Source organism: Phyllobates terribilis, unplaced genomic scaffold (assembly GCF_046119375.1).
Source record: "Phyllobates terribilis strain yellow unplaced genomic scaffold, ASM4611937v1 Scaffold_11__3_contigs__length_659146591, whole genome shotgun sequence".
NCBI classification, from domain to species: Eukaryota; Metazoa; Chordata; class Amphibia; order Anura; family Dendrobatidae; genus Phyllobates; species Phyllobates terribilis.
The window spans coordinates 304370524-304442612 of record NW_027362771.1 but is presented as its reverse complement, the minus strand read 5'-3'; positions in this window follow the sequence as shown (position 1 = coordinate 304442612).

Genomic DNA, 72089 nt, shown 5'->3' with positions numbered 1-72089 from the left:
TTTTATAGGTTGGTTTGTTACTGATATGGCGATACCAAATGTGTGTACTTTTTTAACTTCATTTTTGTATTTACATAAATATATGTATTTATTGGTATATTTTTTTAATTTTTTACAATTTTTTTAAAACTTTTTTTCACATTTTACGTAGTGCCTCTATGGGACTTTAACTTCTGCTACTCTGAGCACTAATATAGTGCATTGAAATACACAAACATTGCAATGAATTATAGCTGTCAGTGTTGCACTAACAGAACACCTTTTAGACCATACTCCTGGCATGGTCTAAAAGGCCACCGTAGCTGGCATACCCGGAGGCTGTCATTTGACCTCAAGGTTGCCATGACTACCATCGGCAGCCTGCAATTACGTTGTGTAGGTGCCGATTGGGCGGGAGAGGAAGCCCCCTCCCTCTTGTAGCCTTCTAAATGCTGCAATCACTATTGATAGCGGCATTGAGAGGGTTAAACAGCCATGGGTAATGCTGGCACCACACCTCGCTGTGACTCCCAGGGCTTGGCTATCACTTAAGCCCAGCTCACAATAGCAATGATCTACATGATCGCTGGGACGTACCGATACCTCCATCTGCGGGAATGCACTGCAAAATTGGACGAACCTATATGTCCATTGTCAGAAAGGGGTTAAAGTGAGTCTGGACTCTACTCATCCATATTCAGATTGATTACATAGGAATAGAAGAAATTCAAGACCATTATTACCCTCCCAGAAGTGATCGACCAACATAGATCACTCTAAGAGTAAGTAGTAATAGTCTACGAGGTCAGAAAGGAAACCAAGGTAACCTCTAAGCAATTAAAGGCTTCTCTCACATTAGCTACTATTAATATTAATGAGGACACAATCAGCAGATCAATGAACACCAATGATGTGCATGGCAGGATTGCAAGGAGAAATTCTCTGCTCTCCAAAAATAACATTGCTGCCTGACTACAGTTTGGTAAAGATCACCTGGGCAAGTCATAAGGCTATTGTAATAGTGTTTTGTGGATGAACTAGACCAAAATAATTCTTTTTTTGTTAAAATGGCAAAAGATATGTTTGGCGAAAGAAAAAAACTGTTATGATCTGCAACAAGTATTAAGGAAAGATAGGGTAAGACTAAGCTGAATCCCTACGATGTAGCGGGCTGACTGTTCCTAGCAAACAGACCCGCCTTAGTTCTCGGCTAGTCTGAACGAAGACCTATAGCATAAGGGGAGGGGTCCCTAAAAGAACTAAGGAATGGACAAAAATGGAACAGCTCCTAAACTGAGAAGCTGTTGCAGAACACAAAAAGACAAAATGACAAAAAGGTACTAGAGGTTCAAGAAGGACCAAGTGAACTGACAGCGAAAGGCACCGAAGCACCTGGCTAGAGAAACAGTCAAACACTGAAGTCCAGCACAGCCAAAAGGGCGGAGCTGGAATATAAAGGCAGATGGTCATGTGACCGCAAAACACAAGATGGAAAAAACAAACAGGAGGGTTCTAACTGTACCCCCTCTTTTATGAGGATCCTCCGGATCCTCCAGGCCCAGGCCTATCCGGAAACCTCTTGTGGAAAACTTTAACAGACCCGCCTTAGTCCTCGACTAGTCTGAACGAAGACCTATAGCATAAGGGGAGGGGTCCCTAAAAGAACTAAGGACTGGACAAAAATGGGACACCTCCTAAACTGAGAAGTTGTTGCAGAATACAAAAAGACAAACTGACAAAAAGGTGCTATAGGTCCAAGAAGGACCCAGCGAACTGACAGAGAAAGCCATCGAAGCACCTGGCTAGAGAAACAGCCAAACACTGAAGTCCAGCACAGCCAAAAGGGCAGAGCTGGAATATAAAGGCAGATGGTCACGTGACCACAAAACACAAGATAGAAAAAACAAACAGGAGGGTTCTAACAAAAACTGCATTTCAGAATAAAAAACTCATGTCATTCATGACATGCAGTGGTAGTATTATGGTTTGGGCTTGTTTTGATGTATCTGGGCCAGGGTGTTTTTCCATCATTGATGAAATAATACATTTTGAATTTTATCTAAATCTCTACAGGTAAATAATAGGACATTTGTCAAGAAGCTGAATCCCAAGATAGTGGGTCATGCATCGAAGACAACTACCCAAAGCACACAAGTATGTTTAGAAATATGGTTAAAGAAGAATAAAGTTAAAGCCTTGAAATTGTCAACTCAAAATTCTGACATCAATTCTATAAAAATGTGGAAGGAGTTTTAGTGAGCAATTCATGGGAGCAAGCCTGCCAACATCACAGAGTTCAAGCTGTTTTGCAAGGAGGGATAGGCTAAAATTCCTCTAAGATGAAGTGCTGGACTAATCATCAATGACTAGAAACATTTAGATGCAATTATTACAGCACAAGGGGGTCACATCAGATACTGAAAGCAAAAGTTCACATACATTTGCCACTCGCAGACATGTTATTTGATCATTTTCCTCTTTTGAAAATAACAAAGTCTAATATTTTTGACTAATTTGTTTGATTTGGTTTCCTTTTATCTACTTTTATGACTTTTGTGAAAATTTGATACAGTTTTAGTCAAATGTATGCAGAAATATGGAAAATTCTGAAGGTTTCACAAACTTTCAAGAAACCATTGTAAATAAGTGGTAGGCTGGGTGGAGAGCATACATTTTAGTTTAATAATTGAGGTACAGCAGGTTTCCAGTATAAAATTATCCAAATTACTACCTATTCACATGCTAGAAACTCTGGTAATTGGTTGCTGTAGTTCACTGCAAATTATATGCCATTGGGCATTATTAACAATTCAGATAAAAGCTGCTTGAGGTGAAATAATACTCACATATGATGAGGATAAGAATGTCATATCCTCCCATTCGTTATATTTTGCAACTAATTACAATTCCTCGCTGTCCTGATATTTGATAACTAATTATAATTCCTCTCGCTCCTAATGTATTTATTGGATAACTATTATACTTGTCAGAATTACTAGTTAGGAAGTTAACAGCAAATTGGGGCACAAGTAAAATATGTAATTAAAACAAACAGATAAAAGCAAAAACAATTGGGAGGAAAAATAGGAACCCTAGAAGTTATTGGAACCAAGTTAAGACTATATACACACGTTGAGTATTTGCAGTAGATTTTTTTGCACCCAAAACCAGAGTGAATGCAGGAAAAATGCTGTCGAAAATACTCAAGTTTTTGATGCATTTTTACTTGCAATTTTGATGTGTTTTTACTTACAATATTTTTCTTATTCATTTGAATGGGCAAAAAAAGATTGCAAAAATGCTGAAAGAATTCACATGCTGCAGATTTGAAAAAATGCTTCCATGATTCAAATCTGCAAGTAAAAAATAAGCAGAGTGTGTGGCCTTTCAGAAATATCATTCTCTTTGTCGGTACTGTAAATGGTAGCTTTCTTTACCCTTGAGAAAACACGTGAAAAAAGGGAGCAAAAACGCAGTATGTGAACAAGCTGCAAATGTTCTCCTAAGTAGAGATGAGCGGTGTTCGACTAGAACTGTTCGCCAATCTCAAATTCGAGCTGTTTTGGGCGGTGTTCGAGCCGTTCGACGAACCCGAACGATTTGCAAAAAATACGGCTGTTCGAAGTTATGTTCGATAACTGTTCGTGCACCTAAATCGTAACTGGATTTTTTCACAGTAATACTGTTAATCAATGTTAATAGACAGTTTCAGTGTAGAGTGGGCGGGGGGAGGGGCAGGGGATGGATCTCTGCAGAAATAATGCCGATCTCCATTTTTTTTTCTTTCCCGCATTTACAGTGGGGAGGTGCAGTCTGTCAGCCTATCAGCAGCGCACACACGCAGCGAAGTGCTTTTTTTTCACACAAGCAAGGGCATGTGTCATTGGCTGTGTATGTCACATGTCCTTGCCCTATAAGACCCAGCCATTTTCCCCGTCGCCACCATTTTCTCACTGCTGCAGCTGAGTGTTAGACGGCACCGCTGCTGCTGTGGGCGCTATACTTTGTAACTGTGTGAATTGCAAGCGAATTTGCTCTTAAATAAACAGATAGGTTTAGGGAGTAGGGACTAGTTGGAATTGCAGCCCTTTTGAGGGCTAGGTTACAGCAGTTCCTAGCACTTTTTGCCAGGCAGGTCTGTGTTAGTGCTGTGCAAGTGTTTTTCACAGCATTTGGCTAAATCTAGCTAGGCCAATCCTTTTGGGCCTCTAGCAGTGTGTGTTAGTCAGTGGAGTAGCCTATCTGTGTTGCAAGCTATACCACCTGTGCATCTAATACCAATTTTTTACTGCACCTAGCCCAGTAAATACTTTTGGGCCTGTAGCAGTGTCTGTTACTCATTGTAGTAGCTCATCTGTACCAAGCTACACCACCTTTGTATTTAATAACAATTTTTTACTGCATATAGCTCAGTAAATCCTTTTGGGCCTGTAGCAGTGTCTGTTACGCATTGTAGTAGCCCATCTGTACCAAGCTACACCACCTTTGTATTTAATAACAATTTTTTACTGCATCTAGCCCGGTAAATACTTTTGGGCCTGTAGCAGTGTCTGTTACTCATTGTAGTAGCCCATCTGTACCAAGCTACACCACCTTTGTATTTAATAACAATTTTTTACTGCATCTAGCCCAGTAAATCCTTTTGGGCCTGTAGCAGTGTCTGTTACTCATTGTAGTAGCCCATCTGTACCAAGCTACACCACCTTTGTATTTAATAACAATTTTTTACTGCATCTAGCCCAGTAAATCCTTTTGGGCCTATAGCAGTGTCTGTTACTCATTGTAGTAGCCCATCTTTTGGAAGTGCATTGAGTGAAGAGGTATTTGGGAATCCTGCAGAAAATACCTGTGTGAATTGCGTTTGCGAGTGTGAACGAGCTGCGTGTGTCCGGAGCGTAAGTGCGAACGAAAGTAAGTGTGTGACTTGTTTTTCAGTGACTTTGGATTCAGGGAGTTTGGAAGGGAGGACTTAGGACTGAATTGCTGACTGTATTTCATTCTTTCTTTACTTTACTTTTTACTTAATTAATCCACCTGACCTACTTATCTGATTCCCCCGTCCATACTTGATACTTAATTGATCCCCCGTCCATACTTTACTGATCCCCCGCCGATATCTAATTGATACACTTGCACATCCCTAATTGATCCCCGTCCATACACCTATATATAAATAATTGTGTTTTGTACTTGTATATATATACAGACTGTATCCCCATATTTAGAATGACGTCCATGTTGGCCGGAGCTGTGCAGTGTACATCTTGCGCAATGTATGCATTCCGTGAGCAACCGCTCGAGGATCCATACTGCTGCGAGAGATGTGAGCATATCGTGCACTTGGAAGCCCAAATTCTGGATCTAAGTGCTCAGATAGCGGTACTGAGGAGCATCGACAACATGGAACGGAGTTTGCTGCTCACCGAGCAGACACTCAATGGGTCAATACTGGGGGTGGAGCATAGAGGGGAAGTGCAGGCTGAACAGGCAGGGAGCTGGATAACAGTTAGGAGGGATAGAGGGAAGAAGTATAGGAAGGCTGGTTCAGAACCGGCATCATTGGAGCACGACAGATCCTCTGACCGCCGGGGGAGTGTATGCTCCAGTAATGAGGGGGAGGGGGGAAGTGTAGGGCAGGCAAGACAGGTTCTGGTAGTGGGTGACTCTATTATTAGGGGGACAGACAGGGCAATCTGTCACAAAGACCGGGATCGCCGAACGGTGTGCTGCCTCCCTGGCGCTCGAGTCCGGCACATCGCGGATCGGGTTGACAGGTTACTGGGTGGGGCTGGCGAAGACCCAGCGGTCATGGTCCACATCGGCACCAATGACAAAGTGAGTGGTAGATGGAGGGTCCTTAAAAATGATTTCAGGGACCTAGGTAGGAAGCTTAGGGCAAGGACCTCCAAGGTAGTTTTCTCAGAAATACTACCAATCCCGCGAGCCACACAGGAGCGCCAACGGGAAGTTAGGGAGGTGAATAAGTTGCTAAAGAGTTGGTGCAAGGCAGAAGGGTTTGGGTTCATGGAGAACTGGGCCGACTTCGCGGTCGGCTACAGGCTCTACCGTAGGGACGGGCTGCACCTCAATGGGGAGGGTGCAGCGGTGCTGGGGAAGAAGATGGCTAATAGGTTGGAGGAGTTTTTAAACTAGAGACGGGGGGGGGAAACCAAGGAAATAGGTGGGATGTGAGGCAAGCAAGGGGGAAGGGGAGAAGTGAATATAATGAGGGTGGAGAGGGGGGTGGGGATAGTACAGTTAGATCGTTAGAGAAGAATAGGATGCTAAATAACCCCAAAGTTTTATCTTGCATGCTGACCAACGCAAGAAGCCTGACCAATAAGGCGGATGAGCTGCAGGCGCTTATATCGGAGGAGAGGTATGACATCGTAGGTATAACAGAGACTTGGCTAGACGATAGCTACGACTGGGCGGTAAATTTATTAGATTATAGTTTATTTAGAAGGGACTGGAAACAGGGGAAAGGCGGAGGAGTCTGCTTATATGTAAAGTCATGTCTAAAACCCAGACTAAGGGAAGATATAGGAGAGGGAGAAGAGGGGGTCGAGTCCATGTGAGTAGAGATAGAGGGAACTAAAAATAATAATAAAATATTACTGGGGGTCTGCTATAAGCCACCAAATATAACAGAGGAGAATGAGAATCTGCTATTAGGACAAATAGACAAAGTAGCAAAACATAATGAAGTGATTGTAATGGGGGATTTCAACTACCCGGATATTGACTGGGAAACAGAAACCTGTAGATCTCAGAAAGGTAAAAGGTTCTTGACAAATATTAAGGATAATTATCTCTCCCAACTAGTGCAGGAACCAACGAGAGGGAAGGCCGTGTTGGACTTAATATTGACTAATAGGCCTGATAGAATAACTGAGGTACAGATAGGGGGGCACCTAGGTAATAGCGACCATAATATTATCGACTTCAAAATGCCCTTAAGTAGGGTTATCAATAAGGGAACAACAAAAACATTAAACTTCAGGAGGGCGAAGTTTGATCAGCTGAAAGAAAGCCTTCAACTTATTGACTGGGACAAAGTTCTTAATCAAAGGAATACGAATAGTAAATGGGAAACCTTCAAAAGAATTCTGAATACTCAGTGCGAGAGATATATACCGTATGGGAATAAAAGGGCCAGAAATAAGAGGAAACCAATATGGTTGAACAAGAACGTAAAAGGGGCGTTAAATAGCAAAAAAGAGGCATTCAAGAGATTAAAACAGGAAAACAGTAAGGAGGCACTAATGTGTTACAAGGAAAAAACGAGAACCTGTAAAAAAACAAATAAAAATAGCGAAGGAGGAAACAGAGAGACGTATTGCTAGGGAAAGTAGATCAAATCCCAAACTGTTCTTTACGTATATAAATAGTAAAAGGATTAAATCGGATAATATTGGACCGATAAAAAGTGAGGAAGGCAAAATCATAGAGAAAGATGAGGATAAAGCTAATCTATTAAATAATTTTTTTTCAACAACTTTCACAAAGGAAATCGAACTAACAGGAGAAATGAGAAGTGACAAACTTAATCCTCCACTAAGTATGACAAATCTAACCCAAGCTGGGGTACAGAAACGCCTCAGTAACATTAAAATAAACAAATCACCAGGACCTGATGGCATACACCCACGGGTACTAAGGGAACTAAGTAATGTGATAGACAGACCGTTATATCTTATATTTAAGGACTCTGTTGAGACTGGGTCTGTGCCACTTGATTGGCGACAGGCGAATGTAGTTCCAATATTCAAAAAGGGAGCGAAAAGTGACGCCGGAAACTATCGGCCGGTGAGTCTGACGTCCGTTGTGGGCAAAATTTTTGAAAGCTTCATTAAAGAGGCAATTACGGAGCATCTTGATGCTAATAATCTTTTAATCCCGAACCAACATGGATTCATGAGGAATCGCTCCTGCCAAACAAACCTGATTGACTTCTACGAGGAGGTTAGCTCTCGAGTAGATCAGGGGGAACCAGTGGATGTCGTGTATCTCGACTTCTCAAAAGCGTTCGATAGCGTGCCACATAATAGGTTGGTATACAAAATGAGAATGATGGGGCTGGGGGAAAATGTCTGCAAGTGGGTAGCAAACTGGCTAAAGGATAGAAGGCAGAGGGTGGTTATAAATGGATTATACTCAGATTGGGTAAGCGTCACTAGTGGGGTACCACAGGGGTCTGTACTAGGCCCAATGTTATTTAATATCTTTATTAACGACATAGTCAACGGGATAAATAGTAAAATATCAATATTTGCAGATGACACAAAGTTATGTAAAACAATTAATACAAAAGAGGACAGTGCAGACCTACAGAGGGATTTGGATAAGCTGGGTAGGTGGAGCATTAAATGGCAAATGAGGTTTAACGAGGAGAAATGTAAGGTCATACATATGGGAAGGAAAAATGGAAGTCACCAGTACTCACTGAATGGGAAATCATTGGGGAATTCAGAGATGGAGAAGGACTTGGGCATCTTGATTGATAGCAAACTAAATTGGAGTGCCCAAAGTCAGGCCGCTGCTGTAAGGCAAACAGGGTAATGGGATGTATCAGAAGAGGTATAGCTGCAAAGGATGAGAACATTGTTCTTCCACTGTACAAAGCACTGGTCAGACCACACTTGGAATACTGTGCTCAGTTATGGGCCCCAATATATAGAAAGGATAGAAATGAGCTTGAAAAGGTACAAAGGAGGGCAACAAAATTAATAAAGGGAATGGAGGGACTGCAATACCCAGAGAGGTTGGCAAAACTAGGACTATTCAGCCTGGAAAAGAGAAGGTTGAGGGGGGACATAATAAATGTGTACAAATATGTTAGGGGACAGTATAGAGATCTTGTCCGGGATTTGTTCAAAAGGAGGGATATTACGGTAACAAGAGGGCATTCACTAAGACTAGAAGAGAAAAGGTTTCAGCACCAGCATAGGAAGGGGTTCTTTACGGTAAGAGCAGTGAGAATATGGAATTCACTGAGTGAGGAGACGGTAATGTCGGATTCACTACACCAGTTCAAGCGGGGACTGGATGCATTTCTAGATACCAGGCAGATTTCAGCATATACTTAAAAATAAAATAAAATAGTAGGTTGATACAGGGATTTATTCTGACTGCTGGTTTCAGAGTCGGGAGGGAATTTTTCCTCAGGTGAAGATTGGCTAAATCATTTGGGGTTTTTGCCCTCCTCTGGATCAACTTTAGCAATTACAGAACTAACAGGTCGAACTTGATGGACGCAAGTCTTTATTCGGCTTTACAAACTATGTTACTATGTTACTATCTATACCAAGTTACACCACCTTTGTATTTAATAACAAATTTTTACTGCATGTAGCCCAGTAAATCCTTTTGGGCCTGTAGCAGTGTCTGTTACTCATTGAAGTAGCCCAAGCTTATGGTCTCCGTATTGGGCAGAACAAGTGCTGACAAAAAAACAGACACTCCTGGAACTCTTCCCAATAGTGGTAGCAATAGAAATATGGGGCGCGCGCCTGGCTAACAAAAATATACGCTTCATAACAAAAAACACTAGACTAGCGCACTGCATTAATAAGATGGCATCATCGTCTCTCCCAGTGCTAGGCCTACTACGCCGGCTAGCATTCCTGTGCCTAAAACACAATATATGGGTCCGCGCTAGCCACGATGCTGAGGGGTCTAACACTGCTGCTAACGCTTTATCACAATTCAATTGGCAGATTTTCACAGAGCTCCTCCCCAACGCCCACCCATCGGGCAACAGTTGCCCACCCTCCCTATGGGATCTAGTGGTGAATAGTTGATGCCATTAATCAGAGCGTCAGTTGCCCCGTCGATGTGGCAAGCATACGGTAAGGCATGGGAAGATTGGACACGACTAGTAGCAGGCAGACGGGTTGACCAATGTGAACAAGCCAGATTACAAGTCACCATAGAATTTCACCACTAGCTAATGATGAAGGGCATATCTGGGGCGTCAGCGCAGCAGTGTCTGACCAGAGTAGCATTTCACTTCCAACTACTGAATTGGGGAGATGTGACAAAAAGATTCATCATCGGACAATCCATAAAAGGGTGGAAAAGGGGTCAGCCAAGTCAGGAGTGTAGACGTCCCGTCCCGTGTCACTAAAACTGATTTCTCACATCATACCCCTAACACCATTAACATGACACTCACAATTTGAAGCAACACTACTGTCTACTGCATTTGCGATCACCTTCTTTGGGGCGCTATGCATAAGTGAATTAGTCCCTCAATCCAAAATTACCACCAGTGGAGGCTTATTACACCAGGATGTAGTCATAGCCAATAATGCAATACGTCTACGCATACGCAAATTGAAAACGGTTCCAGCGGGCAGGGGCACTTGGGTACTTCTACAACCCACAAACGGTACACTGAGTCGGGCAACAATAGTAAAAACATATATAACCATCAGATCACAAAGTAATTTCTTCCTATCACACATTGATGGAATGCCATTATCAAGATACCAGTTCCAAGCTATATTTAATAAATGCCTAACATCGGCAGGGAACCACCCCAAAGATTACGGGACACATTCATTCCGCATAGGTGCGGCCACGGAAGCAGCAAGAGCAGGACTGTCTCAAACGGAAGTTCAGAGGATAGGGAGATGGTGATCCTCGTGTTTGGCGAGATACATAAGACCGGACTTGTTATCCTAACGTGGTTTGTTTCTTTTACAGGTGACGCTAAGCCAACAGTGTCAGTGATAGGCCACTTGTATATATTTTGGGCAGAAAAAAGGGCGAAAGTCCGCCCAGGCGGGAGGAAATTAGAGTTTCATAACACATATTTCAACTGTAGAGGTATTAGAGGCCTGCAATGGCCACAGGTACTAATGGAGGTAATCAAGGTAGGGAGAGAGGCAAGAGGTCCGGTCATCTTAGTTATACAGGCCGGGGGAAACGACCTAGGTCATCACAAGAGCGCATAACTAAGGGCAATAATGAAACTAGACACTGAGCGCTTCAGAGAATTTTTCACAAAACTAACTATAGTATGGTCAGAGATTGTGCCGATAGCAGTATGGCAAGGTGCGCGAGACATCATGCCAATCGAACGGACAAGGCGGGTAATAAATATTCGGATGGCAAAATTTAGAAGAGACAGAGGCGGTGTAGTGATACGACACCGACAACTGGAAGAAGATAAAGCAGGCCTCATACGGCCCGACGGTGTTCACTTAATGGATATTGGACTGGACATATTCCTGTCAGGACTCCAGGACGCAGTGGAACAAGCGTTAAGAGTGATGGATGGGGGTCAGAGTCCTGCATACGAGTACGCAGGATCCTCCATGGCCTGGAAATAGAACGGACATGTTGGAGAGTTACAATTGTTGGCCAAATTGCTGGTGTGGAGACACAGGGCATGCTGCAACAAGCTGAATTATTTTAGAAATAAAATGCCTTTCTAATGGAATGAGTATAAACAGTTAATAAAGCTGTGACCGATCCTCACCCATCCAGTTGTAAGAGTTACATTATTGTATTGTCAAGGAAAGGGGGGTGGTAGGGAGGCTGAGCATCTGGGTTTGGTTGGGGGTCCCCACAGTCTGCCTAGGCTAGATGCAGTTAAAAATTCTTATTAGATACACAGGCGGTGTAGCTTGCTTCAGAGCTGGGCTACTACGCTGACTAGCAGACACTGAAGCTTTGGAGCAGACCTCTGAGTAAACAGCTCTTCAGACTCAACCATCTGTGTTACCCCAAGCCATAGTGTATGTAGTTTCTTACGGTTAAAAGGGTGGGGGGAGCGACCCAACCCACCTGGAATTGACGATGCCAACGTCACGTAAAACACAGCAAGGGGACTCCATAAAGAGTCTCCATTTTTTCCAAAAATTGTGGCACAGACACCACTTAAGTGGCATCAATTGCCCAGAGTTGCTTAAAACGGTTGGTGAGGTGATTTTACCAAATCCTCAAGCTTTTAGTCTCCCTGGATGACACAGGGGTAGAAAAGTCCTTGCGGATGCATGATTTGTTCATCTTTATGAACGTGAGTCTGTCTACATTCTCAGTGGACAGCCGCGTGCGCTTATCTGTCAGCACACCACCAGCAGCACTGAACACACATTCAGAGAGAACGCTGGCTGCAGGGCATGACAAGATCTCCAAGGCGTGAGTGGCGAGCTCCGGACATTTTTCCAGATTAGAAGCCCAAAATGAGCAAGGGTCCAGTGACACAGTTACGGCTTCGATGTTCACTTGGAGATACTCCTGTACCATCCTCTCTAGGCGTTGACTATGTGTCAGACTTCTTGTCTCCTGTGGCCTTGCAAAGGATGGTCTAAAAAAGTGGTGAAACGATTCCACAAAATTGCTGTTACCAGCAGATACTGTGTTACTGTTACGGTTTGAGTGATGAAGACTCGACAGTCCCACGGTTGGCAAGTTAGAACTGTGAGATTCACTACGTGCACCACTGGTGTTTTGTGGAAAAGCACATGTAAGATTCTGCAACAGCCTCTGCTGATACTCCTGCATGCGTGAATCCCTTTCTATGGCAGGAATTATTTCGGCAAATTTACTTTTGTACCGGGGATCTAAGAGTGTGGCAACCCAGTAGTCGGGATTACTTCGAATTCTGACAATCCGAGGGTCATGTTGCAGGTAGTGCAGCAAGAAGGCACTCATGTGTCTTGCGCATCCAGGAGGACCAAGTCCTTGTTGTTTTGGTAGCGAGGTAAGAATCATGCTTCCTTCCTCTGCCCTCTCCCCCCAACCTCGCACAACAGAAATGTGATCAAGGTCTCCCTCATCTGATGAGTCTTCCATGCCCATCGCCAGTTCGTCCTCCACTTCTTCCTCGGCTCCTGCACCTTCCTCAACAGTTTGGCTTCTACCATGCGACCTGGTTAATCCCTCTCCCCCACCCTCCCATGCCTGCTGCCTTGGTGCTGCCGACCGTCTGGACCTTGGAGATGTTATCCCTTCCGCATATGACTCCTCCTCTACTTCCTCCACCTCCTCTTGTCCCACCACCTGTCTCCGAATTCTGTTTAACGTGTGCTCCAGCATGTAACTCACCGGAATAGTCATGCTGATAATGGCATCGTCAGCACTAAACATCTTCGTCGCCATTTCAAAACTGTGCAGAAGGGTGCATAGGTCCCTGATCGGAGACCACTCCTGCAGCGTGATTTGCCCCACCTCTGGATCTCGTTGGCCCAGGCTATACGTCTGAACGTATTGCACCAGGGCTTGTCGGTGCTGCCACAGTCGCTGCAACATGTGCAGAGTTGAATTCCACCGTGTCGGCACATCGCATTTCAGCCGGTGAACTGGCAGGCCCAACAACTTCTGTAGAGATGTAAGTCGTTGAGCTGCGGGATGCGAATGGCGGAAGTGAGCACACAGCGACCGTGCCCTCTGCAGAAGGCCATCTAGTCCGGGATAGTGGGCTAAAAATTGCTGGACGACCAGGTTCAACACGTGAGCCATACAAGGCACGTGTGTGACATTGCCCCAGTGAAGGGCCACACCCAGGTTTGCAGCATTGTCGCACACGGCCTTCCCTGGTTGCAGGTCCAGTGGAGACAACCATTCATGAAACTGGGTCTCCAGAGCTGACCACAACTCCTCAGCTGTGTGACTCACATTTCCCAGACATTTCAAAGTAAACACCGCCTGATGCCGTTGAGCTCTGCTGCCAGCATAGTAAGGAGGTGTGCAGGATTCCTTCTGCACAGTTAGAAAGCGGGTGGCATTACCAGACAGGCTTTGGGTGCAGGTGGAGGACGAGAGGAGGTTGAGGAGGCAGAAGCAGTGGAGGAACTTCGAGATAAAGAGGATTGACGCACAACTCGTGGGGACGGCAAGACTTGGACAGCAGCCCCTTGTCCTGCTGTCACCATAGTTACCGAGTGCCCAGTCAGCGACATGTAACGCCCCTGTCCATGCCTACTCGTCCAAGTGTCTGTGGTGAAATGCACCCTGTCACACACAGAGTTTCTCAAAGAAGCGGTGATGTTGTGTGCGACTTGCTGGTGTAGCGCAGGCACACCTTTCTTTGAGAAGTAGTGCCGACTGGGCATCTGGTACTCGGGCACTGCGACGGACATAAGGTCTCGAAAATCTTCTGTGTCCACCAGGCGGAAAGGCAGTATTTCTGTAGCCAACAGCTTGCAGATGGTGAAATTCAACCTCTTAGCTTTGTCATGGCTAGGAGGAAATGGTCTTTTACTTGTCCACATCTGAGGGACCGAGGGCTGGCTGTTGTGCTTAGACGGGGTTGAGTAGGGTGTCTCCGGCAAACTGCCGGTCTGTGAGGAAGATGCAGGCGGACATGTTAGGTTGCCTTGATCCAAAGGTGGTGCTCTCGATGTCGGAGAGCGCTCAACACCAGCTGATGTTTCCACTTCCAAATGAAATGATGACCTGCCAATCACACTGGCTGTTGCGGGTAAAGAGGTGGCAGGTCTGCGTCCAAAAACATGTGTGACTGCTGTCCCCCCAGTCACAGAGCATGAAGAGACCGCGGATGCACAAGATGGGGCAGACGGTGGTTGGCCCGGCCCGCTAGGCCGCATTGTAGCACAGTGAGCTTCCCACTGCAACTTATGCTTCATATCCATGTGACGGTTCATGCATGAAGTACTCAAACTATGGATTTTTTGGCCTCTACTTAGCTTTTGGTGACAAATATTACAGATAACACGAGTTGGGTCATCCTTATCAATCTGAAAAAATGCCCAGGCTATGCAACGCTTAGAGCCCATGCGACCTGAAGAGCCACCACGACTTGTGGTCAGAGGCAGAGTTGTGGTTGAGGATGCAGTTGTTGACGTGCTTCCAGTACTCCGTCTCTGTCCAGGAAGGCGCAACCTAACCTCGTCGTCAATAGCATCCTCCTCCACCTCCTCTGCTGACCTCATCGACTGGCTGACTGTGGGTGCAGATCATTTCCTCGTCTGGATTAACAGAAGCTCTGGAGCAGACCTCCGTTTCCCAGGCTATAGTATGAGTAAACAGCTGTGCAGACTCAACCATCTGTGTAATCCCATACTCAGACGGGCAGCTGGAGACTTGGGAGCTGTGAGGAAGCAAGTGCGATTGGGGTGACACCTCTGAGGACTGGAGTATTTGTGATGTTGAAGTTGAGGTGGAGGAGAGCCCACTTGAAGGAGCACTTGATATCCGTTGAAGCACCTGCTGTTTTTGTGCCTCATCTGGAATTTGTAGCGATGGGCGTGTCTGTAAGAAAGGGATCGTATCACATTGTCCACGAATAAAAGTAGACATCTTAGTTTGGCTGGAAGATGGTCTTTCTTCTGCAGATGTTACTCCCCCCCCACCGTGGGGGGGCTCCACCCACCAGCGGACAGGTACCAGTATTGGGAGAGGGGGGCTGGCCGTCAGGGTCCACCGCAGCTCTGGCACAAACCCGGCGACACGGAGGTCGCACGGGCAGGAACGGACTGGCCGTGTCGGCTTTGCACTCCAGCGTAGTCCTTCTGCCCGCTCGCGCCCGTAACCTCAAAGGGATGCGCAAGCGGCTTTTCTTCCCAGGGCTGTTCCCTGCCCAGCAGGAACGTGGGGGAGCTCAGGTCGGCCTTCCACTGTACTCCCTTACCTCCTTCACCCTCTTTCCTTCTTCTGTTCTCCATCTAACCCCTCGGCTCTGTGGTGTCCGCTCTCCCTCCAGCTCTCTCCTTCTCACAGGTGGACTACCGCGTGTATTCACACTGTGGCGAATCTTTTGCGCCCAGGCATAAGAAGTTGTCGAGGTAATGGATAATATGTGCCCCCTTAGAAACGTCCATTACAACCCATTCGAGGAAGCAACTAAACGCCTCAAATAGTGAGCAGGATCTGGGCCACCCCATGGGCAAACAGCGATCTATATAGTATGCTCCTTCCCAGAAGCAGCCCAATAGGTGGACACTATTCTGAGGCACAGGTAGCAAGTAACCGGAACGCCGCATCAATGTCTGTTTTGGCCATTAGGGTGACCCTTCCCAACTTCTTGATCCGCCTGATTGCCTTGTCAAAGGATGTACAGTATATACTACTGTACTTGGTTCCGCGTCGATGTTGTCATTTACTGACCTGACCCTTGGATATGACAAATGGTGGATTAGTCCGAATGTATTGGGTTCCGTTTTTGGCACAACTCACATCAGGGATACCACTACATCTTGTAAGGAAAGTGTTCTGAATGGAACTGCCATTCTACCTAAAGATATATTTTTTTTAATTTTCTTGTCACGACGTCTGGGTGTTGGTAGGCTAATTTTAGATTTTTACTCTAGCCTTTCTTGATTTTAGAAGGGCATGACATGCCTATATCTGTGTCTCCCCCTCCTTTTACTCCTCCACCTCTTTTCTTTTCGCATGACTATATGTGCTTGTCACTTTTCCATGTGTTAGTTGTGTCTTCTGAGCAGTTTGTCAGCTTTTGGACACCTTTGAAGGTGTTTTCTATGTGTTTCTATGTGTTTTTATTTGCCTGCCATTGGTTTTAACGGTGTTCGACGGTGTTCGACGAACAGTTTGACGAACAGTTTGGCGAACACACCGGTGTTCGACGAACCGAACCCGAACACTACGGGGGTGGCTCAACTCTACTCCTAAGATGACTTCTCAACTATTGTTGTATTTACCTTTAAATAAGGACTTTATCATTTTATTACATCATATTTTATTCATTGCTAATATTTTGTGTTATTTTATATTACTGATTCTTTTCAGGTAACATAGTAAAAACTTAATTAAATACTGTATTTTGTGGATTATAACACACACCGTACTATGAGACGCACCCCAAATTTTGGGGTGGAAAATAGGAAAATATATATTTTTTAAATAAAATGGTGGTGCATCTTATAATCATTTTAAAGGTACCTTACCAGGGGATCTATGGCAGTGGAGCGGGATCAGAGAGGCAGGGTCACTGCTTCAGTAGGCCGGCGGCAGGAGCGTGGCGATTCTGTGGCGCCTGGGTGCTTATTAGATGTCGGAACTGGTGAGTGAAATCCCCTTTCCCATTCAGTTCCCCTGCAGTGGGCTTCAGAGCATCGCCCCGCTCCCACCGCCGACCTTCTGAAGCAGCGACCCTGCCTCCTGTGAACCCACTCCACCGTCGCTGATTCCCTGGTAAGCTCACTTCAGATTATAAGACGCACCCCTATTTTCCTCTCAAATTTGGAGGAAAAAAAGTGCATTTTATAAACCGAAAAATACGGTATGCTGTATGTTTCTCAACTCCACACATTTTTCATGGTTGGTTTTAAAATAATAAATGTATTAAGTACAGCTATTATTCTAATGGGTAACCTATGCTTAAAAATAAACTAGATAATATTAGACTGTTTTGATTTTGCTAGGTTACATTTCAACAGCAGTAACATAACCTGTCATTTCAAAAAATGCTATTAAACTGCAGATATGGGGATTAATCTGCAGGTTAAAAGCTTTCTAACGCTGTGCAACCACCGAACTGAAGACCCAGCTGGCGGTGAGGAAATTAACTTTATTCCTCCTGGCAGTCTACGGCTTTCAGTCATAGAGTCGCAGTCGGCGTTGCTTCAGTCACTGCTCCGTACATAGTGAGTGACAGCTAAAAGTTTATCCTACTGACAGATTCCCTTTAAGCCGTCTACATGGGCAAGTAGGTAATAGAAACTTGAATAAAATGATACCTTGATATCTACAATTTGATATCTTTTTCCAGTCAAATTCACATTTTTATTTATATGCAATGAGCTGTTAAGATCTATGGGCCGTACAGAAATCTCCCTTATAGTCAGCCTCCAGGGCTTATTTTACATAAAAAGGGGCATTATCAATGTGAGACATGCAATGACTGACAGTCTGCTTTCCTGATCTACATGTGTCACACTGGTAACTCCAGCTTTAATTTAAAATAAGCTCTTGAGGAAATTCTCATTTAGATCTGTGTTAGGTCTATAGATCTTAACAGCTCACTTACATATTGAAATAAATGTTGATTTCTCTGGAATAAGACACCTGGTCGCAGATAAGAAGGTATCATTTTATTCAGCTTTCTATGACCTACATGCCCCTATAGGTGGCTTAGGAGGGTTGATCCTACTGAAAGATTCCCTTTAAAGGGAATAAGACCTTTTAAGGTAGAGAGAGGAGAAACATCTAAGTTTATATAGACTTTGTACAGATAAGAGGTCCTCAACCTTTCTGACCTTGAAAACCTCATTTAGCTATGAAAGAAGATCACGAGCCACATTCAGCTCTGAGAAAGGGTCGCGAGCCACATCCAGCTCCTGCCCCACTCACAGTAGTGACACCCCAATTACCGACATAATGACAGCCAAAACTTTTCCACTGAAATCACACCCATGCAGTATGCCAAGCTCCAGGGTTTCCTATCTTACCCCCATTCAGATTTGCTTTTCTTTGACTACATACAAAAGTCACCATCGAGAGATCTACTCTATACAAATTCGAACAGTCTATTCAGTAGGACTATCAGCTGTGAATCCACCTGACTTCTGCACAACACAACTGATGGTCCCAACCCCATTTATAAAGCAAGAAATCCCACTTATTAAAGCTGACAGGGCACTCCTGTGAAGTGAAAACCATTTCCGGTGACTACCTCTTGAAGCTCATCAAGAGAATGCCAAGAGTGTGCAAAGCAATCATCAAAGCAAAAGGTGGCTACTTTGAAGAACCTACAATATAAGACGTATTTTCAGCTGTTTCACACTTTTTTGTTAAGTATATAATTCCACATGTGTTAATTCATAGTTTTGATGCCTTCAGTGTGAATGTACAATTTTCATAGTCATGAAAATACAGAAAAATCTTTAAATGAGAAGGTGTGTCCAAACTTTTGGTCTGTACTGTAGTTCTTGGTTGGAGTTGGCATTTTGGAGATTTGTCTGGAGATTGTTGCTTGGGGTTTTGACTGTTTGCACATCCTCATCCTCTCCTATTTAGTTTCTCCTTCCTTTAACTCCCCTGTGCCCCACTCTGTTGCTTGGTGTGTGAATTTTGTACGGTTGGTATTTTCATTTATCCCTGTCCGTCTTACCTTGTTTGTCTGGTTAGTGTGTTCCTATACACTTCAGTTTCCCACTACCCTGGGTGGGGGAGGGGACAGATAAAGTTTGATATAGGAGCATAGCAAGGCATGTGAACCCGGCGTCTACACCTTCAGGACTAATCCGGGGGACAGGGATAAACTAAGGCGCCCTTAATTCTAGGGATCTGGGGATCTGGACGGCGCCCATAGTCTCACCATCATGACAGGTTTGCTCACACGGGCGTATAACACGACTGAGTGCTATCTGATGTTTTATCAGATAAAACTCGTCACAATGTTATATTATGGGGTAGTGCAGATCTGCAATTATTTTCTCATGCTGATTCAGCATGAGGAAACAATCGCAGCATGCTGCGAGTGCCTCTGATATTCAAATCACGCTCACCCATACAAGTCTGTGGGTGCGTTTGAAACATCAAACTGCACTCGGATGTCACCCGAGTGCAGTCCGATTTATGCGGACAGAGACAATGGAGAAGATGGAGAAACTAAATTCTCTGTCTTCTCCGCACCTGTGCTGCAATTCTCTCATGCGAAACAATCGGATCGCACTCAGATGACACGCAGCTCAAATTCTGACATAGTTTGAGCTGAGTGTCATTAGCATAATTGGCCAGATTTCCTCACATGAGAGAATATATGCCAGTGTGGGCGAACTCAAAAAAAGGTGCTAATCGTTTGGTGAATTTATCGTAAAGAAAAAAATCACCAATTGAGAGGTATTTACAAAAAAACAGGACAAAATGCAATGATGAATCAAGCCCTTAGTTGCACAATTGCATTTTAGGAGAAGAGGGTAACAGGACCTAACCTAGAAAAATTAAAAAAAAAAAAGCAGAATACCAAAATACACAGGTGAATAAGTTCATCAGAGTCAACATCAAAGACCTCTAGAATAGTGCATCATGTTTTCAGTCAACCATGGTAGAAGACGTGTAATGGCATGGCAATACTGGTAGAGAGGGAGATTTACACAGAGGCCAAATAATAATAAACTGAAAAGGTTAACATGGTATTTTACAATGTCATGCCATGCCCTGTTGTCAGAGCTTTGATTTAAACTCTACTTCTAAGCTATATAATAACTATTTGGTGAATAAACTGGAGGTGCAGTGCTGATAAATGCCAAAACACAGCCCTATTGAGCTCCTGTGTGATAAACTACTTCACCATCCCTAGGAACAGCAACAGAAATCAAGAAATCTACCTGAATAGCTTCACAAATTGACAACTAAAATGTACTGTGCACAATAGTGTTTGCTGCAATATATCCATTGTGTGTGGATGTAAGTGATAAATCTAAGCCAGGAAACCTCATCATTATATATTCATTTTCTGCTGTTGTATTCACTCATTATAGTGTAGAATTATGTAATGGAAAAAATGGTACTATTAGAACTGGTTTTCATTCAGTCCCTTGTGAAGACTTTAAAGTACTTCTTCTGATATAGAAGCAATCCAGTGGTTGTTTTGTATCTGCATTAGCAGAATAGATTTGTTTTTCTCCACAGCTTAGATAATGGTCAGAAATATTTCAGCTCGTTTGTTCACTTTTGAACAAATAATTGTATAAATTTGCTCTTCAGTTATCTGCACTTCTAACTTTTGTAAAACAGATACCACCTCCAGATCACTCTGCTCAATATCCTATTCTCTTCCATCTGATTCTCTGTGAACCTTTAAACTCTGATACCACATCTGATATCTCTAACATGATCAGCTGTGTGCACCACAGTCTGTAATATTTCCTTTGGTACAGATATTGTATCTAACCTTCTTGAGGGCTTGTACTTCTTTTTGAAATGAGATGATATCAAATCATATTATGTAGATTGATATTCATCTATTTATGTGGGGAAATGGGACTTTTAAATCCTTTTTAATGACTTACTGTAAATAAACCAGAATGATATACACATGTGGTCAAAATTGTTGGTACCCCTCGTTAAATGAAAGAAAAATCCACAATGGTCACAGAAATAACTTGAATCTGACAAAAGTAATAATAAATTAAAAATCCATGAAAATTTACAAATGAAAGTCAGACTTTTCTTTTCAACCTTGCTTCCACAGAATTTAAAAAAAATTAAACTCATGAAATAGGCCTGGACAGAAAAGATGGTACTCTTAACTTAATATTTTGTTGAACAACCTTTTGAGGCAATCGCTGCAATCAAACGATTCCTGTAACTGTCAATGAGACTTCTGCACCCCTCGACAGGTATTTTGGCCCACTCCTCATGAGCAAACTGCTCCAGCTGTCTTGTGTTTGAAGGTTGCCTTTACCAGACGGCATGTTTCAGCTCTTTCCAAAGATGCTCAATAGGATTTAGGTCAGGGCTCATAGAAGGCCACTTCAGAATAGTTCATAGTTTTCCTCTTAGGTGTTTTCAGCTGTGTGTTTTTTGTCATTATCCTGTTGCAAGACCCATGACTTGCGACTGAGACCAAGCGTTCTGACACTGGGCAGCACATTTCTCTCTAGAATCCCTTGATAGTCTTGAGATTTCATTTTACCTTGCACAGATTCAAGACACCCTGTGCCGATGCAGCAAAGCCGCCCCAGAACACAACAGAGCCTCCTCCATGTTTCATAGTAGGGACAGTGTTCTTTTCTTGATATGCTTCATTTTTCCATCTGTGAACATAGAGCTGATGTGCCTTGACAAAAACTTCAATTTTTATCTCATCTGTCCATAGGACATTCTCCCAGAAGCTTTGTGGCTTGTCAAAATGTAGTTTGGCAAATTCCAGTCTGGCTTTTTCATGATCTTTTTCAACAATGGTGTTCTCCTTGGTCATCTCCCATGAAGTCCACTTTGGATCAAACAACGACGGATGGTGCGATCTGACACTGATGTTCCTTGAGCTTGAAGTTCACCTTTAATCTCTTTAGAAGTTATCCTGTGCTCTTTTGTTACCATTCATATTATCCATCTCTTTGATTTGTCATCAATTTTCCTCCTGCGGCCACGTCCAAGGAGGTTGGCTACAGTCCCATGGATCTTAAATTTCTGAATAATATGTGCAACTGTAGTCATAGGAACATCAAGCTGCTTGGAGATGGTCTTATAACCTTTACCTTTAACATGCTTGTCTATAATTTTCTTTCTAATCTCCTGAGACAACACTTTCCTTTGCTTCCTCTGGTCCATGTTGAGTGTGGTACACACCATGTCACCAAACAGCACAGTGAGTATCTGTAGCCCTATATACAGGCCCACTGACTGATTACAAGATTGTAGACACCTGTGATGCTAATTAGTGGACACAACTTGATTTAACATGTCCCTTTTGTCACATTATTTTCAGGGGTACCATCATTTCTGTCCAGGCCTATTTCATGAGTTTACTTTTTTTAAAAATTCTGTGGAAGCAGGGTTGAAAAGCAATGTCTGACTTTCATTTGTTCATTTTCATAGATTTAAATTTATTATTACTTTTGTCAGATTCAAGTTATTTCTGTGACCATTGTGGGTTTTTCATTCATTAAACGAGGGGTACCAACAATTTTGACTACGTGTGTACGACTCGTAATTAAAAAATATCAGCTCACCACACAAAAAACAAGCCCTCACACAACTCCATTCACCAGAAAATGAAAATGTTACGTGTCTCGGAAAGTGGTAACACAAAAAACATTTTTTTCTTCCGAATTTCCAATTTTGTGCAATACACGTTTGGTATCGCCGTAATTGTAGTGACTTGGAGAATCAAGTTGCAGGTAATTTTTACTGTACAGGGAATGCCATAAAAACAAATCCCAAAAAGGAGTTATATTTTTTAAGCAATTTCATTGCACATGCAGTTTTTTCTCATTGTCAAATACATTGAATGGTAAAATGAATCCCGTCATTCAAAACTATATCTCATGCTGCAAAAGAAACAAGACATCAAAATAAAAAGGTATGATTCTTGAAAGAAGGTAAGGAAAAAACCAAAGTGTAAAAATGGAAAATCACCATGTTGAAATCACTTTAAAGGGGTTTTCCCATCTACAAGATTCTATCCCAATATGTACAGTCATGGCCAAAAGTATTGAGAATGAGACAAATAGTAATTTTTCCAAAGTTTACTGCTTCATTTTTTGTAATGGCAATTTGCATATACTCCTGAATGTCAAAAAGTGATCAGCTTAACAGCAATTACTGTACTTGCAAAGTCAATATTTGCCCAGAAAATGAACTTTAACCCCCTAAACACATTTCAACATCATTGCAGTCCTGCCTTAAAAGGAGCAGCTAACATCGTTTTAGTGATTGATCCATTAACACAGGTGTGGGTGTTGATGAGGACAGGGCTGGCGATCAATCAGTCATGATTAAGTAAGAATGACATCACTGGACACTTTAAAAGGAGGCTGGTTCTTGGTATCATTGTTTCTCTTCAGTTAACCATGGTTATCTCTAAAGAAACACGTGCAGCCATTATTGCACTGCACAAAAATGGCCCAACAGGGAAGAGTATCGCAGCTATAAAGATTGCACCTCAGTCAACAATCTATCGCATCATCAAGAACTTCAAGGAGAGAGCTTCCATTGTTGTCAAAAAGGCTCCAGGGCGCCCAAGAAAGACCAGCAAGCGCCAGGACCGTATCTTAAAACTGTTTCAGCAGCGGGATCGGACTACCAGCAGTGCCGAGCTTGCTCAGGAATGGCAGCAGGCTGGTGTGACTGCTTCTGCACGCACTGTGAGGCGGAGACTCTTTGAGCAAGGGCTGGTTTCAAGGAGGGCAGCAAAGAAGCCACTTCTCTCCAGAAAACCATCAGGGATCGACTGATATTCTGCAAAAGGTACAGGGAGTGGACTGCTGAGGACTGGGGCAAAGTCATTTTCTCTGATGAATCCCCTTTTCGATTGTTTGGGACATCTGGAAAACAGCTTATTCGGAGAAGAAGAGGTGAGCGCTACCACCAGTCTTGTCTCATGCCAACTGTAAAGCATCCTGAAACCATTTATGTGTGGGGTTGCTTCTCAGCCAAGGGAATCGGCTCACTCACAGTCTTGCCTAAAAACACAGCCATGAATAAAGAATGGTACCAGAATGTCCTCCAAGAGCAACTTCTCCCAACCGTCCAAGAGCAGTTTGGAGCCCAACAATGCCTTTTCCAGCATGATGGAGCACCTTGCCATAAAGCAAAGGTGATAACTAAATGGCTCATGGAACAAAACATAGAGATTTTGGGTCCATGGCCTGGAAACTCCCCAGATCTTAATCCCATTGAGAACTTGTGGTCAATCATCAAGAGACGGGTGGACAAGCAAAAACCAACAAATTCTGGCAGAATGCAAGCATTGATTATGCAAGAATGGACTGCTGTCAGTCAGGATTTGGTCCAAAAGTTGATTGAGAGCATGCCAGGGAGAATTACAGAGGTCTTGAAGAAGAAGGGGCAACACTGCAAATATTGACTTGCTGCATTAACTCATTCTAACTGTCAATATAACCTATTGGTACTCATAATATGATTGCAATTATATTTCTGTATGTGATATAAACATCAGACAAACACTAATAAAAACCAGAGGCCAGCAGATCATGTGAAAATATAATTTTGGTGTCATTCTCAAAACTTTTGGCCATGACTGTAGTAGGTAAGATAATTAGAATATTAGCCAATACCTCCAATAAGATATGTGGTACGGTTCTTCTGATTTGCTATGTTGCTTTCCCCAAGTGCAGGGCATTGATGTAGCTTAGGTATGCATGGTTACAACCATGCATATAGTGACAGTCAGTTAGTTAGTTCTTAGTGGTCATAACCATGGATACCTAAAGCAAAAAAAGAAGAAAGAGACAATGTAATATGGAAATGCACACCTATGAGTCAATAGTGTTAAATCAAAAAATTCCAAAATTTATTAATGTGCACTGACACAAACATGCTAAAACCAATTAAAAACAGAAACCATACAGAAAGACCATGTCCACAAGTAATCAATAACCTGAAGGTACAGATAATGACATAGATCAATTGCTAGGTACACTCTCCCATAAGAACATGTTACAAATAACCACCATACATCAAATACTGCAGTTTGGTTGAACAAAATGGCAGGCATAGAGGATCATATAGGCAGAAATATGTAGGTATATAGTATAATAAAGATATAGAACTCAAAACCAGGCGTCCCTGGAGAAAATATTTAACCTCAGTATAGCACCTATATAATGGCTGATATAAATGCAGACTAGTGTAGCCACTCCAATCTGTCAAAGTCAGTGTTACTCATATAGACCCCCATGTGGTGGGATGAAGAGGAATGCATGTGGATGTAGCGGGAAAAATGGGAGAGGGACCATAGGAGTGAGCAAACCCTACGCGTATCGCCGTCAATACGGCTTCATCAGGGCAGGTCCATGGATACCTAAGCTACTGCAATGCCCTACATGGGGTAAGTGTCTGCAACGCTTCAATGAATCCCACAGATTCTGAGATTGTTTTTTCATGACACATTGTAATTCATGATAGTGGTAAAATTTGTTTGATATAACTGGCGTTTATTTGTGAAAAAATGGGAAGTTTGGCGAAAATTTTGAAAATGTCAGATTTTCAAACTTTGAATTTTCATGCCCTTAAATAGAAGAGATATGTCACACAAAATAGTTCATAAATAACATTTCCCACATGTCTACTTTACATCAGCACAATTTTTGAAACAATTTTTTTTATTAGGAAGTTATAAGGGTGAAAAGTTGACCAGAGATTTCAAATTTTTCCAACAAAATTTACAAAACCATTTTTTTAGGGACTACATCACATTTGAAGTGACTTTGAGGGGCCCTTATGACAAAAATACCCAAAGGTGACACCATTCTAAAAACTACACCCCTCAAGGTGCTCAAAACCACATTCAAGAAGTTTATTAATCCTTCAGGTGTTTTACAGGAAATTGTGGAATATGTAAGAAAACGATGAACATTTAACTTTTTTTCACAAAAATGTTACTGTAGACCCAAATTTTTGCAAAAAAATGGACCCCAAAATATGTTGTGCAATTTCTCCTGAGCATGTCAATACCTGATATGTGGGCACGGCAGGGTTCGGAAGGGAAGGAGCGCCATTTGACTTTTTGAATGTAAAATTTGTTTGAATGATTTGCGGACGCTATGTCATGTTTAAAGAGCCCCTGATGTGCCTAAACAGTGGAAACCCCTCACAAGTGACACTATTTTGCAAACTAGACCCCTCAAGGAACTTATCTATATGTGTGGTGAGCACCTTGAACCCCCTGGTGCTTCACAAATGTTTATAACATTGAGCTGTAAAAATACAATTTTCACATTTTTCCCACAAAAATGTTTTTCAGACCCAAATTTAGCATTTTCATGAGGGTAAGAGGAGAAATTGCACCATACCATGTGTTGTGCAATTTCTCCTGAGTAAGCCGATACCCCATATGTGGGGGGGGATCCACTGTTTGGGCACATGGCAGGGCTCGGAAGGGAAGGAGCGCCATTTGACTTTTTGAATGTAAAAGTTGCTTGAATAATTAGCGGCCACTATGTTGCATTTGGAGAACCCCTGATGTGTCTAAACAGTATAAACCCCCCACAAGTGACACCATTTCAGAAACTAGACCCCTCAAGGAACTGATCTAGATGTGTGATGAGCACCTTCAACCCCCAGGTGCTTTATAGAAGTTTATAACCTTGAGCCGTAAAAATACAATTTTCGCATTTTTCCCACAAAAATATTTTTCAGCCCCACATTTTTCATTTTCATAAGGGTAACAGGAGAAATTGCACAATACCATTTGTTGTGCTAATTCTCCTGAGTAAACCAATACTCCATATATGAGGGAAAGTCACTGTTTGGGTGCACGGCAGGGCTCGGAAGAGAAGGAGCACCATTTGATTTTTTTAATGTAAAATTTGCTTGAATAATTTGCGGATGCCATGCTGCGTTTGGAGAGCTCCTGATGTGCCTAAACAGTGGAAACCACCCACAAGTGACCCCAGTTTAGATATTTTCAAAGGGTAACAGGAGAAAATGGACCCCAAAATTTGTTGTGCAATTTTTCCTGAGAATTCAGATACCCCATATGTGGGGTAAAACAATTGTTTGGGCGCACGGCAGGGCTCAGAAGTAAAGGAGTAACATTTTGGAACGCAGACTTTAATGAAATGATCTGCTGGTGTCATATCGTGTTTGGAGAGCCCCTGATGTGCCTAAACAGTGGAAAACTCTCACAAGTGACCCCATTTTGTAAACTAGACCCCTCAAGAAATTTATTTAGATGTGTGATGAGCACCTTGAAGCCACATGTGCTTCTCAGAATTTTACAGCGTGGATCTGTAAAAATGAAAAATTTTGGTTTAGCCCCAAATTTTTTCATTTTCACAAGGATAGCAGGAGAAAATGGACCCCAAAATTTGTTGTGCAGTTTTTCCTATGTATGCCGATACCCCATATGTGGTCTAAAACTACTTTTGATACGCAATGCAAAGGTCAGAAGGGAAGAAGCACCATATTGGAGATCACATTTTGCTGGAGTGGTTTGAGGGTGCCATGTCACATTGGCAGAGCTCCTGAGGTGCCAGAACAGCAGACCCCCCATAAGAGACCCAATTTTATAAACTACACCTCGTATGAATTAATCTAGGGGTGCAGTGAGCATATTGACACTACAGGTAGATCACAGAATTTTATAAAATTGGACAGTGAAGAAAAAAATAATTACATTTTTACCACCAAAATTTTGTTTTAGCCCTAGATTTTACATTTTCACGCTGAGAAATAGGTAAAAATTACACCAAAATGTGTCCCACAATTTCTGCTGACTACTCCTGAATAGAAAGAACCCATATGTGGCTGTGCAGTACTGCCCAGCCATACAGCAAGACTCAGGAGAGATGGAGCTCTATTTGCCTCCTGGAGTGCAGATTTTTCTAGAATAGTATGCGGACTCTATTTACAAAGCCCCTAAGTGCTAGAATAGCAGAATCCCCCCTCAAGTGACCTCATTTTGGAAATTATACCCCTTTCGGAATTTATCTACAGGTGTAGTGATGATTTTGACTCCATGGGTCTTTTCCAGAAACAAGCAGCAGCGGATCTTACTGAGGAAAAATTGCAACTGCCGTTGTAGTGACCAGTGAGTTGTAGTGACCAGTACTTTGTGCCCAGCTCATGCTTCTGGAGACACGCACCTGTAAATTAGGCAGGCTCTCATCGCTACAGAAATGTTAAACATGTAGACGCTAACTGCGGTTTAGGCACACACTGGAGTTCAGAAGGGAGGGGGGCATTTGGATTTGGGAATGCAGAATTTGCTGAATTTCTTTTTGGGGGCAATGAGCCATGGCACTTTTCCAGATCCTTTGTGATACCAGTAATGTGAAAGTCCCTATATTTCCGGTCAATATAGTCCGTCAATATGCACCAGGCCACAGGGACGTATGGATACTTCTCGTGTCAGAAAGGGGTTAATACCGGTAGATGTACTTTTATAGGTAGAAATGGCTGAGTTTTTATAGATACCATTGTGGCCTAATAGAGTATACTGTATTTGCTAATCTTAAATGATGATTTTATTGGCAAATTCATTGCCGTATTTTTCGGACTATAAGACACACCGGACCATAAGACGCACCTAGGTTTTAGAGGAGGAAAATAGAAAAAAAAATGTAAGCAAAAAATGTGGTCATGATCACTGTTAAGGGGGAGGGGGCCTGCTGCTGACACTGGTATAGGGGTAATGTCCCCCAATTCTGTTAATATCCTCCATCCTGGTATATATGGCCACTCCTTCCTGTTATACGTGGCCTGGTATGCATGGCACCCCCATCACCATCCTGGTATGCACGGCACACCAATTCCCCATCCTGGTATGCATGGCACCCCTCATACCCATCCTGGGATGCATGGCACCCCTGATCCCCATCCTGGTATGCATGGGACCCCAATCCCCCATCCTGGTATGCATGGCACACTAATCCCCCATCCTGGTATGCATGGCACCCCAATCCCCCATCCTGGTATGCATGGCAACCCTGATCCCCATCCTGGTATGCATAGCACCCCAACCCCCCATCCTGGTATGCATGACACCCCAATCCACCATCCTGGTATACATGGCACCCCAATCCCCCTTCCAGGTATGCATGGCACCCCAATCCCCCATCCTGGTATGTATGGCACCACTCATCCTCATCCTGGTATGCATGGCACCCCTGATACCCAACATGGTATGTATGGCACACTCCATCCCATGCTGCACACAAAAAAATAAACAATTCTACTCACCTTTCTTCTCTGTGTTCCAGCGCTGCATCCTGCTCTGCTGCCAGCACTGATCTGACAGTGTGAGCCACACATGGCGTCACCCCCATGCACCCTCACACTGTGAGATGCTGTGCCGGAAGAGTCACTGCTCTCTACACCGGGACTGTGTGCTTGGGAAACAGTGACCATTCATTCTCCCTAATAGCGCACACATTGTACTCGCAGCGTGGCTCCTGGAGCGGCCAGTGGTCAGTGTGCCCGCTAATAAAGTCTATGAATATTCACTACAACCCATGGCTTATGGCCTCAACTGTAGTTCTTCCTACAACACCTTTATAAGGGGATAAGAGTAACAATTTTGTGATTTATTTGTGATAATTTTAGTGCATTTTTAAAGCAACTTGTAACCTTACACAATGTAACAGAAAGGAAAAAGTTTAGTTATATTAGTATTTTAGCTAATTTTAAGGGGGATGAGCTAAATGTATCCCCAGTGTAACACTGTGTGGTCACTTTATGCTCATAATAAAGTGTTTTGGTCATTTTACTTCTTTTATAGCTAATTGAGATGGATTTTCAGGCAGGGACAAAGTAAGCTTATGGGTTATGTAAGAAAGATGGAGGACTGAGAACTGTTTTTATTTATGAAAACTGTGCATAGTTTATTTCGGAATGTAAGTAAACTAAGACTTTAATAGAGGAATGTCATATTTTTCACTAATAAATGGCAACTTAAGAAGTGCTGACTAATTTAGGGAAGGGCTAAACAGATGGATGTGATGATGAGATCTGATTATGAGTGTGTTAGCAGCAAGAAATCCGGTTCTGTAAGGGCAAAGTGTCTGCACACAACTCTTCATCATTGTTACTGGCTTGATTAAGCACCTTGGGGAATAAGTGGATAATTATTAGAGATCTGAAATACCTCAGACTGCCTACAGCGTGAAGATTTTATAGCTTACTGCCCATAGTGATAGATACAGTGTCTGTAATACAGATGTGACCTGGGTCTTCCCGCTTCAAGAATACTTTATTATGTATCCTGGTCCAGAAGACTCCCCAAACAGTAAAAAACTACATTCATTTAATATATAGATGTCTGAAGCCAAAAGACATCTGTTCTTGTGTTATTTTGTTAAGAAGTATGGAAATCTGTTCAAATTGATATATTCTTCAAAAGCAGCAAAATAATTTGCAATCTAAAAGTTATTATACTTAAATATAATTAAAGGAGATATATGAGCTAGTGTATAAGTAATAAGCTTTTATTCATTTTTCATGCTAATATTTTAACAATATGAGCGCTTGAAGTCTCAAATGTGCAATGGTCAAATATGATATCTATCTATCTATCTATCTATCTATCTATCTATCTATCTATCTATCTATCTCTAAAAAGATAAAAGCAAAACCATCTTACTTATAAAAAATTCCAAAAATTTGGGCCAGCATTCCAAAGACAGATGATGATGAAAAAAAAAGATTTTAATCTGCCCACGCAAAGTTTTGTCAAATTAAATCTGTTTTTTCTTCTGTCTATCTATGTGACTGTGAAAGGCACACCTTCTTGTGGTTGGTGGCCTCACATGAATTGGCCAATTTTTGTGTTCAGTACCTTCATTTTCTAAGTATATTCTATACAGCAGTAATGTAGTCCAAATGTCATATAGTAAATGTTTCTCAAAGTCTAATGTAAAGATGTGAAAAGCTCAAGAATCATCATTTAATCTAGGTAATGATATATGAAACTTTTAAAAGGTAGCAGGCTCCAGCTGCAAACATACAGGTGCATCTCACTAAATTAGAATATCATCAAAAAGTTAATTTATTTCAGTTCTTCAATACAAAAAGTGAAACTCATATATTATATAGAGTCATTACAAATAGATTGATCTATTTCAAGTGTTTATTTCTGTTAATGTTGATGATTATGGCTTACAGCCAATGAAAACACAAAAGTCATTATCTCAGTAAACTAAAATAATTAACAAACAACACCTGCAAAGGCTTCCTAAGCGTTTAAAAAGGTCTCTTAGTCTGTTTCAGTAGGCTCCACAATCATGGGGGAGACTGCTGACTTGACAGATGTCCAGAAGGCAGTCATTGACACACTCCACAAGGTCACGGAGTTGCAATTTTCATTTGTAAATCGAGGTCCCAGAGTCTGGAGGAAGAGTGGAGAGGCCACAATCCAAGCTGCTTGAGGTCTAGTGTGAAGTTTCCACAATCAGTGACGGTTTGGGGAGCCATGTCATCTGCTGGTGTAGATCCACTGTGTTTTATCAAGACTAAAGTCAGCGCAGCCATCTACCAGGAAATTTTAGAACACTTCATGCTTCATTCTCCAGCAGGACTTAGCACATGTCCACACTGCTAAAAGTACCAATACCTGGTTTAAAAACAACAGTATCACTGTGATTGATTGGCCAGAAAACTCGCCTGATCTTAACCCCATAGAGAATCTATGGGGTATTGTCAAGAGGAAGATGAGAGACACCAGACCCAACAATGCAGACGAGCTGAAGGCTGCTATCAAAGCAACCTGGGCTTCCATAACACCTCAGCAGTGCCGCTGGCTGATCGCCTCCATGCCATGCAGCATTGATGCAGTAATTGATGCAAAAGGAGTCCCGACCAAGTATTGAGTGCATTTACTGAACATACATTTCAGTAGGCCAACATTTTGGATTTTAAAAACATTTTTCAAGCTGTTGTTATAAAGTATTCTAATTTACTGAGATAATGACCTTTGTGTTTTCATTGGCTGTAAGCCATAATCATCAACATTAACAGAAATAAACACTTGAAATAGATCACTCTGTTTGTAATGACTCTATATAATATAGGAGTTTCACTTTTTGTATTGAAGAACTGAAATAAATTAACATTTTGATGATATTCTAATTTAGTGAGATGCACCTGTACTTCTACTCTAAAGAATTTTGAGTGTAGCTGTCTATAAAATGTAAGACTAACACTTATCTACATGTACTCTTCCATCCCTTCCTAACATCCGCTGTATATGTATGTCAGATATCAGTGTATGGTGGCTGTGTTATACAGCCAGCACCTGCATCTAACAGCAGCAATTGGAACTAACCACTGGAATGCTGCAGTCAATCTCTGAATCAGCATTTAAAGGGATTGTGCCACGAACAGAAGTATATTTTAATCAACAGAACTTGGAATAACAATAAACTCCACAATCGGATGTGTTTAAATAAAATGTTCCTGGCCCGAGATTATCTTATAAATGTGCCTCTGTGCAATGGCTGTGTCTGACCGTACTGAACAGGTCAGATATACCACAGCTACTGGCCAGAGGAGGAGGCAAAAGACTATACCGACATTACTGCAGAGGATCACAGCCAATTCTTTCTTTGAGGTAAAATATTGTTTAAAAACAGCCAAAGAAATGCTTTATTTACAAAAAGAATCAGCTGTGATCCCAATGCTGTAATGTCTGTAAACTCTCTTTTGCTTCCTCCCGTCCCCAGGAGATGCGGTATGAAATAAATAATAAATAATAATTTTTAAATTTTCAAACTTTGAATCTTCATGACCTTAAATCAGAGAGATATGTCACATAAAATAGTTAATAAATAACATTTGCCATATGTCTACTTTACATCAGTACAATTTTGGAACCACAATTTTTTTTGTTAGGCAGTTATAAGGTTTAAACGTTGACCAGAGATTTCTAATTTTTCCAACAAAATTTACCAAACCATTTTTTTAGGGACCACATCACATTTGAAGTGACTTTGAGGCACCTTTATAACAGAAAATACCGAAAGGTGACACCATTCTAAAAACTGCAGCCCTCAAGGAGCTCAAAACCACATTCAAGTTTATTAACCCTTCAGGTGCTTTACAGGAATTTTTGGAATGTGGAAGAAAACAATGAACATTTAACTTTTTTTCACAAAAATTTTATTTTAGACCCAATTTTTTTTATTTTTGCAAGGGTAACAGGAAAAAATAGAAACCAAAAATTTGTTGTGCAATATCTCCTGAGCATGCTGATACCCCATATGTGGGGGAAAAACACTGTTTGGGTGCACTGCAGAGCTCGGAAGGGAAGGACCACCATTTGACTTTTTGAATGTAAAATTTGCTTGAATAATTAGCGGACGCCATGTTGCGTTTGGGGAGCCCCTGATGTGCCTAAACAGTGGAAACCCCCCATAAGTGACACCATTTTGGAAAGTAGACAGCTTAAGGAACTTATCTAGATTCATGGTTACCACTTTGAACCCCCAAGTGTTTCACAAAAGTTTATAATGTAGAGGTTTAAAAATAAAAACATCACTTTTTTTCCACAAAAATGATCTTTTAGACCCATTTTTTTATTTTCACAAGGGTAATAGGAGAAATTGGACCCCACAAGTTGTTGTGCAATGTTTGCTGAGTATGATGATAACCCATATGTGGGAGAAACCATTGTTTGAGTGCACAGCAGGGCTCGGAAGGGAATGAGCACTGTTTGACTTTTTCAATGCAAAACTCGCTGGAATTGAGAGTGGACGCCTTGTCGCGTTTTGATAGCCCCTCATGTGCCTAAACAGTGTAAACCCCCCACAAGTGACCCCATTTTGGAAACTAGACCCCTTAAGGAACTTAGTTAGATGTGTGGTGAGCACTTTGAACCCCCAAGTGATTCACAGAAAATTATAATGTTGACTTGTGAAAATAAAAATCACATTTTTTCCACAAGAATGTTATTTTAGCCACAAAAAAAATATTTTCACAAGGGTAACAGGAGAAAGTGGACCCCTAAATTTGTTGTGTAATTTCTCCTGAGCACGCAGATACCCCATATGTGGGGGAAAACTATTATTTTGGGGCACAGAAGGGCTCAGAATGGAAGGAGTGACATTTTGGAATGCAGACTTTGATGGAATGGTCTGCGGGTGTCATATTGCATTTGGAGAGCCCCCGATGTACCTAAACAGTGGAAACCTTGCACAAGTGACCCCATTTTGGAAACTAGACTTCTCAATGAATCTATTTAGATGTGTGGTGAGCAGTCTAGTGATGAGCAAGTATGTTCTGTTAACCCTTTCGGCGAGTATACTCGGGCCAAGCACCGAGTAGTTACACTTGCTTGGTGTTATGTTTGAATCACTCCCGTGTGCATGATTTGCGACTGTTTGACAACTTTAGTACATGTCAGGAATGTCTATTTCTTACACATTCCTCACATGTATTAAAGTTGTCAAACAGTTGCAAATCATGCACATGGGAGTGATTCAAACATAACACCGAGCAGCTGTACCTACTCGGTGATCGGCCCGAGCATACTCGCCGAAAGGGTTAACAGAACATACTCGCTCATCACTAGTGAGCACCTTAAACCCACAGGTGCTTCACAGAATTTTACAATGTGGATCTGTAAAAATGAAAAAAAAATATTTTTCCCACAAAAATGTTGTTTTAGCCCCCAATATTCTCATTTTCACAAGGATAGCTGGTGAAAATGGACCCCAAAAATTGTTGTGCACTTTCTCCTGAGTACAACGATACCCCATATGTGGTTGAAAACTCCTTTTGAGGCACAGTGCAAAGCTCATATCTGTATCTGAATACAGATTTTACCTCAGAATTGAGAATTTTGATAATGACTGATCAATTCTGGCAGAGAAAGAAGCAGATTTCTGTGATAAAATACAATACAAAGTTGCTTATTTTCACATGTACTATTGATTCATGAAATAAAGATTAAAACGACGGTTACTTTTTAAATATAACACAGCCTATATAAGTTTGGTATCACTGCAATTGTGATGACCTGAAGAATTAATTATGTTGGCAACTCATTTTTACCACAAACAGATCAATCTAAAATCAAAATATAAAAAAACAACAGTAGAACTGAAGTTTTTTTTCACCATTTCACCACACTTGGACATTTTTTTTCCAGTTGTTTAGTACATTATATGGTAAAATGAATGGTGTCATTAAAAATTACAACTCGTACCACCAAAAGCAAGCCATCATATGGCTGTGTCAGCGAAAAAATAAAAAAATTATGAGTCTCTTGAATTGAAGGAAAAAATGAAAGTTCTATGGGAAGGGGTTAATAGTTGGCAATATATTTCCTCTTTGCTTTTGATGACTGCTGCGTATTACTGAGATTTACAAAGAACTAGACAAAGAAAAGCAATTTGCGCTAATACCTGTATAATGCATATCATAATTCTACTTCAAATACAGCTTAGCCACAATTTCCACAGTAAGGTAGCATTTATTTGCAAGGCAGGTAAAATTTGCTTTTTTGGGGGTTTTTTTTGTCTTGCATCTCTGAGCCATCACTTTCTATCTGTTTTTGCATTCAGGTTTGCTTGCGACTAGAAGTAGAAAGAAATGCTCTGCTATTAAATCCTCCTGACATACAATGAAATACCCTCATCTTGTGTTTCTTTTCAGCAGTATATTAGAGCCAGCATAATTGCATGCAGATCTCTACAACTTTGCCTTCTATTTGGAACTAAAGTGGAACAAATTTCAGTCATTTTCCAGCTTTTGGTATAAAGGGACTGAGGGCTTCTAATCACTGCCTGTGGGTTTGACTCAGCCATCCATAAACTGCAATATCCACTCATTTATTACTTTTCATTCAATTGACTTCAAATTACTCCAAACAAGGTTCCTCGCTACAAGTGAGAGCTGCTGGCCCTATTATCATTACCTATGGCGAGATATTCTATTTTAACCCTTAGCTTTGGACAAATTGCTTGAAATAGTGGCTGAATGTTGGATGCATTGGGATTGATGAAAGTGATCTGCTGTCTATCTATCTATCTATCTATCTATCTATCTATCTATCTATCTATTTCCATACAGAAAATGCAGCAGCACAGTGTGCTAAGGTATTGACAAAGATTAAATATAATAATTTTTAACTGAATTACTGCTGAAAAAACTATACTTGTTAAATGCAGTTACTTTGTGCACAAATTCTGTGAGGAGGTGCTAGTCAGTTTTATCTTTTCTGTAGCATACATTTGAAGTAACTGTGTTCTTCCCCCATAGATGACTCCTCCTATGAGTCTAATGGCTGATTTTAATTAGCACTGGATCCTACCTACAATTTAAAATTCGATAGAGTACATTCCGATGAACAAGGGTCCGCCTAATCAAGGCTGGAGGGCACACACGAATTGGCCAATTTGGGCATTATGTTCCCTAATTTGGCAAGTATAGTCTATATGACAGTAATGCAATTTAAAATTCATCTTTTCAATGTTTGCATATTTATTGGCACACACAGAATGCATTTTTTGGATGTATATGTTGTAGTCACTGCAGCTTGCACTTGTTCACATTTTTTTCATTCTGTTAGGAGATGTTGTTCAGTTTATGTTTATATTTGTAGTATAAATTTGGAGATAGTAACCTACTCCATATTTGGCTGAGCACTCCTCTTATCAGGTTTTAATTATGCCTGGATCCTACCTATTCTTTAAGTTTGTAGTCCTTTGCCCATTGTAACACCACTGTATCCTGGACCCACTGTGCTACGACTTGGGCTCACCCTGGAGGGGCGTGACCAAGCAGCAACCTGGTATTCACCAGAGCCTCTGATGGTGAGGTCAGGCTGGAGCGGAAGGTAGCTGCCAGGTACCATTTTAGGGCAGTGCCCGGAACTGACCCCAAGGATCAAAGATGCTGGTTCAGATAGAGTGTCCGAGGCAGGAGAGGTCTGCCACTGGTACGAGTTCAGACTGAGCTGCCTCAGGATAGAAGACAGGATGGCCACTGGTACGGGTACAGACTGTGCAGCTTCTGGATAGCAGACAGGACGGCCACAGGAACAGGTTCAGAGACACTCTAGGAGAGTGCGTGCTTTCTCTTCAAGAGACAGGGAGAGCTTGCATGCGTGCCCTAAACGTGCTGCCAGGCATGTGCAGACCCTGGGGAGTGAGAGCAGAGGCAAAAGACGCAGACAAGCGGCTGTCAAGTGAGTAAGTTGGCATAAACTGTAGGGGGTCAGCAAAAGCCCTCACCCTCAGACTCAAAAAGTAAGCGTTAATCTTTCTAGCATGCGATTTTAAGGCTACATGGCGATTTAGGGATGCTTGGAAGGTAGTCTTGGAAACCGGAACAAGGCATATAAATATATTCAACTATTGCTGTCTTCTACAGTTTCCAGCGCTGCTCCAGTCCTTTTCTGGGTCACTTGAGGACTATTCCGACTTGCCAGCTGATACTGGGTATTATGTATGCGCTAGCAGTCACTATTACAATGTAAGTCTATGGAGCGTCATTCTAATGCTCCATAGGGTTATATTGTAAATCCAACTTCTGGTTCACACATAGAGCCCTGTGTGATCTTTTTACCCATTTTAGACTTTTTACATACAGTGGGGAAAATAAGTATTTGATGCACTGCCGAGTTTGCTAGTTTACCCACCTACGAAGAATGGAGAGGTCTATAGTTTTTATCGTAGATACACTTCAACTGTGAGAGACAGAATCTTAAAAAAAATCCAGAAATTCACATTGTGCGATTTTTACATAATTAGTTTGCATTTTATTGCATGAAATAAGTATTTGATACAATAGAAAATTACAACTTAATATTTGATACAGAAACCTTTTTTTGCAATTATTGAGGTCAGATGTTCCCTGTAGTTCTTGACCAAGTTTGCGCATACAAACATGGCGAGTGTTGTTGATACCAAAAAGTTCTATTTTGGTCTGATCTGACCTCATGACCTTCACCCATGCCTCCTCTGGGTCATCCAGATAGTCATTGGTAAACTTCAAATGGGCCTGAACATGTGCTGGCGTGAGCCGGGGGACCTTGTGTAACTTGCAGGATTATAATCCACGATGGCGTAGTGTCTTACTAATGGTAATGTTTGAGACTGTGGTCTCAGCTCTCTTCAGGTCATTAAAGTAGTACCACGGCACTCCTATATATGGCGCACAAGTAGGATCCTATCCCTCGTAAAATAATGAAAAAAACTTGGCACTCGTAGTAAATTGGAGAATATTTTGAATATATTTATATACATGAGCAAAAGGTGAATTCTATACTTAGATTAGCTTGATGACGACTTGATGAGAGATACGGCTTTTCAGAAGAACACAGGAGAAGGGTAGGAGTCTGCACCAAGGAGGAGAAGCAAATACTGCTGGGAAATGTAGTTTTAGGAGATAACAATAGGACCTCCCATTCTGCATTTTGAAGTTGGACGCATGGAGGGACAAATAGAGATGAAAAACTACAAAGGTAAAAGACATACATTTTTTATTGGGCTTATTCTGTATTTTTTACCAATAAGCTTGCATTTACTGTGACTTGTGAAAAATAGTGTGATTCTGGGATTAAACCAGCTAAAGACAAAGGGTTTTAATTGAAGACATGATACACTCTTTAATTTATTGTTCCTGTTTATTGCAATTAAAAATACATTATACAAATATATATATCATAATTTGGTGTGGTCCCAGTGCTCGGACTTGCAGTGTATAAGTTATCCACTATTGTATGGATAACAATTTTTTTTGTAAATAACCATTTAATTAAGACAACAAAAGAAATCCAAAACACATCTGTCAGAGCTTGTACTGAAAACATGGACCAGCAATGAAAGAGTGAATAAAAACCAGGCAGGGTGCACTACTATGGATAGATGCTGGGCAACAAGGCTGCAGTTTTTACCTAGACCTGAATGGCTGAGTACAAACAAATGTTCCTGCATTACAGCTGAATGTATACTATGTTACTATTTGTAATATTCAATAACACTAATGTGAGGGTTTACACAATTATATGCATTATTATATGTATATATAGAATTATGATAGTATGCATTAGTAATGGACATCTAGAAGATCTACATACTACACTTGTACTACACCTCTATAACTCAATTGCCTCTGTTATATATCCATGCTCCAGTAAGGATGAAACAACCTGCTATGTACATCACAGGATATTATGCTAAAGTATATCCACACATCTGTCTCTCAATATCCCATTACATGATAACATGATTAAAGGGTAAATTGGAGAACAGTTTCCAGAAAATTACAGCTATAGCCAAAGCATTTCCTTTAATGTGAGACAGAATATTATAGGTGATATATGGTCTTGTTGTCAGGTGGAGCAAAGAAAGGATTTATGACAATTTTACAAAGGCAAGTTGTAGAACTATCTGTAATTTTGCTGGCAAAAGTGTGTAAAGGATATTAGTCAGAAGTTGGGATCTTCCTAAACTGCATTCTATGGCGGTGGGCTATAGGATTTATAAAAGATGTAGAACTACTACAACGGTGTCTAGAAGTTCAACTCTATATAATCTCATTGATCCTGGTTCATATAAAGTAAATTTCTAAACCTCTGTTGCAATCCACTACTAATGGTATGTAACTTACTGTACTGTTGTTACAAGTTTAAGACAATTTTACTACTTTTAAAAAAGAAAACCTAAAGTAGCTTAAAGTAATGATTATGGAGCCCATTGCATATAATAATAATGTTATTAATCTCTTCCCAGACAGGCAATTTTCTGTTTTTGAATTTTTTTTTCTTTTCTTTTCCCTTTCTTTCAAGAGCCATATCTTTATTTACCCAATGAAATCATACATTTTAACATACAATGCACTGTAAGACAGAGAAAAATAAAAAACACAAGTCTGCTGTTGTTTTTTGGGTTTTTGTTTTATGGCGTTCAGTAAAAATAACATGTCAGTATTATTCTACAGGTCAGTATGACTATAGCGATACCAAACTTGTAAAACATTTTTAAATTAAAGTAGTAAAAATAAAATCAAAAATTTGTAAAAAAAATTTGCTATGTGTTGCCATCTTCTGAGGCCTGTTTTAATTTTTATATCACTGGAGCTGTATGAGGGCTTGTTTTGTTCATACCAAGCTGACATTTTTGTTGATACCATTTTGTGGAAGATAAAATGTTTTCATTGCTTATTAATTAGTGTTGAGCGAGCACTAAAATGCTCGGGTGCTCGAAGCTCGGGCCGAGCGCACTGTGATACTCGGGTGCTCGACCCGAGCAACGAGCCCAATGTTAGTCTATGGGAGACCCGAACATTTTTGCGGCGGCTCCCCCGGCAGTCTGTAGAAAGCCTAAAAAGTGCCCAAAACGATAGTGACAGTGCTCAAATGACATGGGGACAGCATGGGGATCGCCCCAGGAAGCATTTCTGACCCCCAGGTCACTGCTGTCAACAACGTGGTCAGAGGTATTAAGCCACTTTTACAGGCTCACAATAAAACGTTCAAAAACGAAAGTGAAAGTGCTTTCCTGTGAAATATGTTAACCCCTTAACGACCATGGGTCTTTCTGTTTTTGTGTTTTCCTTTTTTGCTCCCCTTCTTCCCAGAGCCAGGTGAGGGCTTATTTTTTGCGGGACGAGTTGTACTTTTAAACACCATCACTGGTTTTACCATATCGTGTGCTGGAAAATGGGAAAAAAATTCCAAGTGCAGTGACACTGCAAAAAAAATGCAATTCCACAGTTGTTTTTTGAGTCCTTTTTTTACCACGTTCACAGATTGCTAAAACTGACCTGCCATCATTATTTTCCATGGAAAACAAAAACAGTAGGAGCGCCAATGGTGAAGAGCCTGAGGTTTGGGGGGGGGGAATGAAGGGGGAGATGTTGTGACCACTCACCTGGTCCTGTTGATCATTATTTTCCAGGTTGTTACGAGTTCATAGACACCAAACATGTATAGGTTCTTTTTTATTTAAGTGGTGAAAAAAAAATCCAAAGCTTGCTAAAAAAAACAAAAAAAATGACGCCATTTTCCGAGACCCTTAGATTATCCATTTTTCGGGATCTGGGGCCAGGTGAGGGCTTATTTTTTGCGTGCCGGGCTGACGTTTTTATTGATACCATTTTGGGGTAGATCCGATGTTTTGATCGGCCGTTATTGCATTTTATTGCAAAGTTGTAGCGACCAAAAAAACTTAATTCTGGCGTTTAAAATTTTTTTCTCGCTACGCCGTTTACTGATTGTATTAATTCTTCTTTTATATTGATAGATCGGGCGATTCTAAACGCGGCGATACCAAATATGTGTATGTGTTTTTTTTTTATATATATATATTTTATTTTGAATGGGGCGAAAGGGGGGTGACTTAAACTTTTATATATTTTTTATTTTTTTAAAAACTTTTTTTTTACACTTTCTGCTTGCTTCTATAGTCTCCAGAGGAGACTAGAAGCAGCAGTTGTCTGATTGCTTCTACTGCATACAAGCGATGAGCAGATCGCTTGTATGCAGGAGAAATGCTCACTTGCTATGAGCGCTGACCACTAGGTGGCGCTCATAGCAATTGAGACATGACAACCACAGGCGTCTGCTGCAGACCCTGAGTTGTCATGCCCACCCATTGGTGACCCGCGATCACGTGACGGGGTCACTGATGGGCGGGGCTTAGGACTCCCGGAAGAGGGAGCCCCCGCTGAACCGGCCTTCCCGACCTGGTGCGTACTATTACTGACCAGGTCGGAAAGGGGTTAAGGAACATCCTTTCCAGGGTAAAGACTTGTGTATAAGGTAAAATAATTAACCAAAAACAAAAATACTCCTCCACACCTTGGGCTATGTTCACAAGTAGCATTTTTTATGCGTTTTTGCACGTTTGTATTGCTTTCAACCGTGACAAATGCATTCACCGGGTAATGTCATTTTAACATTTTACAACCTTATCTGGCCATGTGCTGTGTGACACATGCATACAGTGCTGAAAAGACAAGGGATCAGCATGGGGAAGACCCCTGGAAGCATCTCTGACCCCCAGGTCACTGTCTAAAAGTGTGCCCATCAGAAGTGATCCTTGCCGCATCAGAAGATGCAGACTTGCAACTATCCCCGTGCAAGTCCTTGTCCCAGGGCAGTGTTCAATTGTACCTCCCCCATTCCTTGCAATGCAAGCGAAAATATGCAGCCAACCACCCACCCACCCGCAGGCTGCAATACCATACTGCTAGCTTTCACTTGAAATGGGGCCTTTTAGTTTGGAGGAGGCCGAAGTTGGCCACTACCTCATGGCCGCTTCGGCAGCGAGGTATCCATACTCTGTCCCCAGCTGCCCGGCGGCCGGGTGTCCACGCTCGGGCCCCAGCTGCCAGGTGGCGGCCAGGTGTCCATACTCGGTCCCCAGCCGCCCTGATTTCTCCTGTCACCTTCCCCCACACTTTTCTTAGCCTGGCCTGCTTTAGGGCAGCATTGGACGAGCCCACCAGAGAACCAGACTCCTCCGGTGGGCCCTGGCTTCTCCATCAGGGGAGTTGAGAGTGCCTAGGTGAGGAGCATGATGATGATGATGGAAGTTAGCATCTGCTTTGTTTTCTTGGAATGCAAGCGCATGTATGCAGTAGCGGCTAGGCCTGAGGTGGTCCGCGTTTTGGCGCATATCCTACCTCCTCCGAGGATTGCTGGATGTTTTCCTGCTACTATCCCAGTTCTATGACTCCCGTTAAAACAAAGCTTCAGGTGATAAATGATGGATGAGGTGGTGGCAAAGGAGAAAGAGCAGGAGGAACAGGGACCATTCACATCAATATCAGGCCAGTCAACCAGTTATGTCTTGTAGGATATGTTTCTGTAACAAAAGGAGCGGTTCGGCTACACAGTTATAGGGCATACAGTGAGTGCAATGCCTACCAAAGATTTCGAGCCACTCCAATGCCCCTTGGAAATGACATGGAGGTCAGAGGGCGTTAACTAAACCTTTTTTTCCATTTATAGCAACTGGGTCTCCCTTGCACTGTTGGCCTAAGCAGTGAATGGAAGGCTTTCCAAAAATTATGAGGAACTGCAATGCCCCTTACAAGAGCCATGTGTGGCACCCCAGGGGTCTGGTCACCACAGTAATAGAGATATTAAGTCGGAGAGCAAGTGGGAGGTTTCCTGGTCAGGATCCCTTAAACATGCAACATCCTCCTGCCCCAGTCCTGGGAGGGGAGAATTCTGCCCTTATACACTGGATCTGGGGCGGGGTTGAGTGGGTCAGAGAACAGTCATAGTCAGAGTGAGAGCAAGGGAAAGTAACAGCAAGGAGCTCTGTAGGAGCTAGGAGCTAAAGACCAGGGGCTGGAAGCTGAGCAGAGCTCGCCCTGGCAGAAGACAATAGGAACCGGACACAGGAGTCCGAAGCTGTGAGGACTTATATATCCAGCAGCAGAAACCAGCCGGCAGGGGATTTCAGGTCCTCTGGCCATAGAAGCCCGGAGGCTCAGTCACAAGCAAGGGACCAGCACTGCCGTCGTGGAGCGGAGGCTAACAGAAGGCCCCAAGTCACCAGCCATACGGGTGAGCACTACACGGTACACTCAGGGACGTGGGCTACTTCTACCCGCTTACAGCAAGGTAGCCAGGAATAGTACAGACAGACTGACCAGGCCTCTTATGCTAGCCAGTACTCCCGGGAGGGTCTACCTTATAATCATCAGTAAAGACCCTGAACTGCACTGCAAAGACTCTGAGTCGTTCCTGCTGCGCTCGTGCACCATCACCCCCATCATCCACACTCACTGCCCTGAGGCTATACTCCTCCCGAGGGGAGTTATCCCATTCTATGCTGCGCACACAACACCAGCCTCAGCGGTCTGCCTCGCAGCGGTGGTACTCCCTGACCGCAATCCACGGGTGGCGCAGTCGGACAATTAACCTCAAAACCTAAGAAAGACTGCCACTGGTTTGACCAGCCTGAGCCACGGGACCGGGTCACCGCCACGGAGACTACAGACCCCAGAGACCCGGCACCGGGTATCCCACACACGTGTACACACGGCCCAGGGGGCGCGTCACATGCAGTACAGCATATTACAAACATAAGTCCCATTATTGGGGAGTGGGTGTCCCATAGTATTTGCTTATGCCTTGCAAGCAAAAGCTGCCAAAAATTAGGACGGAGCAACTTGCAATGCCCCTTACAAGAGCCATGCAGTACAGCATATTACAAACATAAGTCCCATTATTGGGGAGTGGGTCTCCCATAGTATTTGCTTATGCTTTTCCAGCAAAAGCTGCCAAAAATTAGGACGGAGCAACTTGCAATGCCCCTTACAAGAGCCATGCAGTACAGCATATTACAAACATAAGTCCCATTATTGGGGAGTGGGTCTCCCATAGTATTTGCTTATGCTTTCCCAGCAAAAGCTGCCAAAAATTAGGACGGAGCAACTTGCAATGCCCCTTACAAGAGCCATGCAGTACAGCATATTTCAAACATAAGTCCCATTATTGGGGAGTGGGTCTCCCATAGTATTTGCTTATGCTTTCCCAGCAAAAGATGCCAGAAATTAGGACGGAGCAGCTTGCAATGCCCCTTACAAGAGCCATGCAGTACAGCATATTACAAACATAAGTCCCATTATTGGGGAGTGGGTCTCCCATAGTATTTGCTTATGCTTTCCCAGCAAAAGCTGCCAAAAATTAGGACGGAGCAACTTGCAATGCCCCTTACAAGAGCCATGCAGTACAGCATATTACAAACATAAGTCCCTTTATTGGGGAGTAGGTCTCCCATAGTATTTGCTTATGCTTTCCCAGCAAAAGCTGCCAAAAATTAGGACGGAGCAACTTGCAATGCCCCTTACAAGAGCCATGCAGTACAGCATATTACAAACATAAGTCCCATTATTGGGGAGTGGGTCTCCCATAGTATTTGCTTATGCTTTCCCAGTAAAAGCTGCCAAAAATTAGGATGGAGCAGCTTGCAATGCCCCTTACAAGAGCCATGCAGTACAGCATATTACAAACATAAGTCCCATTATTGGGGAGTGGGTCTCCCATAGTATTTGCTTATGCTTTCCCAGCAAAAGCTGCCAAAAATTAGGACGGAGCAACTTCCAATGCCCCTTACAAGAGCCATGCAGTACAGCATATTACAAACATAAGTCCCATTATTGGGGAGTGGGTCTCCCATAGTATTTGCTTATGCTTTCCCAGCAAAAGCTGCCAAAAATTAGGACAGAGCAACTTGCAATGCCCCTTACAAGAGCCATGCAGTACAGCATATTACAAACATAAGTCCCATTATTGGGGAGTGGGTGTCCCATGGTATTTGCTTAGGCTTTCCCAGCAAAAGCTGCCAAAAATTAGGACGGAGCAACTTGCAATGCTGGCACCCTGGTGGTATAGTGGTGGTGGAGGCTGAGGATAAGGAGAAGAAGATTAAACAGCCGAAACGAGGAAGCGTATACTCTTGTGTGGGTGTGAAGCGGTGCATGTGAATACACCTCCCGAAATAACACAGTGGATTTGACTTTATGTTACTCTGCTGTCATTTGGTGGTGATGAGAAGTCTGGTCCAATCCAGCCCTTGTTCATTTTGATAAGGGTCAGCTTGTCAGCATTGTCAGTTGACAGGCGAGTGCGATTATCAGTTATAATTCCCCCAGCGGCACTAAAAACACGCTCAGATAACACGCTAGCGGCAGGGCAGGCCAGGACCTCCAAGGCGTACAGAGCGAGTTCATTCCAAGCGTCCAGCTTGGATACCCAATAATTAAAAGGCACAGAGGAATCACGGAGGACGCTGGTATGATCGGCAAGGTACTCCCTCACCATCTTTTGAAACTTTCCACTACTTGTGAGAGTACCCCTCGCCTCAGGGCCTGTAAGCTGGGCGGGTGTCAGAAAACTGTCCCAGAACATTGATAGTGTTCCCCTGCCTCTGCTGGATTGGAGTTGCATCTCTCTCGCCTGTACGGCTTGGTTGGGCAACGAACTGTGACCTCTGCCGCTAGCGTGTTCAGATGGGAATTTTTTTAAGAGTTCTGCAGCAAGGGCCTTCTGGTATTGCCCCATTTTTGTAGACCTCTCCACCTCAGGAATTAAAGAGTGAAAGTTCTCCTTGTAGCGGGTGTCTACAAGTGTCACCAACCAGTAATGACTGTCACCCAACATTTTGACAACGCGAGGGTCACGGTTAAGGCAGCGTAACATAAAGTCAGCCATGCGTGCCAGACTGGTAACGGGCAAGATTTCCGTGTCCTCACCAAGATGACGACTGACCATGCTCTCCTCCTCCTCCTCCTCTTCCGCCTCCCCCCTGTCCTCAGGCCACCTACGCTGAACCGACGGTATGACACTTGTACAGGTACTACCGTCTACAACGCATGATAGCAGCTCCTGTTCCTCCTCCTCCTCCTCCTCTCCCTCATTGTCCCCCAATGCACGTTGGGATGAGATGAGGCTGGGCTGTGTGTAATCGACCGCTACGGCTTCTTGATCCATCTCATCATACTCTGGCTGCAATGCCTCCTCTTTAATTCTCTGCAGAGAGTGTTGCAAAAGACAGACAAGTGGGATGCTGACACTAATTATGGCGTCATCGCCACTCACCATCTTGGTGGCCTCCTCAAAGTTTGTCAGGATGGTACATATGTAAGACATCCAGGTCCACTCCTGAGGTCTTATGTGTGGAGTCTGACCTGAATATCGACGGCCTTGTTGCAGCTGGTACTCCACAACTGCTCTCTTCTGCTCACAAATCCTTTGCAACATGTGGAGGGTAGAGTTCCAACGTGTGGGGACATCACACACCAGTCGGTGTGCCGGAAGCTGCAAACGATGCTGCAACACAGCAAGGGCGGCGGAAGCTGTAGCCAACTTGCGAAAATGAGCTGACAGGCGGCGTACTTTCACGAGCAGATCTGGCAACTCGGGGTACGATTTAAGAAACCGCTGAACCACGAGGTTAAGCACATGAGCCAGGCATGGTACGTGTGTGATCTCACCTTGCCTCAGAGCCGCCACCAGGTTACGACCATTGTCACACACGACCATGCCGGGATGTAGGTTCAGCGGTCTCAGCCACAGATCTGCCTGCTCTTTCACAGCTGTCCACAACTCACAAGCAGTGTGAGGTTTATCACCTAAGCTTATGAGTTTCAGCACAGCCTGTTGCCGCTTGGCGGAGGCAGTACTGCAATGCTTCCAGCTTGTAACTGATGTGGTGATATCTGAGATGGAGGCTGAACATGAGGAGGAGGAGGAGGAGGAGGATGCGCAGGAGCTGTACACTGTGGGGGCAACTCTGACTGACATAGGGCCCGCAATCCTCGCTGTGGGGAGGATGTGTTCCGTCCCAAGGTCCGACTGGGTCCCGGCTTCCACTATGTTTACCCAGTGTGCCGTCAGAGAGATGTACCGTCCCTGGCCACAAGCACTTGTCCACGTGTCCGTTGTCAGGTGGACTCTCCCAGTAACTGCGTTGTTGAGGGCACGGCAGATGCTTTGGGACACGTGCTTGTGTAGTGCGGGGATGGCACACCGGGCAAAATAGTGTCGGCTGGGGACCGAGTACCGAGGGACGGCCACCGCCATAAGATTGCGGAAGGATTCTGTCTCCACCAGTCTAAAAGGCAGCATTTCCAATGCAAGCAGTCATGAAATGTGCGAATTTAGGACTGTGGCCTGTGGGGCGTTAGCTGCGAATTTCCGCTTTCGTTCAAAGGTCTGGGATATGGACAATTGAATGCTGCGGTGGGACGTGGACGTGGACGTTGATGCTGTTTCTTGAGAAACTGCCATAACAAGTGAAGACTGAGAGGAGGGGGCATCTTTACATGCAGTATGGACAGGGGATTGCCTTGCACACACAACAGGGGTTCTATTGCACGCACAACAGTGGAAGAAGCAGTGGTGACACCCGCTGACACTGGTCGTGGACCCTGGGTTTCGCCCCCAAAGTCGGGTGCTTTGCTGCCATGTGCCTGATCATGCTGGTGGTGGTCAGGCTGGTAGTTTTGTCACCCCTGCTGATGCTGGCATGGCAGGTGGAACATATGGCCTTTTTGGGGTTATCAGCAGAGTCTTTAAAAAAATTCCAGACTCTGGAAGACCTACCGCTTGTACTGGCAACGTCCCTCGTGTTGGTGTTACGGGGAACGGTTGCCTGCCTTCTGTCTGCGGCCACCACACTGCTTCTTCCTGCCTGTTGGGGTACTCTGCCTCCCTCCCCCTGTGTGCTGCTGGCCTCACTCTGCATGTCCTCCTTCCACGTTGGGTCAGTTACTAGATCATCCACCACCTCCTCCTCTTTCACTTGCGCACCACGATCCTCCTCCTCACTTCCTGGCAATTGTGTCTCGTCATCGTCCACCTCTTGTGACAGATTGCCAACGTCGACTTCCTGTGGCCGTACCTGTTCAAATATTTGGGCATCGCAACATGGGATCTCCTCTTCCACCACTTCGAGCGTATCAGGCGAGGGGCCCAAATATGGAAATGGACCAGTGAACAGCTCTTCAGAGTGTCCAAGTGTGGGATCACTTGCTGTCTGACGACACTCGGCATGGTGGGAGGAAGGAGCATCAGGGTGAGGAGGAGTATGCGGTCGAGACTCACGGCTACTAAGAGTTGACCGTGTGGAAGACAGACCGGAGGTGGTGGTGCCCAGGTAACTGGAAGTATTGTCTGCTATCCAATTAATAACCTGTTAACACTGATCAGTTCTCAATACTGGTGTTGTTCTGTGCTTCCCTAGTAATTCGGTCAAGAAGTGGGAGCGAGAAGATGTGGCTGTTGGTTGTGGCACATATTCACCTTGGCCACGGCCCCGTCCTCTGCACGAACCATCACCAGAACGTCCACTTCCACATCCCTTGCCATGCGCCTTGCCCATTGTAAATGAAGTAAAATAGCTTACACTTGCACTATCAATGGAAAAAGGGTAATAAAGAGTAGATTAGAAACGTGGAAGAGGAAAACCACAGTTATTGTTTACTGGGGTAAACCACACTTTTTTAAATAGAGATATTTGCGGCTGAACAGTGAGCGACACACTCAAACTGCTTTTTTTTTAGATACCAAAGGCCCAAAACTGGATAGTACAGCGATTTGACCCGTGGAACTGCGAAACCACAATGGGATGTCGGGCCTACACAAGACTATTTTCAACAGATATATTTTTGTGTCACAACAGTCAGGAGACACTACTGTTTTTCTTTACGGAAAAAACTACCAAAACCTGAATAATAGAGATTTTTTACCATGGGATGACAAAACCACAGTTATTGCTTACTGGGGTATACCACACTTTTTTAAATAGAGATATTTGCGGCTGAACAGTGAGCGACACACTCAAACTGTTTTTTTTAGATACAAATGGCCCAAAAGTGGATAATACAGAGGTTTGAACCGTGAAACTGCAAAGCCACAGTTGTATTTCTCGGGCCTACACCAGACTATTTTCAACAGATATATTTGTGTCTGAACAATCAGGAGACACTATTTATTTTTTACGGCAAAAAATGCCAAAAGCAGGATAATAGAGATGTTTTACCGTGGAACAGCAAAACCACAGTTATAATTTACTGGTGTATACCAGACTTTTTTGAATATACAGTACAGACCAAAAGTTTGGACACACCTTCTCATTTAAAGATTTTTCTGTATTTTCATGACTATGAAAATTGTACATTCACACTGAAGGCATCAAAACTATGAATTACCACATGTGGAATTATATACTTAACAAAAAAGTGTGAAACAACTGAAAATATGTCTTATATTCTAGGGTCTTCACAGTAGCCACCTTTTGCTTTGATGGCTGCTTTGCACACTCTTGGCATTCTCTTGATGAGCTTCAAGAGGTAGTCACCGGAAATGGTTTTCACTTCACAGGTGGGCCCTGTCAGGTTTAATAAGTGGGATTTCTTGCCTTATAAATGGGGTTGGGACCATCAGTTGTGTTGTGCAGAAGTCTGGTGGATACACAGCTGATAGTCCTACTGAATAGACTTTTAGAATTTGTATTGTGGCAAGAAAAAAGCAGCTAAGTAAAGAAAAACGAGTGGCCATCATTACTTTAAGAAATGAAGGTCAGTCAGTCCGAAAAATTGGGCAAACTTTGAAAGTGTCCCCAAGTGCAGTTGCAAAAACCATCAAGCGCTACAAAGAAACTGGCTCACATGAGGACCGCCTCAGGAAAGGAAGACCAAGAGTCACCTCTGCTTCTGAGGATAAGTTTATCCGAGTCACCAGCCTCAGAAACCGCAGGTTAACAGCAGCTCAGATTAGAGACCAGGTCAATGCCACACAGAGTTCTAGCAGCAGACACATCTCTACAACAACTGTTAAGAGGAGACTTTGTGCAGCAGGCCTTCATGGTAAAATAGCTGCTAGGAAACCACTGTTAAGGACAGGCAACAAGCGGAAGAGACTTGTTTGGGCTAAAGAACACAAGGAAGGGACATTAGACCAGTGGAAATCTGTGCTTTGGTCTGATGAGTCCAAATTTGACATCTTTGGTTCCAACCACCGTGTCATTGTGCGACGCAGAAAAGGTGAACGGATGGACTCTACATGCCTGGTTCCCACCGTGAAGCATGGAGGAGGAGGTGTGATGGTGTGGGGGGGCTTTGCTGGTGACACTGTTGGGGAATTATTCAAAATTGCAGGCATACTGAACCAGCATGGCTACCACAGCATCTTGCAGCGGCATGCTATTCCATCCGGTTTGCGTTTAGTTGGACCATCATTTATTTTTCAACAGGACAATGACCCCAAACTCACCTCCAGGCTGTGTAAGGGCTATTTGACCAAGAAGGAGAGTGATGGGGTGCTACGCCAGATGACCTGGCCTCCACAGTCACCAGACCTGAACCCAATCGAGATGGTTTGGGGTGAGCTGGACCGCAGAGTGAAGGCAAAAGGGCCAACAAGTGCTAAGCATCTCTGGGAACTCCTTCAAGATTGTTGGAAGACCATTTCCGGTGACTACCTCTTGAAGCTCATCAAGAGAATGCCAAGAGTGTGCAAAGCAGTCATCAAAGCAAAAGGTGGCTACTGTGAAGACCCTAGAATATAAGACATATTTTCAGTTGTTTCACACTTTTTTGTTAAGTATGTAATTCCACATGTGGTAATTCATAGTTTTGATGCCTTCAGTGTGAATGTACAATTTTCATAGTTATGAAAATACAGAAAAATCTTTAAATGAGAAGGTGTGTCCAAACTTTTGGTCTGTACTGTATATATATTTGCGGCTGAACAGTGAGCGACACACTCAAACTGCTTTTTTCAGATACAAATGGCCCAAAAGTGGATAATACAGAGGTTTGAACCGTGGAACTGTAAAACCACACTTGTATTTCTCGGGCCTACACCAGACTATTTTCAACAGATATATTTGTGTCTGAACAATCAGGAGACACTATTTATTTTTTACGGCAAAAAATGCCAAAAGCAGGATAATAGAGATTTTTTACTGTGGAACAGCAAAACCACAGTTATAATTTACTGGTGTATACCAGGCTTTTTAAAATATATATATATTTGCGGCTGAACAGTGAGCGACACACTCAAACTGTTTTTTTTAGATACAAATGGCCCAAAAGTGGATAATACAGAGGTTTGAACCGTGGAACTGCAAAACCACACTTGTATTTCTCGGGCCTACACCAGACTATTTTCAACAGATATATTTGTGTCTGAACAATCAGGAGACCCTATTTATTTTTTACGGCAAAAAATGCCAAAAGCAGGATAATAGAGATTTTTTACTGTGGAACAGCAAAACCACAGTTATAATTTACTGGTGTATACCAGGCTTTTTAAAATATATATATATTTGCGGCTGAACAGTGAGCGACACACTCAAACTGTTTTTTTTAGATACAAATGGCCCAAAAGTGGATAATACAGAGGTTTGTACCGTGGAACTGCAAAACCACACTTGTATTTCTCGGGCCTACACCAGACTATTTTCAACAGATATATTTGTGTCTGAAAAATCAGGGAGACACTATTATTTTTATTTTTTACAGCAAAAAATGCAAAAAGCAGGATAATAGAGATTTTTTACCGTGGAACAGCAAAAGCACACTTCTGTCTCTCTGGCCTACACCAGACTATTTTCAACAGATATATTTGTGTCTGAAAAATCAGGGAGACACTATTATTATTTTTATAGAGCAAAAAATGCCAAAAACAGGATAATAGAGATGTTTTACCGTGGAACATCAAAACCACAGTAATAATTTACTGGTGTATACCAGACTTTTTTAATTATATATATTTGCGGCTGAACAGTGAGCGACACACTCAAACTGTTTTTTTTAGATACAAATGGCCCATAGAACTGCAAAACCACACTTCTATTTCTCGGGCCTACACCAGACTATTTTCAACAGATATATTTGTGTCTGAAAAATCAGAGGCACACTTTTTTTTGTTTTGGGGGGGGGGGGACACCAAAAGGTTAATAAGATAGGTATTTGTACATTGTGAAGGAGGAAAAAAAAAAGAGGATTTAGATAAAAAAAAGGATTTTTCCTGGCCCCCGGGACCTGGAGCTAAGTCCAGCAATTTCAGCAACAGGAGCAGCACACAGGACAGTAATGCAGCGTTTGCTGGTATAACCACTGCGTCTCCTATACAGCCTGCCTGCCTGCCTGATATACCTGGGATGGATATTAGTCGTGAGAAGGACTGTTTGTTTGATCTGGCAGCCTTTACAGACCCTACACTAACTATTTTGCAGGATATATCTCTCCCTAAATCAGCAGCGCTGTCCCTACACTGTCTGATCCGAAGCGACTGTGTCCAAGATGGCGGCGCCCAGTTTTAAATACTCGAGGTGACGCTGTGCGGCCAGCCAATCACTGTAATGCCCACAAACAACATGGCTGCGGCATTACAGTGACTGGCTGGCAATCCCTGCATGTTCATTGGCTCTGTAAAGAGCGCCAAACATGCAGGGCGGAGACCCGAGCTCCCGCCCGAGTAACCCGGAAATGCTCGGTGCTCGCCGAACATCCCGAGTAGCGTGATGCTCGGGCGAGTACAGAGCAGTGTCGAGCATGTTCGCTCAACACTATTATTAATTCATTTCTTGGTGTTGTGGTGACTGAAAAACAAAAATTCTGGTGTTTCTATATATTTTTCGCTCCATGGTTTTTACTGCATGGGTTAATTAATTTTACATTTTTAAGGATCAGTCTTCACAGGAGTGCCGTAATGACAAGCACCTTCAGCAGGCCTCAGCTACCATGGTATCATGCAGTCGCATTGTTGGTGGCTGAAGCGTTGAAGGAATGGCAGAAATTGACAGCAGCATTTAAAGGGGTTGTCCTGTCTAAAATGGCAAGTCTGCAATCAGTGTATGTGACTGCATTCTTGTGAATCCTCACATCATGCCCTGGGTGCTATGAGGATTCTCCAGTGTCAGCGCCGGGAATGGCAGTCATGTGACTGCAAGTATGCGAAGAAAGAAATGTTTATCAAATGGAAAGAGGGAGGTATATCTAAAGAAGAATATAATGCTGTCTGCAGAACCTGTAGGGCACGCTTCGGATTAGCTTAAGCTGATAATGAATTAAAGCTTGTAAGAGATGTCAAAAGCAATAAGAAAGGAGTTTGGGGCTATGTCAAAAGTAAAAGAAAAGTCAAAGATGCTATAGAATTTTTACAGGATGAAAATGGTAAAGTGGTAAAAAGTAATGCTGAGAAGGCCGAACTTTTAAATTCCTATTTTGCTTCTGTGTTCTCTAAGAAAGTAAATGTAACATCAACTGATCTTCACTGTACTTTTGAAGGAATAGAAGAATCCACACTATCTATAAACAGAGAGACAGTGAGGGAATACTTAGCTAACATAAATGAATTCAAGTCTCCTGGTCCAGATGAATTACATCCTAGTGTACTGAAGGATATAGCAGAATAAATAATTGAACCACTCTCCATAATCTTTGAAAATTCTTGGAGAACAGGAGAAATCCTAGAAGACTGGAGAAGAGCGAATGTTGTCCTATCTTCAAAAAGAAGAAGAAGGTGGACCCAGGGAACTATAGGCCTGTGAGTCTTCTATACCAGGAAAGATCTTTGAACAAATTATTAAACAATATGTATGCAAGTATCTTTATGAGAATGAAGTGATTAACCAGAGCCAGCATGGGTTTGTAACTAATAAGTCATGTCAGACTAACTTAATTTCCTTCTATGACAGAATCACTGACTGGGTGGATCAGGGAAATGTAGTAGATATAGTATGTCTTGACTTCAGCAAAGCATTTGTCAAAGTATCTTATACCCTCCTTATTGAAAAAATGACCAACTATGGAATGGACAAGTCAACTGTTAGGTGGATTCATAACTGGCTTAGTGTTTGGACCCAAAGAGTGGCCATAAATGGCTGCACATGAAGTTGGAAGAATGTCTCAAGTGGGGTACCACAAGGCTCTGTCCTGAGCCCAGTGTTGTTCAACATCTTTATCCATGATTTAGATAAAGGAATCGAGGGTAAACTGATTACATTTGCTGATGTCACGGGTGTATCAAGTGTGACAGACAGTTGCTCTGGACCCGGCTGTAGAAGGTCACTGCACTTGGCATTGCAGATGCCTTCTTGATCCTCTCATCTCTGTAGTGTAGTGATATACTGCTTCCTTTAGGACCCAGCAGAAACCTCCATGTTCTGCTGCTAATTGACACACCCTTGCTTGGTAGTTAAAAACTCTCAGTGTCTCCAGAGAGTCGCCGGTGATAGTTCTATGTTCCTCTGTACATGCCGGGATTACTAGCAGTTGGCTAGTTTCTTCTTGGACTTCCCTTGGAGGAAAGTTAGAGTTATCTGGTGTCTTCTCAAGCTAAGTCTATCCCCTTTGTTTGTTTACCTTGTTGTCTTTCACCCCATCCCCTCCCTACCTAGGGCTTAGCTCTAGGGACATTCAGGGATTAGGTTTCCTGCTCAGTGATAGGTGTGAAACCTGTATAGGAATGATAGGGTAGTCTGGATGATATTAGATCTGCCTAGGGGTCTCCACTCACCCTTCCCCTAGTTGTTGGGCTCCCTTCCCCCTCTTCCCATCATTGTACACTTGTTCCTTCCCTCACCTTGCATGACAGCTAATGACACAAAGCTAGGAGGGAAAAGAGGGAGAGGATTTAAAAAGATCTAAAAACTGGAACCGTGGGCAGCAACTAACAGAATGTTTTTTAAAAAGGAGAAATGCAAAGTCCTACTCTCTTTGCAATAAAAATGAAAAAAACATATACAAAATGGGAGGAATAGGGCTAAGCAACAACACATATGAAAAAGACTTGGGTATACTAATAGATTGCAGACTGTCTTTTTGGTGCTGCATCACGAGGTTCAAACACAATTCTGGGTTGCATTAACAGAATCATACATTCTAGATCTCGTGAAGTAATTATCCCCCTCTACTCCTCTTTAGTCAGGCCTCATCTGGAATACTGTGTCCAGTTCTGGGCACCACATTTTAAAATAGACATGAAGAAACTGGAGCAAGTTCAAAGAAGAGCGACCAGAATGGTGACCAGTAGTGATGATTGCTTGTTGCTTGAGATTTACGAGAATGATCGGGCGAGCACCTATTATCTTCAGGGTGCTCGGGGGTTAAGTTTTCGTCGCTCCGTGAAGATGATTTGCAACTGTTTGACAGCTTTAATACATGTGAGGAATGCTGGAAAAACAGGCATTCCTCACATGTATTAAAGCTGTCAAATAGTCGCAAATCATGTTCACGGAGCAATGAAAACTTAATCCCCGAGCACGCTGAAGATAATAGGTACTCCCCCAAGCATGCTTGTAAATCTCAAGCAACAAGCATGCTCTATCATCACTAGTGACCAGTCTGCAGACTATGTCCTATGAGGAACGGTTAGAGGATTTGGGAATGTTTAGCTTGCAAAATAGAAGACTGAGTGGAGATTTAATAGATGTCTACAAATATCTCAAGGGCTGTCACGCTGAAGAGAGATCAGCTTTATTCTCATTTTCACAAAGAAAGACTAGAAGCAATGGGATTAAACTGAATGGGAGAAAATATAGATTAGATATTAGAAAAAACTTTTTGACAGTGAGGGTGTTCAATGTGTGGAACAGGCTGTCATGAGAGGTGGTGAGTTCTCTTTCAATGGAAGTCTTCAAACAGAGACTGGACAGACATCTGTCTGGACATCAGAGATGGTTCAGTGAGTCCTGCATTGAGGAGGGGGTTGGCCCTGATGATCCTGGAGGTCCCACTCCAACTCTAACATTCTATGATTCTATGATTCTATGATATGCATACTCCCAGCCACAATCTGACTAGTTGGGATTGGCCTCGCTCAATGCAAGTGTATTGAGAGAGGCCAGAAACAGTCTAGTTGCATTGTGACTGGGAGTATGCATATCGCATACTTGGAGTCCCATGACTGATGTTCCTGGAGCTGACACTACAGAATCCTCACAGTATGCAGTGAGCACAATGTGAGAATTCATAAGTCTGCAGTCACATAGAGTGACTGCAGACTTGTTGTTTTAGACCGGACAACCCCTTTAAGGGGTTAGAAGCAATGAGACGAGCACTGTTAGAGGTAGAACCTAGGTATGTAATACAACCAGCATCTGCTGGGTATGATGCAGACTCAGCTCGCGAGTGCCAGTTTGTGCAATGTTGGGAAGTTGTTAAAGGAATTCAAAATTCAAGAAAAAAAACCCTTAAATAAATGAAAAAGCCCAAAGACTGAGGCTTCTGTACTAAAAGATTTTGATTATTTTTATTATTGGATCAGTCTGTTGCCTGTTGAGCACGTGGACACACTGACTAAAAATAGGGCCGTCTGAAACTGGCCTAAAAGGCAGAAAACTCAATGTGTCCTTTGTAGTAACTTTATTCCAGCATAGGCATCAGTAAAATAGAATAAAAGGTGAAACAACAGAAAATCTAATAAAATGTATTAAAAATTTGCTGTATGTTTAAATATGCTAATCCCATGTCAATACTTTTGTAAGTGAAACTTCACGTTAAAGGTGCTGTCGACTACTCGGGCAACTTCTTCTCAATTACCATGTTCCCCCTTATAAAATAACGGCTTTTCTCATCGCTATTTCAGTGTCGGCACTGGGTGTCCTGGGGGGGATTGCGTGACATAACAATGTCACGCTATCTCTGCTGCCACTTAGCACTGGCTTCACTCTTTCTTCCTTGACATGTGGAGGAAGTGAGAGCTTCTCCTCGTGCACTTGTTAATGTAGACTACACTGTATTTCTGTTCCCAAAATGGTAGTTCGGGTAGACCTATACATCAGCTTCCCCTTTAATATTAAGATCATTGAATGAAATACACTGGAAATTGGCAGCAAGAGTAAAACAATAAGTTTATCTTTTTTTCAAGTTAATGTAGAAAATAAAACTTCAGCATCTAGCTCCTTATAACAGAAGGATCATGGTAAATATATTCCACATTGCATGCATACTGGATGGCAGAGATAGATGGACCTGTTACTGTCAGGAGAAATGGACCTTATTGGCATTCTGAGGGAAGAAAATGAGAAATGCTAACAAGCACTTTTTACGAAATGCTGATAGAGAACAAGATGCAAATTTTGTAATACTAAGAGTTGTTTTAAAACACTTTGCGGCTGCATTAGTAACCACCAACATTCTAATGAAAATAAATGTATTATTAATTTGCTAGGTTGACGTTCCTTTGCATGGAGGCTCACGCTCACTAAGTGGTGCTCTGCTTGTAAATAAGGCTGGCTAAAGTTTTTAGAATGTACATTACTTACAATATATGTAAATCACACACTAATAGCAGCACATACTGTAGTTTTGTTAATTCTTTGAGATACTGTCATTCTGACCAGTGACTTCAGGAGATGGAAATCTTTGTTTCTGAACATGGGCTTCTTGCATACTTTGCATATGTTTTTGTTATGCTATCAAGCACATTTCTAGCCGCCTTTACTATTGGTGCCCACACTAAGGCCTCATTCAGACATCTACTATTCACATATATGTTCTATCCATTTTTTTTTTCAGATAGAACACATTACCATTATAGTCTATGGCTGTTCACATGTCCATGTTTTTTTGGGGACCAAAAAATTAACGGAGACATGTTCGTTTTTAATTTGTGTCATGGATAAAAATTACTCATACAAGTATATGGGTCTGTGAAAATTACAGCACATGGATGCCTTCATTGTATAATCTGCTGTCCATGATTAACAATGTAAAAGATAGGAAAAGCTTTGTAGTTTATTTATTTTTTTCATACGTGAAAATCAATGATTAAACACTGATGGTAAAAACTGACCACTAATGAAAATTGGACGAAAAACACTGATGGCACTAGAACCGTTTTGAAAAACCACTGACGCCTCGTCTTAGTATCTTATCTGTAAAGGAGTAATCCATTTTAGAAAAATTATTACCTTTTCCACTGGATAGGAGATAATAATTAGATCAGTGTTGGTCTGACCACTGATCGTCAGCTAGTCTTTCAAAGTCTATGACCCTGTCAAGAGTATAGCAATAAGCTATCTTTTTTACACCACCCACCAGCATTTTTTTTATTTTCAGTGCAGGAATGGTGCCATTAATCTAAGTTCCCCGACCCTAGTCTTATGCTTACCAGCCACTGTCTTTAGCTCTTCTCAGTTCCGCTCTTGTCCCATGCTGCCATCTTGTGATCGCAACTTCTGACTGACCGGAAGTCAGAGATAACAGTCACAAGCTCCCAGTGTAAGTCTGTGAGAGCCTTGTTGTGGCCGCATTCTGGCTCACATAGACTTACAATGAGTTGTGACTTCGAGCTCGCACAAAAGTTTGGAGACCGACAAGAGTGGCGTTGATAAAAGATGAAGATGGCAGCTTGTAACTATCAGACTAGGGGCAGGGAACTTAAATTAGTAGCACCACTCCAGTAGTGCAATAAAAAAACCCTGCTGGAGTGGCGCTTTAAAGACTTTCAATAGAGAGTTAACATACATGTGTGACTTGCTGCTCCAATCAACTCTTCCTATGCTCAGTCTTGGGGCTGGAGTAGGGGCACAAATCCCTTCTTTTGGCAATTGTAGGAGTCAGATCCAGTTCATAGGTGATGATTTGTTTAAACTGAAATATCTAACAATTAACTACAGATGAGCGGTGTTCGAATCGAACTGTTTGCCAATCTCAAATTCGAGCTGTTTTGGGCGGTGTTCGAGCCGTTCGACGAACCCGAACGATTTGAAAAAAATCCGGCTGTTCGAGGTTATGTTCGATAACTGTTCGTGCACCAAAATCGTAACTGGATTTTTTCACAGTAATGCTGATAATCAATGTTAATACACAGTTTGAGTGTACAGCGGGGCGGGGGGAGGGGCATTGTATGGATCTCTGCAGAAATAATGAAGATCTCCATTTTTTTTCTCTTTCCCGCATTTATAGTGGGGAGGTGCAGTCTGTCAGCCTATCAGCAGCGCACAAACGGAGCAAAGTGCTTTTTTTCACACAAACAAGGGCATGTGTCATTGGCTGTGTATGTCACATGTCCTTGCCCTATAAGACCCAGCCATTTTCCCCGTCGCCACCATTTTCTCACTTCTGCAGCTGAGTGTTAGACAGCACTGCTGCTGCTGTTAGCGCTATATTGTGTAACTGAATTGCAAGCGAATTTTCTCTTAAATAGACAGAAAGGTTTAGGGAGTAGGGACTAGTTTGTAATTGCAGCTCTTTTGATGGCTAGGTTACAGCAGTTCCTAGCACTTTTAGCAGGCAGGTCTGTGCTCTTAAATAGACAGATAGGTTGGGAGTAGTGACTAGTTGTAATTCCAGCCCTTTTGAGGGCTAGGTTACATCAGTTCCTATCACTTTTTGCCAGGCAGGTCTGTTTTAGTGCTGTGCAAGTGTTTTTCACAGCATTTGGCTAAATCTAGCTAAGCAAATCCTTTTGGGCCTCTTGCAGTGTGTGTTAGTCAGTGGAGTAGCGTATCTGTGTTGCAAGCTTCACCACCTGTGTATGTAATGCAAATTTTTTACTGCACCTAGCCAAGTAACACCTTTTGGGCAAAGGAGAAGTGTGTGGTACTCATTGTATTAGGCCATCTATACCAAGCTCCACCAGCTTTGAAATTAATAATAATTTTTAGCTGCATCTAGCCCGGAAAATAATTTTGGGCATAGTAGCAGTGTATGGTACTCATTGTATTAGGCCATCTATATCAAGCTCCACCAGCTTTGAAATTAATAATAATTTTTAGCTGCATCTTGCCTGTAAAATAATTTTGGGCTTAGTAGCAGTGTGTGGTACTCATTCTATTAGGCCATCTATACTAAGCTCCACCAGCTTTCAAATTACTAATAATTTTTAGCTGCATCTTGCCTGGAAAATAATTTTGGGCATAGTAGCAGTGTGTGGTACTCATTGCATTAGGCCATCTATACCAAGCTCCACCAGCTTTGAAATTAATAATAATTTTTAGCTGCATCTAGCCCGGAAAATAATTTTGGGCATAGTAGCAGTGTGTTTTACTCATTGTATTAGGCCATCTATACCAAGCTCCACCAGCTTTGAAATTAATAATAATTTTTAGCTGTATCTAGCCAGGAAAATAATTTTGGGCTTAGTAGCAGTGTGTGTTACTCATTGTATTAGGCCATCTATACCAAGCTCCACCAGCTTTCAAATTAAGAATAATTTTTAGCTGCATCTTGCCTGGAAAATAATTTTGGGCATAGTAGCAGTGTGTGGTACTCATTCTATTAGGCCATCTATATTAAGCTCCACCAGCTTTCAAATTAATAATAATTTTTGTTCTCTCTGAACGTGTGTTCAGCGCTGCTGGTGGTGTGCTGACAGATAAGCGCACACGGCTGTCCACTGACAATGTAGACTGGCTCACGTTCATAAAGATGAACAAATCATGGATCCGCAAGGACTTTTCTACCCCTGTGTCATCCTGGGGAGAGTAAAAGCTTGAGGATTTGTTAAGATCACCTCACCAACCATTTTAAGCAACTCTGGGGCAATTGATGTCACTTAAGTGGTGTGTGTGCCCCAAATTTTGGAAAAAATGGAGACTCTTTTTGGAGTCACCTTGCTGTGTTTTACGTGACGTTGGCATCGTCAATTACAGGTGGGTTGGGTCTCCCCCCCCCCTTTTAACCGTAAGAAACTACATACACTATGACTTGGGGTAACACAGATGGTTGAGTCTGAAGAGTTGTTTACTCAGAGGTCTGCTCCAAAACTTCAGTGTCTGCTAGTCAGCGTAGTAAACCAGCTGCGAAGCAAGCTGCACCGCCTGTGTATCTAATAATGATTTTTAACTGCATCTAGCCTAGGCAGACTGTGGTGACCACCAACCAAACCCAGACGCTCAGCCCCCTACCGCCCCCCTTTCATTGACAATACAATCATGTGACTCTTACAACTGGATGGGTGAGGATCGGTCACAGCTTTATTAACTGTTTATACTCATTACATTAGAAAGGCATTTTATTTCTAAAATAATTCAGCTTGTTGCAGCATGCCCTGTGTCTCCAGTCTCCACAACGGCAAGTTGGCCAACAAGTGTAACTCTCCAACATGTCCTTTCTATTTCCAGGCCACGGAGGATCCTGCGTACTCATATGCAGGACTCTGACCCCCATCCATCACTCTTAACGCTTGTTCCACTCCGTCCTGGAGTCCTGACAGGAATATGTCCAGTCCAATATCCATTAAGTGAACACAGTCGGGCCGTATGAGGCCTGCTTTATCTCCTTCCAGTTGTCCGCCTCTGTCTCTTATAAATTTTGGCATCCAAATATTTATTAGCCGCCTTGTCCGTTCGATGGCCGTGATGTCTCGGGCACCTTGCCATACCGTGCTCGGCACAATCTCTGACTATTTTTGTGAAAAATTCTCTGAAGCGCTCAGTGTCTAGTTTCATTATTGCCATTAGTTATGCGCTCTTGTGATAACCTAGGTCGTTTTCCCAGGCCTGTATAACTAAGATAACCGGACCTCTTGCCTCTCTCCCTACCTTGATTACCTCCATTAGTACCTGTGGCCATTGCAGGCCTCTAATACCTCTCCAGTTCAAATATGTGTTATGAAACTCTAATTTCCTCGTGCCTGGGTGGACTTTCGCCTTTTTTTCTGCCCAATATATATACGAGTGGCCTATCACCCACACTGTTGGCTTAGCGTCACCTGTAAAAGAAACAAACCACGTCCGGTCTTTGTATCTCGCCAAACACGTGGATCGCCATCTCTCTATCCTCTGAACTTCCGTTTGTGACAGTCCTGCTCTTGCTGCTTCCGTGGCCGCGCCTATGCGGAATGAGTGTGTCCCATAATCTTTGGGGTGGTTCCCTGCCGATGTTATGCATTTATTAAATATAGCTTGGAACTGGTATCTTGATAATGGCGTTCCATCAATGTGTGATAGGAAGAAATTACTTTGTGATCTGATGGTTAGGCTGTGTGCCCACGTAGCGTTTTTCAAGCGTATATGCTGCGGAATTTCCGCAGCGTAAACGCTTGAAAAACGCATGTAGATCCGCACCCCATGGTCCCCAATGGCATTCCGCAATGTCAATGCCCATGCTGCGGATTTTTCCGCAGCGTATATGCTGCAGTCAAAAATCCGCAGCATGTTCATTAATTTTGCGGAAGCGCTGCGGAATCAATGTGCGGATGGTACCCAGGTCTGGAGGAGAGGAGACTCTCCTCCAGACCTGGGTACCAAAGAACCTGTAAAAAAAAGAATAAAATAAAGTTTATACTTATCTTCTGATGTTTTCCCTCCGTCGCGCTGTTGTCTGAAGGACCTGCCACGTCATTGAGTCATGTGACCCACCACATGACTCAATGACGTCACCGCAGGTCCTGCACACAACAGCGTGAGCCACTCAAGACTCCGGACGGGGCAGAGAATGCATCAGAAGGTGAGTATAAAGTTTATTTTTTTATTTTTTACCATTCTGAACAAGTTGTCAAGCACTTTTCCAAGTGATGCTTGGAGAAGTGCTTGATAACCCGCATGCGGAAATGCATGCAAAGACGCCAAACGCTTCTACCTGGCGGGAAAACCGCATGTAATATCCGCATGCGATTTTCCCGCCAGGGAGAAGCGTAAAAAATATGCTTCAGGTCCGCAACGTGGGCACATAGCCTTATATATGTTTTTACTATTGTTACCCGACTTTCCACCCTTTTATGGATTGTCTGATGATAAATCTCTGTCACATGTCCCCAATTCAGTAGTTTGAAGTGAAATGCTACTCCGGTCAGCCACCGCTGCGCTGACGCCCCTGATATGCCACTCATCATTATCTGGTGGAGAAATTCTATGGTGACTTGTAATCTGGCTTGTTCACATTGGTCAACCCGTCTGCCTGCTACTAGTCGTGTCCACTGTTCCCATGCCTTACCGTATGCTTGCCACATCCATGGGGCAACTGACGCTCTGATTAATGGCATCAACTATTCTCCACTAGATCCCATAGGGAGGCTGGTCAACTGTTGCCCGATGGGTGGGCGTTGGGGAGGAGCTCTGTGAAAATCTGCCAATTGAATTGTGATAAAGCGTTAGCAGCAGCGTTAGACCCCTCAGCATCGTGGCTAGCGCGGACCCATACATTGTGTTTTAGGCACAGGAATGCTAGCCGGCGTAGTAGGCCTAGCACTGGGAGAGACAATGATGCCATATTATTAATGAAGTGCGCTAGGCTGGTGTTTTTTGTTATGAAGAGTATATTTTTGTTAACCAGGCGCGCCCCATATTTCTATTGCTACCACTATTGGAAACAGTTCCAGGACTGTCTGTTTTTTTGTCAGCACTTGTTCTGCCCAATACGGAGGCTTGTGCACCATTGGTTATTTAGTATCACTGCATATCCGCCTGATCCTGCCGCCCCGGTGAATAATCTTAGTTGAATGTTGGACTGTTCTGCTGACATAAATAACATGTGACCGTTGAATGATTATAAGAAGGTTTTCCACACCTCTAAGTCCGCCCGTAGCTGCCTGCTGATTCTGATTGTATGACTCGGTTTAGATGCCCCTTTTGTTGCGGGCGATAAATGAAGAGAAAAAACCCTTCCGACTGGCATCACCCGGCTCGCAAACACGAGGAGAACTAGTAATACTTACATCTGCTGTAGTGTTACTTTCCATACTGCGCAAAAAACCTAGATCAGGTGTAATGTTTTGGCATTTTTTCCCATGGGAGGCGGAACAACCTTGCTGTGTTGTCGATTTCGATGCCTAAGAACGATTTTTTTTTAGTTGTGGGACCTATGTTTTTGGTTGGGCATAATGGGACTCCAAACCGATGGGAGATGTTTGTGAATTTGTTGAGTAAGGGGCAGCGAAAGTGGATGACCAATCGCCACATGGCAGAAAAAGAAAGGAAAAAATCAGCTCACCCACCTAGAAGGTCAACAGCACGGAGCCAGGAGTGCTACCAGACCAACATGAGGAAACAGGAAGATCCAGCTGAACAAATCTTCTAAAATTCACTTTTTATTGGGTCATGCAAAAAATATTTTAAAAGTCCACCTTGGAGAAGAACAGCAAACGCGTTTCGAACTAAAGGGTTCTTAATCATTGCATAGCAAAAAAACAGCAAAGAAATGGTATTTATATGTCATGTCCTGCTATGCACCTGTTCAAGGCTGAGTTAATCAGAAATTTAAACATACATACCATGTTAAAATCGTATAGCATAGAAACAATGCATATAAATGTAAATAATCCAAAAGAAAAAGAAAAGAAGAAAAAAGGAACATATATATAATAATAATCTATAAATGATCATTCATAAAGATACATCAAATCATGTCTGATGTTTAAACCCGCTGGTACACGTGTATTTAAAGTATAAATCCACCAACTTTCTCTATTAAGGAGCTTTCTCCTATAATCATCCACCAAATCTCCACCAATCGCCAAGGCCCATGGAGGGGACACCACAGTCAGTGAATCCTTCCTTATTTAGTATAGAGTCTACCAATACTTTGGGCGTATTAGCCCAGCTGCGAAACAAGCTGCACCGCCTGTGTATCTAATAATAATTTTTAACTGCATCTAGCCTAGGCAGACTGTGGGGACCCCCAACCAAACCCAGACGCTCTGCATCTAACCCAGCCAATCATTTGATAGCATTGCTAGTAGCAGAGTCGCATGGGCTCTAAACATTGCATAGCCTGTGCATTTTTTCAGATCGATAAGGATGACCCAACTCGTGTTATCTGTAACATTTCTCACCAAAAGCTAAGTAGAGGCCAAAAAATACATAGTTTGAGTACTTCATGCATGAACCGTCACATGGATATGAAGCATAAGTTGCAGTGCGAAGCTAACTGTGCTACAATGCGGCCTAGCGGGCCGGGACAACCACCATCTGCCCCATTTGTGTCATTCTGGGGAGACTAAAAGCTTGAGGATTTTGGAAAATCACCTCACCAACCATTTTAAGCAACTCTGGGACAATTGATGCCACTTAAGTGGTGTCTGTGCCACAATTTTGGGAAAAAATGGAGTCTCTTCTTGGAGTCCCCTTGCTGTGTTTTACATGACGTTGCCATCGTCAATTCCAGTTGGGTCGGGTCCCCCCCCCCCCTCCCTTTTAACCGTAAGAAACTACATACACTATGTCTTGGGGTAACACAGATGGTTGAGTCTGAAGAGCTGTTTACTCATACTATAGCCTGGGAATCAGAGGTCTGCTCCAAAGCTTCAGTGTCTGCTAGTCAGCGGAGTAGCCACCGCCTGTAGATCTAATTACAATTTTTTTTTTCAAATTCAAGTTTTTTTTTATTTTTGTGTTGAAAAAGTACAAGAAAATACAGTATACATAGTAAAAGGGGTAGTATAACTATAAATCTATGCATAATGACAGTACATTGGGGGGTACAGGGAGGGTTTTCCATCAATATCCAGATCAAGCATGTATTTTTCCATATGAAAGATAGAGAGAGAGGGAGCGGACCACGGCAGACCACCAATCAATAGAGTGCGATTATGATCATCACGGATAACTTTAGTTGGGGGCTAGATGGTAGGCGTCAGAGTTTTACAAATCAATCCAATCCCTCCAAATCACACAGTATCTATCAACATCAGCCGGTGAGATGGCAATCAGATGCTCCATCCTATTAAGGAGGGAGATCTCCGCAAACCATTCCTCCACAGTGGGTGGGTCTCTGCTTTTCCAGTGTGGTGGAATGACATTCTTTGCCGCCTGTATTAGGTAGCCTATTGATGACCATTTATAACTATGTTTACTTATTGGTAACATTGATAAAACGAGGGCTTCTGGCGTATTAGGGATTGTCAAACCAGTTATTTTCTCAATCATGGGAAACACCTTTGCCCAAAATGCATTTATTATAGGGCATGCCCACCATATGTGTGACATTGTCCCTTCCCCCTCCCCACATCTCCAACATCTATCTGAGACCACTGGATACCATCTATGAAGGACTGCTGGTACCCGGTACCATCTAGAGATAATTTTGAAGGAGGTTTCCTGAGCTTTGGACCCTATTGAGGTTTTATGTGTTAGGAAGAAACATTTATCCCATTGTGAGTCAGAGAAGGACTTCCCAAGTTCCCTTTCCCATGCACCGCAGAATCCTGGCCTATTGTCAGTTACCTGGGTGTAACAAGTCATTGAGGGGGAGCAGCGAAGTATTGGAGATGACATGAGAAAATAATATCGGATGGGATTTATTTGAACTGAGAAATCTATTTGCAGATAGTCCTGGTGGGAAATCTGGATTATCTGAAATTGGGAGCAAGGGGCCCTGGGGGTCGATTGAGGATAAGCTTTTTTTTTGGGATCTCAAAGCCAAACAGTGGCATAAGTACTATATGACATGAGGCCAAGAGAGGGGACAATTAAATGGGCACACCATGGGAGAGTGGTAAGAGCTTTAGGACAAATGGATTGAGCTATTTTGACCCACAATTTCCCCTCCGAATGATGGAAGAAGTCCAGGATTCTAGCGTGTACTGCTGCCATGTAATACCTTCTACAATCCGGAAGGCTAAGGCCCCCCTTTTGTTTGTGTCTGATCAGAACGTCCCCCCGAATGCGTGGACGCCCAATTGCCCAGATAAATTTGCAAAAGCATAGTCTTTTCCAAAAATTTGAGGGAATTACCACGGGAATGGTTTGGAAGAGGTATAAGAGTTTAGGTAGGACGTCAATTTTTAGTATATTTATTATGCCAAACCAGGAAAAATCCTTCACCGGCCAAGAAGTAAGATCTCTATGGAGTTGTTCAATAAAGGGCCCAAAATTAAGATAAAATAGACGGGAGAGGTCTCTATGAATACGAATTCCTAAGTATTTGATACCCTGTGAGGGCCAGGCAAAGGGAAAGTTGGACTGGATGGAATCCTGTATGGATTTGGGGAGGGAGACATCAATGGATATATGTGGTTGAGTGATATATACTAGGACATCATCAGCAAATGCAGAGCACTTGTACTTGGTGCCTCCCACCTCAATCCCCCTAATATTGGGGTTATCGTGAATTGATGAGAGCAGGTGCTCCATCACTAGGATGTATAAGAGAGGGGACAGAGGACATCCCTGCCTTGTCCCATTGGTGATTATGAAAGGTGATGATAATGTTCCATTTATCTTCAGCCTAGCTGACGGATTGCGATACAGGGCCATGATTTTGGCTATAAAAGGGTCCCCTACCCCAAGCTTTTTAAGAGAATAATATATGGTGTGCCAGGAGACTCTATGGAATGCTTTCTCAGCATCCAACGAGAGTATCTAATTACAAATTTTTAACTGCATCAAGCCCAAGCAATACTTTGGGCCTAGTAGCAGTGTCTGCTAGTCAGCGGATTAACCCAGCTGTTAAGCAAGCTACACCACCTGTAGTTTGGACACTTAATTTTTTCAAAGGAAATGGTTCGGGCCCCCGGGACACTCAGTGAAGAGCATCGGGGAGGCACCCCAAGGCACGGGGGCTGGGACTGGCGGTAGGACGCCTTGCGGTAGACGGCCAAGCTCGATCCTTATAAAAGCTTTTTAACTGCAGCAGCTTTAGTGGACGCTACTGGAGCTGAAACTCTATTTTATTATAAATGTAAAAACACAAACTAGTACAAGTAACGAAAACAATTTCCAGCAATATAACCAATACATAAACAATGTATATACAAGGGACCCCACCTGCCTGACAACCACCATACAACCACAGCCTATCCAAACATACCTCAAACTTCCTCCAGACTCACACCTGATTCTGCTGTAACAAAAACCAGAGATGCAGAAACAAAATACTTATAACAAAATATAAACCACATAAACCATATAAAATAACACACAACACTTAAATCATGAGTAACACATAATAACACATACACTACCCCAACTCTCACTATACCCCCAACCCGAACCGGCCTCTAAGTTCCGAAAAAGTCCTTCCGGACTTAGGGCGAACCCCAACAGTTTTGGGCCAGGGCCAGTCCAAGTTCATGCCTAACCCCCCTCAAACCCCCCCCACCTAACTAACCCCCAAAGTAAAATAACAATAAGACAACAATAATAATAACAACAACAAGAACAATAACAAAAATACCATCCGCACCAGTTCGGTGCTTGTAAACCCTTTTCATGATACCATTCTCAAAGCAAAAAGCTACGGTGAGAACTTAGCCCACCACCAGGAGGCTTGGAGCAATCCAGAACTAAGGCACCTGGAAGGAGAAACCCCTCCAGAGACAGGAGGCCCCTGATGCACCCAGCCTTTCATACTCCAAGGAGCGCACCTTCACCAGGTCACCAAGCATGTTGCTACATACCTCACCCACTGGGAGGATTTTACTGCCCGTCGACACTAAACACTGTGCATTCCATGTGAAAAACCTAACCACTAGGCTAACTAGAAAAAGAATGCACTGGTCCCGTCCACCAAGGTCTCTGAACGCCCCATAGGCCCACTCAGTGTAGGAGAGGCCCGCCAGCCTAGGCCAGCCCATGGAAGCGCCCACCCTGTTGCATACCTCTGCATTAAAGGGACACTGAAGCAGGAAGTGCTCCATGCTCTCAAGCGTGTCAGCACAACTCTCACGAGGACAATTCCTATCCTCGGAGTTCCTGTACTTCAAGTTGTCCCTCACATACAGCTTACCCTGAAAGCAGCGCCAAGTCAAGTCCCAATACTTTGGTGGGATCCGTTTTGAATTTAAAAGACGCAACCCCACCTCCAGATCCCGACTTGGGCAGTCCATGAGGGCCAGTGGCTTTTGAAAATGGGTCAATAGGATCCTCTCCTCGAGAAGTTTCCTCGTGAGAGTCCTCACCTCCCACACTCCCAAACCCCACCGGCGTATTACTTTCAAAACCGGGGTAACATAAGCCGGGAGATGCCCGTGCGGTGTGCGAAGATCCTTCACACGCCCTCCTGTCTCCCAATTCTAGAAAAAGGACTGCAACCATCCTCTACAGGAGAATACCCACAGAGGAGCCCTCTCTTTCCAGAGGTTTGATACATTTACCTTAAGAAAGGTACAAACCAAGAACACCACGGGGTTGACCATATTCAACCCCCCTAGTCTCCTCGTACGGTAAGTAACCTCCCGCTTGACTAGGTTCAGCCTCTTTCCCCATAACAGTTGGAAAAACAGGCTGTAGACCCGCGGCCAGAGAGGCTCTGGCAAAATACAAACGCTGCCTAGATACATTAACAATGGGAGCAGGAAACCTTTGCACAAGCTCACCCTTTGTTATGATCTGCTACAAGAACTAAGGAAAGCAAGAGAATCTGTCCCTACAATAAGACTAAGCTGATTCCCTACGTTGCAGCGGGCGACCTGTTCCTTGTGAACAGACCCGCCTTCGTCCTCAGCTAGTCTGAACGCAGACCTATAGAATAAAGGGAGGGGTCCCTAAAAGGACTAAGGACTGGGACAAAATTGGACACCTCCTAGCAGATGTTGTAGCGGAGCAAAAAGACAAACAGACAAAAAGTACTTAGAGGTCCAAAGGACCAAACGAACTAGAGAGATAGGTACAAAAGCACCTGGCTAGATAGAGAGTCAAATAACACTGAAGTCCAGCAAAGCCAGAAGGGCGGAGCTGGATTAAATAGGCAACAGGTCACGTGACCACAAAATAGAAAAAAAACTAACAGGAGAGTTCTAACACCCTTTCCCTCAGGGTCAAAGACCAACCCTTCCACTGGTCCACTCTCTGGGCGGCAGTTTAAAGTCTACCTTCCCAGTTTTTGGTTGGGTAATCACCCTGGCCAAATTCAACGCCTAGGATCTTGGCATACTCTTGGGGCTCTGGGAGGGTGTCCGAGAGATCAAACCTGGGATCTCCTCCTCCCAGCCAAAGACTCCAACACTTGCTCCGATTGACCATGGAACCAGAGGCCCTGGAGTAGCCCTCCACCTCAGACATCACTGCCCGCACCTCCTCTTCCGAGGAGACAAAAACAGAGACATCATCAGCATAGGCCATTACCTTCAGGGCGGCCTCCCATTCGCCCGCCTGGTCCATTCTCACTCCCGCTATTGATCCACGATCCACCCTCCTTATGAAGGGATCAATCGCGAACACATACAGCAGGGGACTGAGAGGACATCCCTGACGAACGCCGGAGCCCACTACAATGGCCTGTCCAATCCAACCGTTCACAAGTGGGAAACTCTCTGCCCCTCTGTACAATGTCTTCAGCCAGTCCAACAACCTCCCGGGCAGACCATACCTCAGAAGAGCGGACCACAGGTACTCGTGATCAGCCCAGTCAAAGGCTTTGGCCTGATCCAAGGACAGCAGATACCCCTTCCAGAGGCCAGCCCTACCCTGCTCCACAGCCTCCTGGACCGAGAACAGCACTAAAAGTGCTACGGCCAGGAACACAGCAGTGCTGGGACTCCGAAAGGAGCCGTGGCGCATACTTCACCAACCAGTTAAAGAGTACTTTAGCCAAAACCTTCCTGTCCACATTGAGAAGTGCTATGGGCCTCCAGTTGTCAATGTGCGATGGATCCTTTCCCTTAGAAAGAAGGATCAAAGCTGACCTCCTCATTGATCTCGGAAGAGTGCCGAAGAGAGACACTCATTAAAAACCTGAGTCAATAAGGGGACCAAAAGGTCCTTAAAGGTCTTATAGACCTGGTGATTTTTTGAGCTGGAGCCCATCAATCGCCAGTCTAACTTCCTCTTCTTTGATCTCATCCACCAAGACATCGAGTGAGGGGTCTACCCCTGATTCAGGAATGGCCTCAGCCAGGAAAGCCGACGTCTCATCTCGATCCAGCTCCTTCCTCCCCAAGAGATGTGAGTAAAAGGATCTGACGACCTCCAAGATCCCTGACCTGGACCTGGTCCGGGATCCTGTACTGTCCCTCAGACCCGCCACTATCTTACTACTCACTGACATCTTGCAGTTTCATAAGGGTCGGGTGAGCGATACTTCCCGAAGTCCCTCTCAAAAACCAAAGATGTGTGCCTATAATACTGACATCTCTTGAGTAAGGCTTTCACCCTGGTGATGTCCTCACGGCCACCCCCAGTCGAGACAAGTTCCTCGAGTTTCCTCCTCAGACCCCGATACAGGAGATCCCTGTTCAGGCTTCTGAGGTTAGAAAGCTGGCGGAAGAATCTCGCCACCCGATGTTTGAAGATCTCCCACCACTCTGACTTAGTGTTACCAAGGCCCAGCAGTAGTACCTGACTTTGAAAGAAATCCTCAAAGGACCGTCTTACAGCTGCTTCCTTCAAGAGTGATGAATTCAGCTTCCAAAAACCTCTTCCCATCCGAGGAGTCTCTGTAACTTTCAGAGAAAACATAATCAGACAGTGGTCGGAGAATTCAACCTCTACCACCGATAAAGGTGAAGAGACTGCCTCCTCCTTCAAATAAAACCTGTCTATTCTAGACCTACTCTGACTAAGTGTAACCCGCGTGGCCCGTGGTGTTCCGGATGTGGACATCCACTAGGCGAGCCTCACTAACTATGCTATTCAAGGCGACGCTGTTGTAGGCCAACCGGTCTCTGGAACCTCCTCTGTCTTGGGGCCTCGAGACATTGTTGAAGTCCCCTCCAAAGACTACCTGTCGGCTACAAAACAAAAAGGGTT